Below are 72,089 nucleotides of genomic sequence, written 5' to 3'. Positions count from 1 at the left end.
TTATTAATTATCTTATAATGCTACATTGAGGTTGGATTCTGCTGTTTTGTACCATGGGGTAATATTCCAATGCGTTAGACTTGTTTGTTTTTACTATCCAATTATTTCTTCATTGTGATTGTTTTGTGAATCTGCTGTATTTTGCGTTACCTTTGTATGTTTGCGAATCATTGAGGGTTGTCAAGCATTAGAATGCGTAAATATAGCTAACTTTGGTTGTCTGAGTGATTCATAATTAAGGTGAAATTTGAGATCTTGGTAACTATTTCGTCCAAAACATAGGTTGGACATTTTGGATATGAAATGATAAAATTTCCATTGAGTTAGTAAATTCATCACTTTAAGCAACTCAAAAACTTTAGGTAGAGCTTTTCTTGATATCATGGTCTGAATAACTTTATAACATAGTAGTTAATTGCGCGCCGCATGGGCATTGCGGTGCTTCACCGCAAGAGACCGCTCCTCGCAAATCACGGTCATGTTGATGTCATAAGGCAAAATGTCAATTTTGTCCTAAATTTAAATGTGTAACAGGAATTCTAAGGGTTTTTAGTCTATCTGTGTCTCTCTCTATCACTTCTGCTATCTCAGCCTTTAAAAATGTTTATTTTTGTCATTATTTCTGTCATATATCTGTTCTACTATTTTCGCAACCGCAATCGGCCGCGAAATGCCGTAATCCGCATTTGATAACTTTGCTTTATAATCTACAAACATTGGATTAAGATAAATCTAAGTCTTATAACAAAATATCGTAACTTATTTTAAAAATTAGAAATGAAATTGGTTTTGACTTAGACTTTTAGTGCTTTGGCAAATTTAGGCTTGGAATCAGTCCAAAGTCCAAACAGGTAAAGGAAATTTGGTCTGATAATTTGTCTTTATAAAAACGCGTGTTCAAGTTGTCGGATTTCACGGTTAGATGGATCAGCATCAGCAGATCGTTTCTGATGTTTTTTGCATTGCACTATTAGTTGTGAATGAATGTAGTTCTTCTTCTTGACTAATATTTGGTGTTAGTGTAGCACCATGTGGAGCGAGTATGTCTGTGTTCGGAAAACCAGACTGAACTAGAAATGAGGCTGACATTATTAAGTATCTCGAACACGCCTTGAATTGTATCCATGATAAAATAACCAAACTAAACTAAACTGAATGGGTTTTTGTGGTTCAGTTATCTGGTTTAAACCGGTTCTTTGTTTACATAGGAACAGTTTCCCCCTACCATGTTCAACTCCTATAGCGAAACATTAAGCCTAGCAACGAATGTGTGTACCATAGATTTGCCACCGCTATATTCAGTTTATTTTGGTTCAATTAAGTCCACTTTTGTTTTTAATTTTCGCCCCCACCCCCCCTAAAACCCTAAAAAAAAAAAACCGTTTTACATGTGGCCTTTACTTTATGACTGTTTGCAAGTGTTTGTCTCACTAATCTGTGCCGCAATCTAATTGGATTTGGGGCCTGTTTGGTGTGATGTATAAGGCCTGATAGTATAAGCTTATATTGTACGTTATGACATTTTCAGTTGTTTGGTGTGACCATCGTATAGTATAAGCTTATACAGCAGAACCCCTTAATACATCAAAATGATATATAACTTAATCCGGTCTAAGGAGGGAAAATATTTTTGATGGTCCAGGACCATCGAATGATCTGGTGCTCCCTCTCACATCATCAATTTTTTCTTTCCCTTTTTACCTTTGTGATTTTTTTTCTTTTCCAATTTTATCCCTCCATTTACACTAAGGGATCACCAGAAAATTGGTGGTCCCGGTCCACTATAAATAATCTCCTAAGGAGGGTGGATTAGGCCTGATAAGGGGTTGATGTATTAATATTGCTTACAAGTGCAATTTCCAAGAACTAATATATCATTTCAATATTAATATATTAAAATAATTAACTTCCAAGAACTAATATATCATTTCAATATTAATATATTAAAATAATTTTTTTAATATATTAATTTTTAAAATATTGGAAGTTATTATCTTATACAATACCATACCAAACGCTGGATTGTATTAAAATTTAATCAAATCTTATACTATCAGGCCTTATACTATCAGGCCTTATGATATACTATGCACCAAACATACCCTTGAGTAGAGCATTATGATTCGTAATTCTTATGTAGTATATTGGGATGTAAAATCGGTCATGTTTTATACATGTATTATTGTCACGAAATCCGTATTTTATACCTCATTTCTTTAGGGGGGCGTTTGGTCGGAGGTATCTTATCAGATAGATAGGATTCTGATAAGTGGGAAAGATGAATCACCATGTTTGGTTGAAGATTTTCAAAAATTTCTCCAGCGAAATCAGTTCCCCATCCATCAAGTTTGCATGTCAATTTGGCTTAAATGCAAGGCAACCGATTCCCATATGAGATGTGGTATTTGAGGATATCTACCTAAATGAAGAAATGAATGATTAACCACATGACCACCATACCCTCAACTTGGAGCCCAAATCACATATGAAGGAAGGTGACAGCTGTACATACACGACCACTCTCCGCACCGGCACCGGATACCAGCAACTGAACGACGTTGTCACACCACCACCAGCAACCAAAACAGAACCAAACACTGAAACAGAGCACAATAGGCAAAGACAAACCAATAACCACCCACCCAGATCAAAACAGTAACAGATTGAAGGAGAAAGAGTTCAGCCACAACCCAGATTAGCCACAGTCAAACCAACCCAAGCAGGACCCAGTCAAACCACCCACAAATTGGAGTTGCCCCAAGCACGGACCATTGCATTAGGGTTCAGATGAGAGAATGAGGTACAATGGGATGTTCCAGATGAGGTTGAATAAGAGAAAGAGATCAAATGGGGTGTTTAGGATTTTGGTAGGCTTGATTTTTTTTTTCCCCTGAGAAATTGATTGCTCTGCCACTTGGATGGTGGCTGTGCAAAATTAGCTGATCCCTATAATCCTACCCCAATCACATCTTGAAGCGGCGTGGAAGGTGAAGGAAGGGTAAAGGGTAGGTGATTTAAAAAAATGTAAAAAGAGGGATATTTTTGTAATTGTAACACATTTTCTCATCTATATTTTATCTCACACCAAACATAGACTTTTATAATCTTATCTAATTTGTCCAGTAAATTTTTTTTCAACCAAACAACTTTTTTTACATTTTCCTACCAAACTCAATTTCCAACCATTTTCCTATCAATTACATTTTTTCAGTATTCAAAAAATTTATCCTCAACCAAACACTCCCTATAACTGTTTGCAAGATAGCAACAATTTGATTGGTTTCCTCCAAACAGCCTCGATTGAGGTAGCTATTTTATTTATTTTATGCATCCGAAGTTCTTAATTTGGAAAAAAGTAAAAAAAAAATTAAATAATGATTACTTCTCTATATTTAAAATATTTAATGCCAGATAAATATATCTATTATAATCTAATTATCAAATCATCTCTTTCAATGGCCAAATTTATTGCATAAAATATATATTTAACTGGTAACTGGAACTCGATAGGGATTTTCTTAAAATTGATCTAATTTATTATAAATAAGAAAATCTGAATTGATAAAAAAAAAATTAAATGGATTGGATCTTTGATTTTAAAATGATTCAATCAAAATGAACTGAGACTCGTACATATGCACTTACGAATTTACATATAACCTCTACTTTTATATTTATGATTTTAAAAATCATGTCATGATTCATATTTATTTATGAAAAGTGAGCTTGAGTGAAGATTAGCTTTTTTTAGTGAACGTGCGAGTGAAAAGTACATTTGAATAAACATAAATATAGATAATTAGAACTTATGAGACCATATTTTTTTTTTTAATTTGAATCGAAGTTCAGTAGATTTTTATTAGAATCAGATATGTTATGAATGCTTATTATATTTATTTTAAATATTAAAAATAATTTGTTCAATAAGACATATTATTCATTGATCACTTGTTTAATATGATATAAAAAAATAAATAATTACCCTCCCCTTAATATTGCTTAGTTACTTTTAAAATCTCACTCTACCATATTATTTTAGGGAGTATGATATTATACCTACCTTTTTATGCATATTTTATATACTTCTCTTTAGTATTATTATATCATACTCTCAACTAACGATGAGAGGAGATAAAAAAAATGTGAAATTTGATTGAGATATAAAGTAGGCATGAAAAAAAGGTAAGCATAATATCTTATTCCTTATTTTAGTTATAAACTTCAATTTTTAAGAATTTGAAATGAATTTATCTTCGTGTTTATAAGAAAATGATAGTGTTTTTATTTATTTTTTGTGATAAAATGTTACAGTGTTTTATCACTTAGACATTTTGCTTTTATTTTACAATAAATGCATGTATAAGTTATTAATATACGCAATATACTTTTTTTTTTTAACAATATACGCAATATACTTAATTTATTAATTTATGCGTAGTTTTTATTATATTTATTATATATTTTTAGGGTTCATTTAAAAGTCTTTTCAAAAAAGAGAGAGCAAAGAACCAATCAATTCAACCCGCTTTAGATTGGATTAAATTTGAATTTAAAATTAAATTCATTGGATACTTTAGGTTGGATTAGATTGAATTAATTTTATTTTATTTTGGTAATCAATTAAATTTTGATTTACAAGCCAATCGATTAGACGATAAATAAGATGATTTTGTTTCTTAAACCAGATCTAATTCAATCCATCAACGGTTCTAGACTCATGGCAACTATCTCAATATCATTATAATTTGGATTCCATTAAATAAATAACAGAGAAGAAAAAAGTGATGATGAAATATTATTATGATTACAACTCTTAATTGTTGATACTATGTTGAATTATTTTGTTAGCGCTAATTTAATATGTATTTCTACATGGCAATTAAAAAAATCCATGATGAATAAAACAATATTGAACTATTCTGGACGTACATTTCCAACTACCACAGTGTATTTTAGTCCTTCCTAATTCAAGGAGGAACAACAAATCATAGGAACAAATTGGTCTGTAATGAGAAACTTTAAAGAAAAAAGCAGAAATTAAATTGAGCAAGTTCAAGAAACAACACAGATGATAAGAAATATGGAATGTTAGTTAAAAGAAAAGGAATTGATGCAATGATCCATTATAAACCAGCTATAATCTAGGCTTAGGACCTCGTCTAATGGACTTGTTCAGGTCACTTTCATTGCCCATGCTGATTTCTCAAGCTTTTAGGCAAAAATTGTGTATGAAACCTCATATTTTTATGGCAACTTCGTTTCTAACAATTACTCAGATCAAAACCTTTGATGAACGAGACACCCCCTTATTCCTAAGGCAACCGGTGAAAGTGTTTTCAGACTCTTCACTTTCCTCCTACTGTTCTATAATCTAAAATAAGTTTTTTTCTCATCTTTTGTTCAATTTCCATTAGATTCAGTAAATTGAGATTAAATTATAGAGGTTTAACAGCTTTACAGGTTATCCATTCAAGTTGGGAAATTAGCTTATGCTCACAGGCATGGCTAAAGATACAAAAAAAAACCTTCCCAACCTGAAATCCCATTGACCCGAGATACAGATTGAAGAAGATGAAGAAGAACAAAAAAAATTACAGACTCAAATAACAATGAAAACAAAAAATTGAGAACAAAAACAACAAAAGGGAAAAGCAATAAATGGAGACGGTGCTTGGTTGCTCGTGTGGAGACTTGGTGAAGAAGATAGGGGACACAAGTGTTATTCCAGAAAAAGATCATTTTGTCTTCGCTTCATCCTCTATTTATATGAAGGGAAAGTCAGTGGTAGTCTTTTGTACTCCTAGTTATCCCCTACTTCGTTGGATTAGAGGACGTCCCCTCTTTCACTGATTGGATGAATGAGAGTGATTTGAGTCATGGAGATGGTTGAGCTGTCTTTCTTGCTTGTCTCTCTCCTTTAACTAACCCTGATTCTCTGACATGTTCATAAATATTCCATCACTCTTTTGTGCCTCGATGTCATGATTGCTCTTTTAGTGGGTGCCTTTTTGTGGTACCTTGCAAAAGTAAAAGTAAAAAGATAGTTCTCATTCTCACTTTTTCACCCTTAAGGTTATTTATCTACAAAAGTCAACAATTATTGCATTTAGACTAAAATTTATACTATTAAAGAAGGAGTGGGGACACAAAGCATGTCATTTTGCAGCAGGAAAGCCCCTGATGGGACAAGAACGCCGTCCCATCACTCAGGTTTAATGGAAAATGTTCACTAAATCCACAACCAGGAGTTTGTCTCTAAGCAATTTAAATCAAGGAGCTCCAATAGGCTTGGTTAAAGTATCAGCCACTTGATCAATGGCAGGAAAATGGCATACATGTAGTCAAGGTTGTTAAGATCGAGATTTTACCTAAGATCGGGAGGGGATAAAAAAATCGTAAATCGTAAGATCGACACGAATCGTAAAATCGTAACTAAAGATATAAAATAATATTAAAAAATCACATAATTAACTTCCAAAATAAATTAGATAATGGAATTCAAAGCATAAAAGCAAATTGACATTTATAAGTTAAATAAAAGTTAATTAATTTATTTTCTACTATCAGGTGCAGATAAGCATATCACCCAAGAGTTAAAGACCAAGTGTTACTACCTAACACCTTTTTCTTGTGCTTTCAAATTGTTCCAAGTGTCACTTTCCAGTTCTTTCGTTTTCTACATATCCATCTACCAAAATAAAGCTACCACCTTTAGCATTTTCTCCACCGAAAGTCACCGTTTTTTTTTCTCTGTGGTTGGGGAAAAATAGAAAAGAAACAAAAATGGCAAATAGGGAACCAGTGTTAATCGACGTGGTGTTATTCATGCTGCTCCAACCACGGTTGTCGTTTTCCTTTTTGGGAAACTGTAAGTAGTTAGAGTTTGGCGGCATGAAGAGAAGATCAACGGAAAAGCTATATTCATTCACACACTTATCTTGGCCATTCATGTTATCTACACCGGCTGAAATGGTTGCCCAGATCTGGCCTTTTGTCTTTTCCTTCGTCGTTCCAAGGTATTTTATTATGAGATAAAACCCACCATTGTTGCAACTTGTAACTGGATGTCCTTCTGTTCTTGTCGACATTTGGGGCTAATTGAGTTCAATATCAAAAATGGTGGGATCGTAAGATTTAACCGTTTCAACGCGCTTGCACGACGATCTTACTTGATTGAAGGAGAAAACGATACTACATGTGATTCAGATCGTAGCAATGACAAAAAACGTAGGATCAACCGATCCTACGATTGTATACGCGGTTTTAACAATCTTGCATGTAGTACTTAAGCTAAGATTTTCTCTCTGACTAAAAATATATCTAGCTCCATATGTTTTGTGCGAATATGAAGGACAGGGTTGTGAGATAATGCCACTGTACTCATATTATCATAATAAATTATAAGAGTGTTCATTTGAACTTGCAGCTCTTTAAGAAGTGATTCCAACCAAATAACTTCAGCTACAGCAAGTGCTAGGCTTTTGTATTCTTCCTCAGTACTTGAGCGGCAACAATAGTTTGCTTTTTAGACCACCATGATACAAGATTGGATCCAAAGAAGACACATGCACCTGAAGCGAACCTACGGTCATCTGGGTCATTGGCCTAGTCAGCATCAGAATGGTCTCATGTTCCTTATAATAACCCGAATAATTAAACTACACTAATTATAGATTATGAGTAATTAGAGGAATAATTAGATGAGTAGTCTTATGCTTAAGTTAAATCATTTTTGGGGCAAAAGTTCAAATAACAAAAGTGTTGGGAACAATTGTAAATTGCCTAAAGTGGGTGAAACCCCAAAATAATAGAGTGTGTGAAACACCTTTCATGATCTAACTAAGTTAAAGTTTTAATAAAAGGGTATATAATTGGATGGTAAAAAGATAGGAGCTAAGGACAAAATGGTATTTTCACCCTACGATATTTTTTAAAACACTGAATACACTCTCTCTCCTTTCATTTCTTTTTCCTATCCATCGACAACCTCCTATCTTCTTTATCTAATTTTTTGTTGCCCTTCATTGCCAAGTGAGAAAACTTTGGCTTCACCCGTGCAAATCACTAAGCTCTCCCCTTTGAGTGAAACCCATACATTGTTTTCCACCTAGGACCTCTATTGAGAGAAAATAAACCACCAAATCATACCCATTTTTGTGCATCACTTTTGGGTAGTCAAGGAATGAGGTTTTGGGTCTCTTAGAAGCTTTATAATATCTTCCTTCTCATTGATTGAGGCTTTGAGGTAAGGAATTTTAGTTTCTTTTAGGTTTTCTTGAAGATTCTAAACATATGGTTATGAAATTTGGGGATTTTTGGATTATGTTGTGGTATGTGAAAATTGATACTTGAACTTTTAATTATAATGTGTAGGAGTGTTGTTGATTGTGTTGAAAGTGGATTTAAATAACCATTGGACTAGGGTTGGGTGTGTTAGTATGTAGGTGTCCTAGAGGTAATCTGTTTTACCATATGAACACCTTGTACTATTTGGTATTTCATGATTTATACATCTGAGCATACTTTATCTTTATCATATTTATGTCTCGCCTATATTTTACGGTTAATATGCATTTAAAGATAGAGGCCCTAGGAATAGAATATATGTCTTACTCGGGGATCTATTATAGGAATCATGCTCATGAGGACTCGAGGACACTACATGTCTATTGCCTGAAACTTGTTCCTAGTCTTGAATCACCAAGGTAGAGCATTGGTAATATTAATAAGATTAGTACGACATCATCTACTTGTATGGAGATACAAGGTGAGGACCTTATGGAATGTAGGCATGATGATGCCTTAGCTGATGTTGTGGGTGGATCTGTTAGATAACAGATGGCACTGAACTGACCCGTCGAGAGACTCCACAAGGATTCATTGTAGAAAGTATCATTAGATTTGTAAAGTCGCTCATCGTTTGGTAGTGTGGATCGTTCTAGACTTAAGGATGTCATCAAACATTATGTCCTAGGGTTATACTTTGACTGTACAACTCTATCCCCCTGAAAAATGGGGAGAACAATGTACTCTTGAGTATAACTTGAATACGTATAAATGGACATGCCGAAAGGACTCACAATCCTTTACAAAGGATTAGTCATTCATAATAATCGGTAGGACTTGGACGACTTCTAGTTGACTCAAGAATCTATGCATAGTAAGAGATCATGATCCGTTTTAGAGTCAATAGAAGAAGATTTCTAGTTCTGTGAAAAGTTACATTTACTCAATCAAGAGAGATGATACTCTATCATTGCTCTCGACTAAATGTGAACGACGATGTGAGGGATGATGCCGACACAGTATCCAGATTAGAAAGGTAGATCACTTTATTAACTCAGTTAGTTTTGGGGCTGCAAAGCATTGCTTGTGTCTTATGTGGTCATTAGATAAATTAGGCACGCTAGAGAAGTTTAATGTGTCCAAATTTATTTATGTCAGTGACTAATTGGGCCTAATAGGTCATACACTAAGGTTGTTCTTGATTGCTTATATCTAGCAAGTTTGGGCTAATAATTATTGTTGGGCTTTTTCAAGACTATATGTGTAATTGGGTTGAAGTCAAACTCTAAGCCCAATTGTATCATGTGACCCATTTGGACTTTTAGTGAGAAATTAGTTTCTCTACTAATAGGCCCAAATGTGTTAGTTGGCCCAATAGGATCTTGGGCCATGACTCATATTAAGTCAAATATTTAACTAGACCAAAATAAGTTCTGACGCATTTCGAAATTTGAATTTAAAATTTTGAATTCAAATTCAAATTCAAATTACGAAATAGGATAAAATTGAAATTGAATTTTGAGTTTAAAATTAAATTTGAAATTCAAATTCAAATTTTGAATTCAATAGGTTTGGTTGTTATGGATAATGTTGAATTATCCAAAGCTATATCCAATAGAGATTGGATAAGGCTTCTTCCAAGAACTCTTTTATTTGAATTATGAATTTAAATAAAATTGTTAAAGCAACAACTAAGAGGATATGATGGGTTGGACGATCTACATGGATATGATCCATGAAGCTTGAATTTCGAATTCTAGCTCTTACTTGGAGGGCGAGTCATGAAGTGTCTTGCAATGACCATTTGAATTTTGAATTCAAATGATGAGAATCATTCTCTAACTTCATGATCAAGTAATATCCTAAGAAGATTAACCATATCTTCATGGATATGGGTTGAAGTAGCGTTGTTCAATTAGGATTACAAAATCCTAATTAAATAGCATGAAACTTGCGCCCACTCTTGACCAAGAAACCCTAGTCTTAGCCGCCCCTACCTCCATCATTTTTCCCTTTGTTGCTCTTTCACCTAACCTCAAGACACCATCTTTGTCTTGATAAATAAAACCAAACACTTGAAGCCTCCACCTTGCCATTGCCTAGGAAGCATCCAAGGAGAAAGAGAACTCAAGAAAAGGGAGTTCTTGCAAGCAATTAAGGGACAACCATGTGGTTACAATTTAGGTGTTGTTACAATTATGCAGTGGATAGAGATGGTAACCTACTTGGTATTCTTAGCATGTAATGGTGGATCCTATACCTAATGTTTTCAAGGTCATCATTCGACGCGTGATCAAGCGACATGCACTTCTTTTATACACTTTTTTCAAATTATATATATGGTTTTTATTTTTTTAATATGTAATGAGTTAGTTTAATTTACCATTATGTGGAAGTAATATCAATCTCACCTAACTCTAAATTGGTTAAAGCCCTTGAAACATAAGTGGAGGAACTTTTTGTTATTAGTGGGATGCTGCTGCTGACATAAAAAGAAAAAGTGTTAGACGACAAGTATTTTGTTTTAAACCAAGAGGGATAGAGAAACCTATTTTCATTGAACAAAAATCTTTGGAAATAAACAATCTGCCACCTGAGTTAAGGCCTTTGTATCCTTTGTGACTGAGGGAGTATCCAAAGAAAATGCATTCACTTGCCCTAAAGTAAAGCTTGTGTCTGTTATATGGTTGAAGAAAGGGGGGAAGCATGCACACCCAAATACCTTAAGGAACTTATAATCAAGAATAATTTTTTGCATTCTGGTATAAGGAATATCAAATTTCAAAGGTGTTGTAGGAAGGCAATTGATAAGATAAACAACTGACATAAAAGCATGATCCCAAAATTTTCGAGGCAAAGAAGCATGATACTGAATTGTAAGGCCAGATTCAACTACGTGCCTATGCTTTCATTCAACCACGTAATTTTGGTGATGGATGTGAGGACAAGCAAATCTTTAAGTGATTCCCAATTGTTTTAATAGTTGAGTGAAAGGATGAAATTCACCTCCCCAATCTTTTGGATGGCTTTAATTGAGGTGGTTTGTGACAAAGGCAAGAAATTGACGAAAAACTGAGAAGACTTCAAACTTTTTTTTTAAGAGATAGATCCAGGTAAATCTACTATGAGCATCAACAAATGAAATATAATATGAATAATCCATAGTTGATTTGATTGGGGCTGGCCCCCATAGGTCACTATATATGAGATCAAAGGGCTTATCATATTTAGTAGTAGATGGTAATGAAGGTAACCTATGAGTTTTACTAAGGCAAGCAGAATAGAAGAATCTATCACTTTTATTAGGAATTGGAATTTTATAAGAGTTGAGAATAGCCTTAAGGGCCTAATTTTGAGGGTGGCCTAATCGGTAGTGCCATAAAGTATACACAATTTGATTTTGCAATTTTACTACTTACATTTGTAGACCTGTCTACACAAAAGGAATCTACATCTATAGCAACAATATTAAAACAAGGGGACAACGATGTGTTACAGACAAAACTGCAAAGTGGTAAGCTGGGAAAGCTTCTCTGACTTAGTTTGTGAGAAAGTTGAATGCCACTAAACTTGTATAGATCATTAGTTCCCAAGACTAATTATAATAGCACCTTATGGGATTCCTGTGATTTAACACAATAAGAAAATAGGTGAAACTCGAAATAGATTTTATTATCTTTAGCAAACTGACTAAGACTAACCAATTTTTTTGTGATTGATGGAACGAGAAGTAGATTATGAAGATAAATATTGGTGTGTGGTTTGAAAGGTGTGGGAAAGTAAGAGGAACCAGTAGCTGTAATTTTCAGACCTTGACCATTGCCTATGAAGATTTGATCTGAACCTGAAAGTTTTGTCCTCTACCGCAGATTATTAGGTTCAACTGTGGCTTGGTGTAAGGAACCTGAACTCGGGTACCAATCAAGAGCTGGCACTAAGTATGAGTAAGCAGAAGTCCTTGTTAAGTTGTTACATTTGGTTTGCAAGGGTCACGCTAGTGGTGGAAGATCAGAGATGAAATGCTAACAACTTTGAACCTAATGGCCAAACTTATAGTATAGTTGGCTTTGAAGATTTTGCGACCTCCACGACCTTTACTGCTGTTATTCCTTCCAAATGATCTTCCTCTACCCCTGCTTGTAGTGTCTAGACCATTATTTCGTCCATAATTATTTTGATTCACGTTACCTTATTCTTGATTTCCTGAAACAGGAGCCAATGGTCTGGTGCTTCCTTGGTTTGTAGAGTTTATATCTTTCTAAGTTGTATTTACAGACATCGAATCTGACAACAAAGTTTCATTATGCTTTGCTAACATCATTTAATGTGCGATTAGCTTTATTCGCATATCATAAAGAGCATGCGAATTTTCCCTTGCACGAATTGATGTCACAAAGGCATTGAACTCAGTTAGAAGTCCATCAAGAATTAACTCAGTTTGCTCATCATCAGGAATAGGGTTCTTGATCGCTTTCAGCTCATCACACAATGACTTAACGCACCTGAGATACTATGCTACTTATCTTCTACCTTTCTTGAGCAAATCTGAGTTGACGGGCTTTTGATTTCATCAAGCCATGAAAAAACTCGTGTACTTGCTCCCATGCTTCGTATGCATGTTGAACGCCAAGTATTTCATTCACTACTTATTCGAAAATCGTTGAAAGCAGCCAACAAAGTAACATTTGATCTTAATGCAGCCATTGCGTGTATTCAGGATTGACAACTTCATTGACGCGATCTTGCTCAAAAGCAAATTGAAGAAGGATTTTAGGGTTAACAAGAAATTGATGAAGCTAGTCTAAGGTTATTACAGGTTTTACGATATGGTTCTAAAGCAGGCGATTGTTTTGGGTGAGCTTCACTGTGATTTGATGATTAGACAAAAATGGAGTTTTGTTTCCCGTTGCTGTATTTTGGTTTGTTTCAGATGTTGCAGAACACATAGTTGAGAAAATTTATATCAAGCCCTCAAAGAGAGGTCTGATACCATCAAGAAAATAGAAGAAAATAAGAGAAAATGATGAATAAAAGGAAGGATGAGAGAAAGAGATATAAAAGTTTTGAGCAAAAATCTGAATGTTATTAATGCTTCCAATACAAAAGTAAGACTCTCTATATATAATAAGGGGAAAGATATACTTACCACCAAAAAAGTTTACAATTTTACAACCAATCTAATCATCGTTGGTTTTCGTCAATCTAACGGTTATAATTTATTGAAAATTATTGGGTCGTATTTATTAATTAATTATTATTCCCAATAAATTATAATCGTTAGATTGACGGAAATCAACGGTAATTAGGTTGGTTGTAAAGGTTGTAAACTTTTTTGGTGGTAAGTATATCCTGCCATATATAATAAAAGTAAGAATCTATATAAGAGTGAGAGACTAGTGATTCAGCTAATAGTTAGTCCGTTATAACTACTCACAAAAGAGTACCCACTTAGTAACCATCTAACATAACGGGTAACTAATACACAATAGCAGTGACAACACAGTAACGCATTTATAGTAAAAGTAAAACTATTATATTTATATTAATTTTGAATGACATATAAAGAAGACAAATTCTTTAATAGATCTATAAACCATTACGCTCATTGGCACGCTTGTAACACCCTGTATATATCCGGTAGTGTTATCATTACATCGTATTAAGCTATGCTTAATTAAAAATGCGGAATATTATTTCTCTTTTCAATTATGACGTCATTATCAATTACCAACTTGATTACTTAATCAATTTCATAAAATATCACCTGAATGTAAATTGCAATAAGACATATACTGAAATACCTCAATATATAAGTAAAGTGAGTATCTAAATCACAGATCTACATCACGTAGTCCGGACAATATCCTGATACATTATTACAACTCCAAATCAAACTAAGACATAACTAGTCTATGTGTCATGGACAATCCTCATGCTCACCAAATCAACAGCGTCTCAACAAGATAATCATAAACATAAAATGAAGCTCAAAGCATAAAAGCAGCATGCATATCCAGCATCCAACAAGTCAGCATATAATATCATCAATATCTATCTCAGCTCCGGCCTCCTGCCGCCTGAGGTCTCAACATTACCCGAACCTGAAATAAGCATTCCCCAAACGTGGGGTGAGATCTCTAAACTAGAAATCTCAGTAAGGCAAGGGGTCCTCAAGGATCTTCCACCCCAAGCTCACTTACATGTGCAATATAAGTTCTAAAAGCATTTATATCAATATCAGTTCCAAAACTATGCAGTGCAACAGATATTCATGCCATGTGTGTTTAACACTATTCTACTGGCCAGAGAAATGCAGGAATACGTCTATACCTACATGTAGTACAAGGAACACCGCTTGCACCTCACCCACAGCCTCACCGTCTTGTATGTACCACATACTCAGGCTTACCGTATAGGTGGAACACCACATGCATATCATAAAGGCACTAGCATATAACAGCTCAATAGCATTTCCAAAACATCAAGAGCATGTAACATAGCATGCATATAACCATACCCCTATGTGACACGGTGGAACCACAACATGGCTAAACCGAGGACACGAAAGCTTACCTTGCAAACTCACTATCCAAAACCAAGAGTCCTCACAGCTCAAGTCCAACACACAGCAGATCACAATCTGATTTAAGACCAGCAAGTATATCAACATACAAAGCTCAAAAGCATTAGCATAAAGACTACGTTCTCCTTTTACGATTTACGTCTTAAGGTTTCCAACAAAGCCACAAGCCCTTAATCACATGATTCTGACTTAGTTCATTAATTACAGAAGTTCAACTTCATCAATCTAGGGTCCACAATCCCCCAATAGCCTACTGTACACACAACACAGCTACTGTTCTACGAAATCCCAGAATATCCGGATATCTTACTGTCAATATCCGGATATACAATAACCGAATATCCAGATCCCTATATCCGGATATCAATATCCGGATATTTTACGGGCAAATATCCGGATATTTCGCGACAGAATGCAGTTTCTGCATTTTCGCGAAGATATCCTTCTAAGGTTCCATTTGTAATCCAATGTAACGTCCAAGCATGCATCTTTAATCAATTTTAGGTTCAACTATCAGTTGGTTACATGTCTAACTTATTTTCATGCAAAGACACCTCTTTTAATCATCAAAACACAAGACCAAAGGTTAGGAAACTCACCCCAAGGCTTAAAACAGAGGATGAAGTGCTCTTGGAGCTCACCAATGGCTCCTCACAATTCTGACTAAAAAGGTGTACGAAAATTGCACAACAAGATGGTTCATTTCTTCACAATGGTGGCACTTTAAGCTCACAATGACAAGACCAAGGCTTCCACTACTCAACCTCCAAGCTCAGCCCTCAAGACTGACTCAAACAGTGGCTAAGACTCAGAAAATGCACCCTCCCACCCTCACAAGGATAACTATCAAGTGTATGCAAGCTCAAGGATGAAGAACCCAAGCAAAGATGACAACTTGAGCTCCAAAAATGGTGAAAAGAGGCAATGGAACAGTAGCCAACCCTCAACCACCAAGTGAGTCACGTAGAAAATCTGATTCTAGGGTTTTGTGCCCATAATAAGGGTATTTATAGTCACTTACTCAATAAACACACAGTATCAACTTTAATTGCTACGCTTAGCATTTTAATCCCAAACTTTGGATTCTTAACCTACTCAATTTTACAAGAATTATCATATTTTTATAATATTTTTCGGAGCACCTCTCCGGTATGCATTTTTCATAGCCAGTATCAGTTTCTGGCACCAGTTCTCATTATTTGGACTTGAAACTCGTTTTACAAGTCCTATATATTATTCTAGTAATTATCATGCACTTACATTAATTTTCCGGGATACTTTTTTTAGTACGCATTTATACCGACTAGCAGAACCGGTATCTGTATTTTTCTTCCGAAAAACGACTTTTAGCATTCTTAATCACTTATCGTAATTATTAAAGCCTCTTAATAATACTTAGGGTCAATTATGGAATCATTTCCTAATTAACATAATTAATTACTTAATTTCTTTAATTAACGGTGCGGGTTCTTATATCGCTCAACAAGTTTCAAAGTCAAGACATGGTCTTCATATATATCAGTACCCTCCTCAACCGCTTCAGCAGCTTCTTCTTTTTTTATAACAGTGGCATAGGCCATTATGGTACTTTACATGTGTAACTTTTGATTTTTTGGGCTTTAGGCCCCCTTTATGTACCAAAAAGAGAGAGTTTAAGACTTGTTTTGATAAAATAATGGATGAATACTAAATCTTCAAAATTGAATTGTTATATGGTAGAAAAGTTACGAGATCAAGTAAATATATGGTGTCAAAATTCCCTATCTTTAACGATAGCAATTATATTTACCACTTCTGTTGTATTACAATCTCTTATAAGTATTTTTATTATCGTTGGATTAAAATCAAATTAAATCACTTAATGCTATTTTATCCTCATTGATTTAATTTTGAGTTAAAGATAAACAAATGGAGATAAGAAGTTATAAATAAAAGAGATTATAAGTGTTAGGTCCTGGATAAACCGTATTGCTATACCAGATGGTATGCGCTCAGAGATACCGCAGAAGTAGGTATGTATCTGGCCTATGGCCAATATCCCAATCACTGCGCACAAGCAATAGGCTTATAGCCAAGACGTGGGTGTGTGCACAGTGTTGGCAGTTATAGTAAATAGATTAAAAAGTGTGTACCTGGGGTCTTTAGGCTCTTATTTATAAGGATTACCTTCCTAGGCTTGGGCCTTTTTAGATCTCCCATATTGCGTTAGGATTCAGCACCCTTTCTGTTGGGATGAGGTCCTTATCATGAGTGTTTGATTGCTCAATATGGTTGAGATAATTATGTATTTATCCTTTAGTGGATTCTTAGGTGAGTAGTTAGGATATGACGTATATATCCATAACAGTTGCCCCCCAGCCCGGTGTTACGAAGCTCGGAATGCCGGGGTGTTGAAATATCGTGTCGGCTTCGACATCGTTGAATTCACGTATTTGGTGTTTGAGGTCGACTGGGTCGGAGATTAGATCGTGCATTTGACATTTGATATGTCATCACAACGTGAACTTTCTTTTGGTCGTGCTGTTGATTTCGTCGTCCTTGGTCGTGATCTGCATTTCGGCTGCGACGTCACGGTTAAGCTCGGGTTTGAACTGCGACGTCTTGGTCGAGCTCGGGTTTGATCTTATCGTATTGATCTGATCTTTTGTTTGTTACCTGCAATGACGGTTACGAACTCCCACGTGTTGTTGCCTCATTGGTGGTTCGTGCATCGTGGAACGAGCGTCGTTCTATGCTTTTGCAGGTCATGAACGTGTTTATTAAATGCGTGCAGAAGTGATTTTACCATTTAGCCCTTGATTACTAAACCGTTTGCGGCCTCTTCATCTTCGCGCCTGGGGATTTTCTTCCTTTAAATACCAGTTTTCAAAACGTTATAGGATTTTCGTTCTTCTCTGGGTCTTCCTTCTGGCATTATATCCGCCAAGTGTTTTCTCTTGTCATTGCTGTTTGTGAAGGTTCTTGTTGAGTTCGCGTCTTCTCTAGTCATTTCACAGTTGCTCTGCTCATCCTTTACTCAGGTACTCCCTTCTTCCCTCTTTGTTTTTGCTCAAACTATGGTTCGGTCATCGCTCGCATTTCCTTTCAATTTGAGTTTGGAATTAATGTTTATTCCTAATTAAAGTGAGGGAAAGGCTTGTGTTTCCTTTGAGTCTTCATTCGAGAGTTTTGAGGGAGGTTCTCTGTCTGTTGTGATTTTGGGCCTGGACATGGATATTCCTGGTTCATCTTAGGGCTTGGCTGCTGGCCGAGGTGATGAGATGGATGAGGAAGTAGTAAAGCAGCTGCCTCAGGCCATCCAATATTGGTTTTATGGCAAGGAATACACTGAGGAGGAGAAGCTTCAACAGCTTCTCCACGGTCCTCGAGGAGGTCGCCGCAGTTCCCGAGGTGGACGTGGTTGGAGAAGGAGAGGTCGGAGATGAGAGGGTCGTCAAACTCAACTTAATTTTGGTAGGGGTGGTCCCCCTTTGGTCTCGAACCCTTCAACCCCTGGGTTGAACTCCTCTCCTGATCCGGTTCCTTTATCATATATTTTGTCGTCATCTCAGGTGGTCCCGGGTCCGAGGTCCGTTTTAGATCGGATCCCTCCCCTTGGGTTGAATGATAGTTCTTCCAGCCTTTCTTCATCCGAGCTGGGTTTTCCAGAGTCGAATACCCCTTATTCTTACTTCGATGATTCGGCTTCAAGTCAGATGTCGTTTGTTGATCTTGTCTGTAATTCTGACAGCTCCATCCCTTTTTCTTGGAGTCCATGCTCGTTGTCATCAGATCTCGAAAGTCCAAGGTTCGATTTGGCTGATTTTTGTACTGATCCTCATCCTTCGTGTTCCAGGGCCGTAACTATGGAAGAGTCTAACGTCCAAAATTGGGTTCTTCTCAAGATTCTCCACATGCGATCTACGATGTCTCTTGGCGATGTAGCCCAACTTCCAGTTGGAGACCCCAATGGGGTTGATATTCTTCCAGCAGGTGATCATCCAGTGTGCGTAGGTCCTAACTTGGATGAGCCGCATTTCTTTTATTTTTATCCTGATTACCAAGTTGGGGATTCGGTTCCCTCTTACCGAGTTTCAAATGACCGTGATCCGTCGACTTCATATTGCCCATTCACAACTTCATCCCAACCCATGGGCTTTCATCCGAGGTTTCGAGCAAGTGTGTGCATATCTTTGTCTTCCTTGTACAGTTTTACTATTTTTCTTTTTATTTGATGTATATACAGCCCAGACTGGAGCCGAGGCTAAGGAAAGGAAGGGTTGGGTTACCCTTCGAGGTGCTCCGAACTGAGGTATCTTTATCCTCTACTCCCAATCTTTCAAAGGCTTCAAGGACACCTATTTCAAAGTGGCAGCTCATTCTGATTCCTTCCCTTGGTTTGCCTCGTCTTGGATAGACGGAGGGGATTTGGCGTGTCGGTTCGAGCTTTATTGAACGCAGAATCATTATCAAAGGCGTCTTAGGGATTATGCTACCCCAAAAGTAGCTCTTTCTGATTCGGAAAGGTTGGCGGCGTCCGTTCTGATCATTTATGCCGATGAATATGGCATTATTGATTTAAGTCGGATTGTAGATAAATTTGGAGAAGATCTCCTTTGCGAGCTCGTCGGTATGTGATTTTTCTTCACGGTTTATTTTCGGCATATCTTATAACTTGAATTCTGATCTTTGACCTTCTTTTGCAGTTAGTATGACGAGCTCTGATTATAAGAAATTCTTGTCCAAGAAAACTTCGAAGGGAAAGGCCAAGGAAGTTTTCTCTTCCGAGGTCGAGGTCTCGAAAAAGCGGCGGCTTGATGCCATGTTTGGCAGCAGTTCAGTGGGTAGTGAGGTGATCTTAGCCGATATTCCTGCTCCTCCTTCATCATCTCCGCTTCCACCTCCTCTCAGTGTTCCTCAAGGGGACGTTTGTCCTGGAACCAGGGGAGTTGTGGAAGGTCAGGATTTCGGACCGACTTAGAGCTGTTTTGAAGCCTCCTCAGCAATTCATGGGCTCTTCGACCCTGACCTCCGAACTGAGGAGCATAGTAGCTCGGTTAGAGGAGGATTCTCTGAAAGCAGCTTCTTTGCTCCAATCCTTCCAAGATCTCCATCAGAGCCCGATCTATCCGCTGCTTCCAACTCGTCTCTTACTATTAAGGTGGAAGAGCTTTTGGGGAAGCACGACGAGCTCAACAAGGCTAAGTCCGAGCTTGAGGTGAAGGTTGAAGGACTATTTTTGGATATTTCCGAGGTGAAGAAGACTTTGGAATCGGCTAATGCCAGACCCGAATGTTTGAGGATAGAGAAGGAGGCCCTCTCTAAGTCTTTGACCGACAAGGATGCTCAGATCCAGAAGTTGCAGGCCGACTTTGAAGAGGCTAAAGCCATGATCGTGAAAGCTGCCACTGAAGCTTTTGCCAATTCTATTGCTCAAGCCCAGGTTCTGAACCCTGGCCTCATTACTGATGGGATGGACGTTTCGTATGACGTGAAGGATGGCGCTATTGTTCTGGAACTCCGGGCTCTGACTCTGCTGGTGAGGAGGAGACCGAAGTCGAGGTTCATGAGGTTGTTTATCCACGTGCTGAAGAATGAAGGGGTCGGAATGCCGACCTTTGTAATGTGTCATTTTATTATGGGGTTTTTGATCCCCTTTTTGATTTCGTATTAACATATTTGCCGCTTTAGGTCGATTTTAAAACTTGCAACTGGATTTGCCTTTTGATTTTCTGAGACCGTTGCTTTGATTTACTTCTCTTTTAATTTGCATATTTGAGGTTCAATTTCGATCTCGTTCTGTTATAGTCCGGCTCATGGTTTGCCGAGGTTGTTTTGATTGATCTTGGGCAAATTTTGTTCGTCAACAAAACTTTATTCCTTATTAGATCGTTAAGCTCGAGGGCTTTTATTGCTTGAATAGAAATCGATATGCACTAACAAGATTGAGGTCAATACTCATTTTATTTGCATTTCAAATGAAATCTATTTACAAGGCCGAGCTTAAAAGCTCGTTTTATTTTCTTCGAAATAAATCTACCTATTGACTGAGCTTAAGAGCTTGTCTTACTTGCGTAGAAATAAATCTATCTACTGATTGAGCTTAAGTGCTCGTCTTATTTGCAAGAATTTAAAATTTATTCACAAATTCTCGAAAGTCAGACTTTAGGTCTAGCTGTAGTAGGCCTTTAGCTTGTCCGTGTTCCAAGTTCTTTTCACCGGCTTCTTGGAGATGGTTTCCAAAGGGTAGGCTCTTCTTCCCAAGTTTTCCTTAACTCTGTAAGGGCTTTCCCAGTTTGCGGCGAGCTTCCCATCTCTGGCATTCTTGTTGCCAATGTCTGCTCTCCTTAGTATCAAGTCGTCGTTCTGGAATGACCGAGGTCTGACCTTCTTATTGAACCTTGCCGTCACCAGACGTTTTGCCAACATATTCTTATATCTGGCGTTCTCCCTGCTTTCGTCTAGTAGGTCGAGTTCTACAGCGAGTGCTTTGCTATTTTGTTCCTCAGTTCCCTATAGTCTTTGCACCCTCCTCCAGGACGGTTCTCCGATCTCTACTGGAATCATATCCTCACACCCATATGTCAGGTTGAAAGGAGTTTCCTCTGTGGCAGATTGGGCACTTGTTCTGTAGCCCCATAAGACGAGGTATAGTTGTTGTACCCAATTTCCCTTAGCATCGAACAACCTTTTCTTGAGGCCGTTGTTGATCACCTTGTTAGTTGACTCGGCTTGTCCATTTGTCTGAGGATGCTCTACTGATGTGAATCGGTGTGTGATCTTGAAGTCGGCCATTAACTCTTGGAACTTCTTATCAGCGAATTGTGTTCCATTGTCCGTTATAATCTCGACAGAAATTCCAAATCGGCTGATGAGGTTTCTTTCAAAGAATCTTTGAATCCTGGCCGAGGTTATGGTGGTGAGGGGTTCGACCTCAATCCATTTGGTGAAGTAGTCAACCGCTACTATCAACCATTTGAGCTGTCCTTCGGCCGCGGTGAAAGGTCCCAACAGGTGCATCCTCATTTGTAGAATGGCCAGGGTGCCGTGATGGTTTGCAGCTCTTGGGGAGGTGCACGAAGGATGAGTGTGTGCTTCTGACATTGTTCGCATCTTTTGACATGCTCTTTCGCATCCGCCTCCATAGTAGGCCAGTAATATCCTGCCCTAAGTGTCTTCCTGGCTAAAGCTTTTCCTCCCATGTGATTCCCATTTATGCCTTCATGGATCTCGGCCAGGGCATATTGACACGAACTGTCGAACTCGCGCAAATTAAAAATTAATTCTTTAGGGTTCAGAAAATTTGTAGTAGAGTGGAAACCCTAAGTCGTCTCTCTCAAGGAAATTGCTTGGGTAAAAATTGTTTATGATGACAGAAAATAAAAGGGGGGTTTGTTTTGATTTCGGTTGAATAATTTAAAAAGGCAGAAGATAAAATTGGATGTAAAATTCGTAATTAAAAACAATCAACCTAAGGTTTGGGTTCCATGGACGACTTTCCTCGGATAAGAAGATATCAGAATCGTGATTGATTTGTCAATCGAATCAGAATCCTTATTTCCAATTGACAACCCTCTCTAAGCGATCGCTTAGCATTTGATCAAAGACGATGCTTCTACTCATACAATCGCAGAGTATCAGCCCACTTGATTTAAGGTCATAGGGTCAATCAACCTAATCATCAAATCTGATGATTAATCTCTTTCCATAATCGCAATCGCGAACCTCAGATTAAATATCCACGATCGCACGATATCAATCTGAGTTTGGAAGGGAAACGAAACTGATTTGAAATAAGCACAGACCCTCGAGACTAATCCATGGAATCCATTACCCTTAGGTTGATTAAAAAGTTCTTAGCCTCGCATGGCTAAGGTAAACATGATTAAAATAAAAAGAAGAAGAAGAAAAAGATGAAGAACGCAATTGAATAAAAACTCAGAGAGAACTTTTCTGTTGTAAAAACTGACTGCTTAAGGGTTTCCTAGAGTCTCCCTTAAATAGCCGTCACGCAAGACGGCTAGGGTTTCACCGCTTCAGCCCAAACATAAAATAAAAGCTGAATAAAATAAAATAAAACAATAAAACATGGCCTTGGGCCTTAGACACATTGGGTCCTAATGTGAATTACAAGTTCAAACGTTAAAATAAAATTCCAGCAAAACACGTCATCTTGAGATCAAGTTTCGACCATCTTCCCGTCCGAACTGGGCTTCAGTAGCTGAAATAAAGATTGTAGCCCTATCTATTAGCTGAAAAAAGCAACAAGAATGGAGTCAATCGAACATCTGTAGAGTGAGATATGGTCAAAATACGGAAGTAGTGTAAATTTGGAAAATTATGACGAAAATCAATTAAACCCAATTAAAAACTAAAAATGTAAATTAACTCAAAACATCATTATTTTATTCAAATAAATCCTAAAAATACTAATCAAGAGTAAAAAATAAGTGTAATAAAATATGAGTTATCACATATTCAGCCTTATTTTTATTTAGGCATTTGAACATGGGAGTATAGAAACATTTCTTGTAAAGCTGTCCAGAATCGTAAAACAAGCCGAGTTCTTCACGAGTTTTCTGGCTTCTTAGGCCTCGTCGGGCAGACTTCCTTTTTCTAAGTACGAAACTATTGGCCTTCTACAGTCTTCATTCTCGGTTATAACCATGATGTAGGTCGGCTCCGGGATGCTCTGCTCTATGACCGTTCGATGATTTCCCGATCCTTTCGAGCTGGCGAACTTTGACAGGATATCCGCTCTGCTGTTCTCGTTTCGGGGTATGTACTGGACCTCCGCCTTATCAAACTCAGCCAATAGTTCTCTAACTTCTTGGAGGTATTTCATCATTAGTGGTCGCTTGATATTTTCCTTCGACCTACGAAGTTACAAGCTGTGAGTCACTGAGAATTTTTATCCTTCTTGCTCCTTTCTCTTTTGCCTGTACAATTCCTGCGATGAAAGCCTCATATTCAGCTTGGTTATTTGAGGTCGGGAATGCAAGGTGAAGTGAGTGTTCAATGGACACTCCCTCCGGGCTTTCAATTATCACCCTGGCTCCGCTCCCCTTAGAGTTTGAGGATCCGTCGACGTATATTGTCCAGAGGTCTTCGTTTTCTTTACCTTTTCCTTTGGACGGGGTTAACTCCAGGATGAAGTAGGCTAATGCCTGGGACTTGATTGCCTGCCGGGGTTCATACGATATGTCGAACTCCGAGAGCTCGACGGCCCAGTTGATCATCCTCCCAGTTAGATCCGGTTTATGTAACACTTGTCTAATGGGCTGGTTGGTTCTTACGACTACTCGATGCCCTTGAAAGTAAGGCCGGAGCCTTCTTGCCTTGGTGAGTAAGGCAAATACCACCTTTTCAAGCTTCTGATATCGGAGCTCAGGTCCTTGCAATGTTCGCCCTACAAAGTATATCGGTGCTTTCCCTTGTCGATTTCTCTTACCAAGGCTGCACTAATAGCCTCTTCCCCTACAGAAAGATATAGGATCAGCGTTTCGCCGGGCTCTGGCTTCGACAACACGGGTGGGTGGCTAAGCAGCTCTTTATTTCTTCGAATGCCCTTTTGTAGTCTTCTCCCCATCCGAATTCTGCCTCCTTTTTTAAAAGCTTGAAAAAAGGCAAGGCTTTTTCAACCGACTTAGGCAAGAACCTGGTTAAGGCTGCGAGGCGACCTGTAAGCTGTTGGATTTCCTTTTTGTTTTCTGGTTGCTTCATTTCGAGGACAACCTTGCATTTGTCAGGGTTAACCTCGATTCCCTGTTGGTGAGCATGAAGCCCAAATTTTTTCTATCTGGTACCCCGAAAGCGCATTTGGCCAGGTTCAATATGATTTTTCGAGCTCTCAATTGCTCAAAAGTTTCTCTAAGGTCGGCTATATATGTAGTTATATGTACCGATTTGACGATCATGTCGTCAATGTACACCTCCAGGTTCCTTCCAATTTGGTTTTGGAAGACACGGTTCATCATCCTTTGATAGGTCGCTCCGGCATTCTTGAGGCCGAAAGGCAGGACGTTGTAGCAAAAATTTCCCTTCTCCGAGATGAATGCGGTCTTCTCGTGGTCATCTGGGTGTAACGGGATCTGATTATAGCTAGAGTATGCGTCCATGAATGATAGTAGCTGAAATCCTGATGAATTATCAACTAGCTGGTCAATGATTGGAATCGGGTACGAGTCTTTTGGGCAGACTTTATTGAGGTTGGTGTAGTCCGCGCAAATTCTCCACCTCCCACTCGGTTTCTTCACCATTACCACGTTGGACAGCCAAGTGGTGTATTGTATTTCTCTAATGAAGTCGGCTTCTAGCAGCTCGTCCACGTGCTCGTTCAAGGCCTGACGTCGGTACGTCGGTCAGGACCTAATTTCCTCTTCTTTTAGGACACCAGTTTTGACCCCGGGTACATAGAAAGCTTGTGACAACAAAAAGTTGGGTCTATTCCCGGGATCTCCGATGCCCTCCATGCAAACACGTCGGAGTTCTCATTGAGGAATGAGATTAATTCCTTTTTAACCTCGGCTTCTAGGCCCTTTCTCACCTTGGTGCATCCTTTGTCGTTCTCCCCAACACTGACGTCTTCCAGCTCTCCTTAGGGTTCTGGACGAGGTGCTTGAAGCTCCTCCCTCATGTCCAATTCGACCAAGTTTACTTCATTTCCGCATGGGTATACCGATTGGTCTTTGGCGGAGGCTTTGCCTCCACTCGCCTTGATTCTGGGGGGAGATGACGACCCTCAGTGATTGATCCTCAAAGTCTCATAAAATCACTCCCTGGATTTTTTTGATCTCCTCTTACAGTGATGACCTTGTTCCTTGATCCCACTATCTTCAGTGCTTTATGCTTGGTGGAGACTAACATGTCCCACTCATGGATTGTAGGTCGGCCAATGATCACATTGTAGGAGGAAGGTGCATCTACTACCACGAACCAAACCCTTCCAGCTCGGAACGATTTTTTCGTCCCCAAGGTCAGCTTCAAGTCTATATAGCCCTTTGGAGGGGATGGCTCTCCGTTGAAGCCAATCAGCTCGGTGGCGCATGGTTTCAGATCTTTTTCATCCAAGTTCATCCTTTGGAAAATGTTCCAAAAGAGTATGTCTGCCGAGCTTCCATGGTCAACGAAGATTCTCTTGACCCGACAGTTAACTAGCACCCCAGTAACCACCAAATCATCAGTGTGTCCGGGTACGATCATTTCTAGGTCTTCTTGTGTCAAGAACAATCTTGGGGGAACAGGGTTGCTGGCTCTTCCTTTGAAGGTTGGTCTGTCTCTAATGGACATGACCTCATTTAGGTATTTTCTTCTTGCGTTTGCAGTATCACCTCCTCCGTCCAAAGCTCCACTTACCACATTGCACTCAAATTCAGCTTCTTGAAATTCATCATCTTTATCTTCAACCTTTTTGCCCTTTGGAGGGCGTCTTGTTCCCGATCTTTCCTCTCCTCCCTCTTAGGGCTGTGACTTCTGCTCCAGCTTCTTTGCCTTCGCTTGCTATTCTTCTTTCCCTGAGTTCGGATAATGTATTGCTTCAGTTTCACCTCTATGATGTGTTTCTCAATAGCATCTCAGAGATCCCAGCAGTCATTCGTGATATGACTGTTCTGGTCATGGAAAGCACAATATTTGTTTCTGTCCAACCCGCTCTTATTCTTCAGGGGTCGAGGTCTCTCAACATTACGCATCTCGGTCTGAGCCACTTCTTTCCAGATACGAGATCTGGACATGTTTAGTGGTGTGTAAGTGTCATACTTGGTCCTTGGAGATCGGTCATATGATCTCTTGTCATGAGAGTCGTTTCCTTTCTTCGATCCCCGTTGATCTCGGTCTTTGTTCTTCTTGCTTGGGCTCCTGTGATTCAGGCTCCGTCCTCTGGACTTTCCTTAAGCCTTCTGCATGTCTTCAACATCTATATATTTGTCCTACCTTCGTCGGAAATCCTCGATATCGTTGACCGGGTTCTTATAGATATACTTTGCGAGTGGAGAATCGCCATCTAATCCTGAGATGATCAGATGCAGGTGTATTGGTTCAGTTAGATTCCGGACCTTGAGGGCGACATCTTTAAATCGATCAAGGTATTTCCTCAATGATTCATTCTCCTTTTGTCGGATTCTCCCTAAGGCATAGGCCGGCATCAGATGTGCCTTACTCGTTGCAAAATTCATACGGAAAGTTCGAGCCAAGTCCTCGAACGAATCGATCAAGTTCCTGGGGAGCCTTGTTATCCATGCCATTGCCTGACCTATCAATGTCGTCATGAATATTCTGGCCTTAATAGGTCCAGTTATCCCGTTGAACATCATCTCAGTCTTAAAAGCCTCTAAGTGAGCATCTGGGTCCTGACTTCCGTCATATGGAGGTATCCTGGCACTTTTGAACCTCGGCGGAATTGCTAAGTTCATGAGCCTTTCAGTGAATGGAATATCATTAGCCTCCTCATCATGGAGATAATTATCTCCTTGGTTATTGACTGGTGATATGCATTCAGCATATAGGGAAATCTAAGTCAAAAAGAGAAAGAATGTTGATTAATCTTAAGCTAAAAGGCCAAATATTACTCATAATCTGTTAAAATCTCAATCAGAGATTGCATATTGATTTTGTGTTGATTTCGTAGGAAAAACAGACAAACTGAAGCTAAAAAGGAAATTGCTAAACTGAAGGCCCACGCTGAGAGCGTGGGTATGACACTGTAAGCGTGAAAAGACAATTTCAGACAGAGGCATCCACGCTACTAGCGTGGGACTCACGCTTAGGGGTGGTAAACGAGCCAGGAGCCTTTCAGGGGCCTTTGGCTTGGCTCGTAAAGGCTTGAGCTCGTTTAATAAAAGCTCGTGTTGGAACCAGGCTTGGACTTGTATAAAAGCTCGTTTAATAAAAAGGCCTCAGGCTCTAATTCAGAAGCTCGGCATTAGAGCCTCCCAGGCTAGCCTAGTATATAAATATTTATTTATACTTTTTATACTACTTGCAATAACTTTCTCTCATCAATTTATTTCACCCCATTTTATTGGTTTAACAAACTTTTTGAATGATTTTGTTCTATATTATGCTATTTGGATATATATTGAATTTATGTATATTTATGGAATTACTAGTGTTGTTCTATATTATCCTTCATCCTCCTTCACACAAACAAACCCACAAAAACTCATTCGTTCCACTGTGCACTACTCGTTTGTGTCAATTTATTTTTTATTTTATTTATTTTATTTTTATTTTTGTTGGCACTTTTTTTATAATGGGCTAAGATAATATAACTTGTTATCTACCTTCTCTCACTTTAATTTTTTTTATTTATTGTAGACTTTGTAAATTATTGCTGCAAATTGGAAGCTAAGGTTTCTATCTGGAAATTGATTTTTTGTGGAATTCTGTTCTCTTATTTTTATTCTTTAAGATGCCAACAGGCTAAGACAGGCTTCACACAGGCTTTTATTTTTTGTAAATAAATCAGGCCACAGGCCAATATTATATTCGTAACAGGTAACAGGCTAAGGCCAGTCGGACACGTTTAAATACAGACTTGGCCCGTTAAGATCAAAGCTCGGCTCGGCTCAGCCCGTTAACACCCCTACTCACGCTAGTAGCGCCAGAGATCAAAAACAGGCAGAAGATACCACACTACTAGCGTGGAATTGACGCTAGTAGCGCCAGACTCTCAAGCAGTCCACGCTTGAAGCGTGGTAACCACGCTAGTTGCGTGGAGCTCCAAGATTCTTAACAAAAATCCCATGCTCACAGCGTGGGAACCACGCTAGTGGCGTGGTGCGTCAATCAACATTAAATCTCTTTTAAATCAGACAAAAGATTGCACTGAGATTGCGACAAGGATTCGATCAAGATTCTACACAAGGTCAAAGACTCTATAAATAGAGACTCAGACCTCAAGAGAAAATAACTTTTTGCACGAGAGAAATTGCAAGCAACAGGAATCGGAGCAAGCTTTCGGTGACTGAAGATCAAGATTTCTTCTTCTCAATTCTTCCGGTTATTCTTTTGTTTTATGAATTCTTTTGAATATTTTAAATTGTCAGACATGAATATGTCTGGCTAGTTTTTTTTATTGTGGTAAGGGTCACAACCCTTGATGTGAACCCCTTATAGTTTGGTTAAATTTATATTTAATTATTTCAATTGATTTATTTTATCATGTTCTTCATCTATAATTCTTTTAGAATTGATCACTCTATTAGGATTGCGAGGGTTAGGGTTTTCAATAGGAATATTGGGATTCTAGTTCCTGACAAAGGGTAAAATAACAGTTCATGTATGCACTAGGGATAAGCTACATGAACTGCAAACGTGGAAAATTCACTGGGTTAAAGGATTAACTTGAAAAAGGATTTCTAAGGGATTAGGATTCTAATAGGGTTAATAAAGTTAAAATCACTAAGGGATTAGGGCTTAACTAATTAATTAATAGATGGTGAATTGTTTGATCAATTGGGTAATTAAATGTAAACATTAATTAATATTACAAGGTGGGGATCAGAAACGTATTGGCGTCCTTTACTGCAATAGCTTTTTAAAATATTTTCTCAAAAACCTTTTATTTTAAGTTTTCAATTTTCTCTTTGAATTGTTCACAAGATATTAAATAGTTCACAATTGGTACAACACAATTATTCTCAAAAACCAACTTTTATTCATCCAATAAGAAAGGAATAGTTAAAATAAATTCGGTGCCTCAATCCTCGTGGAGACGATCTCTACTCACTATTTTATTACTTGGTACGATCGGTGCACTTGCCGATTTTTCGCAACAAGTTTTTGGTGCCGTTGCCGGGGATTGACTACGCCTAATTTATTTTTAACTTTTGAATTTTTTTATTGGATTTTGTTTATTACTAACCTTTTTGCTGTAGTTTATGCGAGGTAAAGTAGATCGAGATTCTTTACAGTTTGATCCAGAAATCGAGAAAACTGCAAAGGAAAATCGAAAACAAGCCAAGCAGAGAAAGCAAGAAGAATCTTCAGGTTCAAAGCCTCACAAAGAACCAGTGATGGCAGCTAATAATAAACCTCTACCTCTTCCACCACCTGCAGCGGAGTTGATGGAGTCAATTCTGGCTCCAATGTTCACAAGGCCGAACTCTAGTGTCGTCCGACCATAGATAGAGGCCAATAATTTCGAACATTATCCGAACATGGGACGATCTAGCAGCTAAATTCTTTGCTGAGCATTTTTCGCGGGAAAAGTACAACAAGTTGGTGAACGAGATCACCAACGTCATTCAGCAGCCGAGAGAGACTCTTTGTGCAGCCTAGACCCGATTCCAGGAGTTGATCAGGAAATGCCCTCAGTATGACTTTCCAGACGAGAAGAAGGTCAGAGTCTTCTATAATGGGATGACACCAGATACCAGTATGATTGTCAATGGTGCAGCCGGTGGAACCATAGGAAGGAAGACATCAGCTGAAACCTTGGAGTTGATTGATTATTTGGCACAGAACGATAATGCTTCGACGGCAGTCCATCCAGTTCAGCCAGCTCAAACTAAGAAGGGAATTTTACAACTGGGGAACAATGATGCGTCATTAGCTGAGCAAAAGATGATATCACAATAGCTAGCCAGTCTGAACAGCAAGCTAGATAGAATGCAAATCTCATCTAAAGTTAATGTATTCAACTGTGAGTATTGCAAAGAGCCACATGAGACTAATGAGTGCCCTACATTCAATGGAGCTGAACCATTCCAAGTCAATGGAGTGTGGTACGATCCAAGGCCACCACAGGATACCCAGAGTTACCAGAGAAATCAAAATGGAGGCCAAGGGAACAACTTTCAAAGGAGGAATCAAGGGAGCGGCTTGGATTATAAATCCAACAACTATCTGCAACCTCCTCCTCTTCCACAAAAAGAGCCATTCGAATTGGAGAAAGCGATGATACAACTAACCAAAACTACTAATGATCACATAAATGAGACCAGAGCCTACCACAAGAACCAGGATCCTTCCATCCGAAACTTGGAGAGTCAAATAGGCCAGTTGGCTAGGCAGTTGGCTGAAAGAGCTCAAGGACAGTTCCCAAGTGATACAATTGTGAATCCAAAGGCAGACTGCAAGTCCATTGTAACCAGGAGTGGGATTGTGAACACTCCTCAAGACAAGCCAAAATTGGTTCAGCAAAAGAAAGTTGATGAGCCGATAATTGAGCCAGAGCGTGAGAAAGAAGAACCTGCAAGGCAAGACAAAGAAGAAACAAAGGAGAAAGTTGTTGAAGCTCCAAAGAAACTGATGGATTATTCTCGTTTTGAGAAACCTCCTTATCCTATGAAGCTCAAGCAACAGGCACAGAAGCAACAATATGCCAGGTTTTTAGATATGTTTAAAAAGTTGCATATTAATATTCCATTTGCTGAAGCTTTAGCTAATATGCTCATCTCTGCTAAATTCATGAAAGATTTATTGTCTAGAAAGCATAAGTTGCAGGATTGTGAAACTGTAGCACTTACTGAAGAGTGCAACGCTATTATACAGAAAAAGTTCCCTCCAAAGCTTCGAGATCCTGGGAGTTTCAACATCCCAATTGCGGTAGGCAACACTAATGTTGGCCGGGCACCATGTGATCTCAGAGCAAGCATCAACTTGATTCCATTATCAATATGCAAGTCATTGAGAATTACTGAGTTGAAGCCAACCATGGTCTCTCTACAGCTCGCTGACCGTTCTTTGAGGAGACCTAATGGAATCATAGAAGATGTTCTTGTTAAAGTTGACAAGTTCATCTTCCCTGCTGATTTCATCGTGCTAGACATGGAAGAAGAGAGTGAAATGCCCCTTCTGTTGGGTAGACCGTTCTTGGCTACAGCTCGAGCTATGATTGATGTAGAACAAGGAAAGCTCGAGTAGAGGATGAATGATGAGAAAATCACTATCAATGTTTTCGATGCTATGAAGAATCCCTCTGATCATAGTGATTGTTTCAAACTTGAAGTGTTTGAAGAGGTGGTTATGGAAGAGAAAAGTGATTATCAAGAGCTTGAAGAAGAGTTGAAGGTTCTAGATGAAGCTGCTCCAGAAGAAGAGCGAACATCTGTCTTTGAGGTGCTAGAAAAGAAAGAAGATGACTCAGCTACATTGGTACCAAAGGTGGAATTAAAAGAGTTGCTTGAAACTCTTAAGTATGCTTTCTTGGGAGACGAAGAACAATATCTTGTTATCATCAATAAGGAAGTCCATCAGCAGCATGAAGAGAGCAAGCCAAAGGTTAAGATGGAAAAGCCCAAGAGTAAGGAAAAGCATGTAAAGACTAAGTTCAAAGTTCCTGAGAACCCTCATCCTCATCCACATGCATATGATCATGGAAGGACACAATACTGGATCAAGAAGATTGGGTCATCAATGGTAGCATGCTTCCAACCACCATAAATCACAAGGGGTACGTCAGGCTCGTGACGTTAAACAAGCGCTAATTGGGAGGCAACCCAATAGTTGTTTTTTTGTTTTTATTTTATTTTCTTAGGATAGTTTAATTTTTAATAAGTCAAGTAAGTGGTGAATTAGTGACCATATGGAAAAATTTTAAATCTGGGAATTGGCGCTGTCAGCGTCAACTTGGCGCTAGTGGCGCCACAAGATTGAAAAGAGACAGTGAGTGTCGCGCTCACAACGGGAAATCCACGCTCTCAGCGCCACTGATCAAAAAGTTCCAGTGAGCTCCGTGCTCACATCATGAACTCCACGTTGTCAGCGCCAGTGTCCTCACTATTTATCTTGACTTTAGTATTTTCGTTTTGCTGTTTTGAGATTATGGTTTGATTATTTCCTCCTTTTACATACTGAGTTTATTCTGTTTTGACTGTTTAACAAAAGTGTGTGTGTTCCACCTACGCAGAATTAGCCCTTCGACTAGTATAGTTTGTTGCTGAGGACAACAACGTTCTAAATCGAGGAATTGGTCGCATGCTATATGCGAGCCTTGCTAAATACTGCGGAACTACATAACAGAAAGACGGAACTACACAACAGAAATGACGTCTAAACAAAAAAAAAATTCTGAAAAGGGGAGATATTTTAACCTTCAATTTTTTATTTTTTTATTTATTTATTTTCTGTTTTCAGTTAGATTCAATTTTTAAAGAAAAAGAGAAATTTTTTAGAGTATTCCTAAACAAGCAGTCCCAGAGTGTTTTAAGCTTACTCAATAAGTAATTAGATTGAGTTAGAGGAAGCATGATATCTGTGAGCAATTAATTGTTTTTATCTGAGAATGATGACTGCTCGTTTTTATAACTGTTTTGGTGAAATTTTTTGGATAATGCTTGATGTGAACTTTGAATTGAGATTCTAGTTTGAATTATAACTGTCAGGATTCGAGCCTAAACATAATTTTTTTTTAAGAGAGGCCTCACTGTAGTAGTTTCTAGAACTTGAACTGTTTCTCTGGCTTGCATGCATTACTGAAATGATAAAGGCATTTTTATTCTTGTTAACTTAGAGCAAAACAACCTACCTATAAGAATTCCTATTGTTAAGCCCTTTTGAGCCTTAAACATGTTCATTCAAACCTGATGAAAATTACTTAATCATGTTCCTCTTGACACACCTTGAGAGATTGAATGCTGATCAAAGAAGAAAGTCAAGGTACTTCTCAAAGGAAAGATAAGTAGTTGAAAAAGGAAACAAAAGACTAGTTTGCAAAATATGACAAAAATTCAGAAAAAGGAAAAGAAGAAAATTTGCAGCTCAAAAGAGCAAAGAAAGAAAACATCTGCAAACAAAAAAAGAAAAAGGCAGTGAAGAAAGGAAAAGAATCTCAATTTTATGAAATGAGGCAAGATGAAGAGAAAAAAAGAGAAGTATTGTTAAAATCAGTGTTTCAATCTCTCCAATCAGCTTCTGACCAAAAGATTCTCACCCCTAAACCAGGCCAAGTTACAACCTATTAAAGACCTTTTGATTAGTCTGTGCATGTCAAATGGATTCCTTAATCTTAGGAATTGAGAATAAGTTCAAGCCTATGAAATTACTACTACACTGATGGATAAGTGTGAAACCCTCAAACACTGAGCGTGATGAGAGTACATTTAAACTGTGAGGAATGTTCAAGTTAAGATTTCAATTCTTGATATAACTGAAAATCATTGTTGGAGGTTTTAAACAGAAAGTTATACATGCATAGCAGTCTGAAATCTTAAGATGTTGTGTTCCATGTTTTCACAGAATTATTCTTTGCTGATGACTTTAATCTATTACATTGCTGAGGACAGCAAAGTTCAAATATGGGAATTGTTTGATATGCATTCAGCATATACGGAAATCTAAGCAAAAAAGAGAAAGAATATTGATTAATCTTAAGCTAAAAGGGCAAATATTACTGATAATCTGTTAAAATCACAATCAGAGATTGCATATTGATTTTGTGTTGATTTCCTAGGAAAAACAGACAAACTGGAGCTAAAAAGGAAATTTCTAAACTGAAGGCCCACGCTGAGAGCGTGGGTATGACGTTGTAAGCGTGAGAAGACAATTTCAGATAGAGGCATCCACACTACTAGCGTGGGACTCACGCTAGTAGCGCCAGAGATCAAAAACAGGTAGAAGATACCATGCTACTAGCGTGGAATTGACGCTAGTAGCGCCAGACTCTCAAGCAGTCCACACTTGAAGCGTGGTAACCACGCTAGTTGCGTGGAACTCCATGATTCTTAACAAAAATCCCACGCTCACAGCGTGGGAACCACGCTAGTGGCGTGGGAGGTGCGTCAATCAACATTAAATCCCTTTTAAATCAGAGACAAGATTGCACTGAGATTGCGACAAGGATTCGATCAAGATTCTACACAAGGTCAAAGACTCTATAAATAGAGACTCAAACCTCAAGAGAAAATAACTTTTTGCATGGGAGAAATTGCGAGCAACAAGAATCGAAGCAAGCTTTCGGTGACTGAAGATCAAGATTTCTTTTCTCAATTCTTTCGGATATTCTTTTGTTTTATGAATTCTTTTGAATATTTTAAATTGTCAGACATGAATATGTCTGGCTAGTTTTTTTTATTGTGGTAAGGGTCACAACCCTTGATGTGAACCCCTTGTAGTTTGGTTAAATTAATATTTAATTATTTCAATTGATTTATTTTATCCTGTTCTTCATCTATAATTCTTTTAGAATTGATAACTCTATTAGGATTGCGAGGGTTAGGGTTTTCAATTGGAATATTGGGATTCTAGTTCCTGACAAAGGGTAAAATATCAGTTCATGTATGCACTATGGATAGGCTACATGAACTGCAAACGTGGAAAATTAACTGGGTTAAAGGATTAACTTGAAAAAGGATTTCTAAGGGATTAGGATTCTAATGGGGTTAATAAAGTTAAGATCACTAAGGGATTAGGGCTTAACTAATTAATTAATAGATGGGGAATTGTTTGATCAATTGGGTAATTAAATGTAAACATTAATTAATATTACAAGGTGGGGATCGGAAATGTGTTGGCGTCCTTTACTGCAATAGTTTTTTAAAATATTTTCTCAAAAACTTTTTATTTTAAGTTTTCAATTTTCTCTTTGAATTGTTCACAAGATATTAAATAGTTCACAATTGTTACAACACAATTATTCTCAAAAACCAACTTTTATTCATCCAATAAGAAAGGAATAGTTAAAATAAATTTGGTGCCACAATCCTCGTGGAGACGATCTCTACTCACTATTTTATTACTTGGTACGATCGGTGCACTTGCCGATTTTACGCAACAAGTTTTTGTGACAGGCGGGAATAATCACCACTATATTACAACGACCAATTCCCCAGCAACAACGCCAAAAACTTGTTGCGTAAAATCGGCAAGTGCACCGATCGTACCAAATAATAAAAGGGTAAGTAGAGTATCGTCTCCACGAGGATTGAGGCACCAAAATTATTTTAACTATTCCTTTCTTGTTGGATTAATAAAATTGGTTTTGAGAATATTTGTGATTGTAAAAATTGAGAATTATTCAAGACTTGTGAACAATTCAAAGATGATTTTGAGAACTTGAGAATAAAAGATTAAAGTTGAGAAAAATATTTAAAAAGCTATTGCAGTAAAGGACGTCAACACCTTTCCGATCCCCACCTTGTATTATTAATTAATATTTACATTTAATTATTCATTGATCAAACAATTCACCATCTATTAATTGGTTAGTTAAGCCCTAATCCCTTAGTGATCTTAACTTTATTAACCCTATTAGAATCCTAATCCCTTGGAAATCCTTTTTCAAGTTAATCCTTTAACCCAGTGAATTTTCCACGTTTGCAGTTCAACTGGTCCTCCGCCTTCTTGGTGGTTGCCATGATGAAGGTTCAGCACAGTCTCGGTTGCCATGGCCATGTTCTGTTGCTGCGGTCCGCCAGTTTCGACTAGACCTGCTCGTCCAGCTCGGCCTTCAGTGTTTTGGTTTCGTATCTCAGCCTCCAACGCCTCCATCCTCTGGGCATCTAATCTTTGTTGAGCCAGGAATATGTTCTCTATCTCTTGCATCCTTTGAAGTATTGCATTCATGGCCCTAGTGGTCACATTTCTTGGCTGATCATTATGTGGAAGTGGGCGCGCTGTCTCCACCGTCGCGTTGGTCTGGGTTCTGAAGGGCGGCACCTGCGTGCCGACCTCTCCGACCTGGACATCCACCAACACAGGGACGCTGTTGATTGGAGATGTTCCAGCGCAGACAGGTGTGGCGGCGGTTGGGCAGTGTTGGACGTCGAACGGGTGTTCGTCATCGTGGAATGGGAATCGAAATTTATCGTTTCCCACATACGGCGCCAATGTTAGGTCCTGGATAGACCGTATTGCTATACCAGATGGTATGCGCTCAGAGATATTGTAGAAGTAGGTATGTATCTGGCATATGGCCAATATCCCAATCACTGCGCACAAGCAATAGGCTTATAGCCAAGACGTGGGTGTGTGCACAGTGTTGGCAGTTATAGTAAATAGGTTAAAAAGTGTGTACCTAGGGTCTTTAGGCTCTTATTTATAAGGATTACCTTCCTAGGCTTGAGACTTTTTATATCTCCCAGATTGCGTTAGGATTCAGCTCTCTTTCTGTTGGGATGAGGTCCTTATCTTGAGTGCTTAATTGCTCAATATTGTTGAGATAATTATGTATTTATCCCTTAGTGGATTCTTAGGTGAGTAGTTAGGATATGACGTATATATCCATAACAATAAGTATAACTTTTCTCTTCTTTATTGCGATCACTTTTAAAACAAATTCAACTTTAATTATTATTATTATATTTCTTATTCTTTTTATTTATGCTTTTTTATTTAATTTTAGTGTTCATTTATTGAGTTAATAATTTCTTTTATAATAATAATAATAATATGATTATAATGTAATATAATTAGAGGTGGCAAAACGGGTCGGCCATCTCGGCACGCCGCCAACCCACCAAAAACGGGTTGTCGCGCCTCGACCCGCCTCTTGAATATGGGTTAAAAAGCCCAACCCACCCTATTTTATGGTGGGTTGGCGGGTCAACCCGTATAAAAAATAAAAAATAATTAAAATTTAAAAATAAATTATATTTTATTAATTTTATGATATTATTTATTTTCATTTCACCCCCTCAATTTTTTTTAATCTCAAGCCCAAATATATGCTAATATTTAGTTAGATGTTTTTAGGAACTTATTTTTGTCTCTATATATAGATAACCTTTATCATAAATAAAGTTTTTTTTTTTTTTACTTTATTTTTCTAGGGAAGTACTAAGATAAAGAAAATTGAATATCACAAAAGTTTAATGGCAAATAAAATATTATCTAATAGTAAAAAAAAAACCAACGAGCCAACCCGCTGGGGGACCTGCCACAAACCCATTTTAACCCGCAACCCGATATGGTGGGTTAAGACGGATTGATAAGTTGAGATGTGTAACCCACTCTGCCCCATTTTGACTAATTAACCCGTCACGAACATATTACCGTCTCTAATAAATACTACGTATCGTATATTTAAGACTTGGTCAAAATAAAAAAGAAAGAATAAAGTTACTTTTGTATCCCTAATAAAAAATAAGGTTTCGTACCTTAAAAAAAAAAAGTCTACTTTTGTCCCTATACAATTCAGGTTCTTTGGAAATATTGTTTCTCATTCAATAAAGATCCAATTTAATCACTAAAAATGAATTAATATAAATATTTTTTTTTTTTCTAAAAGACAAAAGTGACGACCGTCTTTTTTTACCTGGGCCAAAAGGGCTTTACTTAAAGAGAAAAGAAATCTACCAAAAAAGAAAAAAAAAAGAAAAAGAAATAAAAGGCAGTGTGATGAGGGCAAACTATGTTACTGGCGGAGGAAGCAAAATCTTGAGACCTAATCTGGTTTTGCTTTCGTCTCTCCCAATACATACGAAATTCCCTCTTTTGCGTGCGAACGAAGCAGATTAACCCTACAATCATCAGATCAAACCACAACATAACCCACGAGATTGCGCGATCAAGAGGTTTCACTCTCGATTCTTGTGAAACCCGCTTTTTGCTCTCTATTTTCATTTATTTAATTAATTTCACTCACTTGCGTGTTTTTGTTTCTGTAACAAAGAAAGGTTTAGGCAGATGACAATGGCTTCATCGAACCAAATCATGCGGTAAAGATGAGAGATATGGTTAAGGGGTTTTATAGTGTTGATGATGGGATTCCCAAGATGAAGAGTCATTAGATTAGGGTTTCTCGGTGAAAGTTGTGGAAAGTAGAACAAGAAAAATTAAAAAGAATGGATTTAAAGTCCACCAGGATAACATTATTTTTTATTTTTATTTTTTATAGAACAATGCAGATTCTGCTAATGAGATTCCGAGCGGTAGATTATAAGTATATAGTATACAGAAGATTGGAGATTTTGGAATTGTTGTAAGTAAAAAAAAAATGGTGGTGTCCATAAGTTTTAGGTGAATAGGTAGATTATAATCTCATTCATTTTCCACGAGGATTTTGCGTGTTTGTTTCTGTGTTTCGGTAGTAGCTATTAATATTTTAAGTGTCAGTTATGCATTATGAATACATTCCAAAAGAGGCACAAAAAAGAAAGAAAAAAAGTTAATAATATTGCTACCGATGCATTAATATCATTTATTAACCATACACTGTAAGGCTCTATGCTCTTTCTTTCGTCAAATTTAGGCCAATTGTTATTTGCCTACCCCACATGTGCAGCAACCTAACTGTGTTATCCCAATTTCATGTATCCCTTTTATTTGACTTGAATCCCTGACTCTATTTTTCTTAATGAATAGATATCATGTTTGTTATGGATATACCTTAGAGCAAAGTTGTCTTTGTTCCGTTAAATGAGGCCAATTGTAATTCAACCTCCCGAAGCTTGACTATTTATCCATTCTCCTTGGATCTATCATTTTGCTCCAAGCTCATTGTCTGTTACAGCTATTTATCTCTCATTCTATTTTAGTTAATTTGATATAATTGTGTCCATGTATCTGTTTTGGTTGGCACAAGGACTTATGCATGCATCATGCACTTACTTGGCCATAGTTTATTTGTTTCTCTGATATGTGGTGATATTTGTCAGATCTCTTTTCTTATTATTGTCTACAATGTCAATTGTTATGAAATTAAAGTTATACAGCATATAATTACTGTTAGTAGGTTTTGTGTTCATATTCCAAGGGTATATTTGTGTATTTGATTGCTGCTCTCAATTCCATTATAACATCAAGCAGGCCAATTGCAAACTTATATTTCATTGATAGAGTTACCGATGAGCTAGGAAATTTAATGAATACATGTGTTGCTAATGAAGTGCATCCATTCTGCAACATTTCAACCAGAGCAACCTTGAAGAATAAAAGGAGTATCTTAGATCCATTGCCTCAACTGTGCCATCAAGGCAATCTGAAAGCTTGTGATAACCTGCTCATTTTTTAGTCAGACTCGCAAAAGGATATTAGAATTTTCTAGACTTATTAAGTAATGGAAGTATAAGGTAGAATATTATGTTATATCGTTTCTAAAGCATGTTTCTAATAAAGTTTGAAATAATTCATTTGATATTTTCTCTTTATGTTCTGGTTGGATGGTTCTTTACAACTACTTCCCGCTTTTAATCTTGAGTTACATAGTGAACTCTTATCCTGAATGTAAGCTATAACATATTGGAAACCAAACTGAGGAAATTTTGCTAAATTGCAACTTTATAGTTCTGTTGCATCTTAAGTTGATAACGGTATCATATGGTTTGTATCCAGTTTTTATTAATTTAGTTCTTTTAATATGTGCCAGTTTTGAATTTCCACATTACTTTGTGTATTTTTAATTTGGTTGCTTCTTTTTTTCTTGTCCCAGTTGTTGGAGTTTCTTTTCTGTTGGGAAAGGTTCATGGTCTTCTCAACTGCCTTTCTCTATGAAGATGGCCCCTTGTTTTCTAGAAAAAAGTTGAGAGTGTCAGATCTTGGACATCAAGATATTGATTTACATGCAGATGCAGGAATTTGCGGTGATATTTCCTTGTTCACGCAGCAAAATGTAGAAAGGTCTTATTTTTTGGGCATTCATGAGATGCTGACTTGGTCTTTCTGTCTGGTTGACAACTTTATCTGGTGGAACATATTAATAAAATCTGTTATCATTGATAACTTGTTAAATTTTATCATTATCATGTTTACATCAAGATTCAATTGGTCTGTATCTTTTATTCTGTTTATTCCAATTAGTCCTCTGATTTTGACGTCAATTTCTAACATAGGATTCTTCTGTTTCCTTTGTGATTTGTTAGTTTTGACAACATGTTTCAGAATCACACACATATTCCATGTTAGCAAAAATAATTAATGATTATGATTGCTACTGCTGTAACTCACTCAAGCCCCATCAATTTATTTCTCATGGAATTGTTATTCTAGGCCTGTGCTTCCTTCATCTGAATGTGATAATGGATCTTGGGGTAGAATTTTGGGAAATTATCAGATAGGGAGAGAATTCCCTTTTCAGATGCCTTAGCCTTTGTTGTCTTTCTTGTTTTCGATCCCCATGGAAAGTTTTTATTGCTTATTGGTTTTCACTTTTCAACACTTCACCTAACTCCTATTTTTCTAGAATCTTTATGGTGGATAACCTTAATTGGACTTTTTAATGTGGTGGTTTCTTTGTTGATTCTAGTGTATTTCCTTTAATTTTCGAGCAACTTCTTTTGATTAGTTAGAGGGGTTTAGACAATGTGTGAATTTTTAAGGAGAAAGTCCTAGATCATTATGGAATTGAATCGTGCTTATGGCCTCTCTTGGGTTCTTTGTGCATGACTTCTTTAAGTCTACTTGGAAAATATGTGGAGAGATCGGAAAGCTCTTTGGTATTTTGGAGATACTTTTTCTTCTTTTTGTATCCTTTGCTTAAGTAGGATATTTTATACTCCTCATTGCTTGTATACCTTCTCTTATAATAAAATTTCTTGAACTACTCCCCATTAAACCCCGACTAGTGAAGGTGGGGGTGAGTGCAATCCTTCTAATAAAATTTCTTTTAGTATAAAAAATGATAGACAGAGTGATGCTGACAGTTGGATGGAATTAAATCAAATGTGAATGATATTAACATACACATATGATAACAAAACTGCAACTGAATTAAAGCCAGTTTTAAACTTGGGATATTAACCTGTGAATAAACATTACCCCCCCCCCCCTCTCTTTCTTTCCTTTTCATATTAATATCTCTTACATCCTTGAATGCTTCCCCTTGTATAGGAGTACTGGTGATATTCCCTCTTGCTGCAATATTGATGATAAAGTTGATCCAGATTCTGGAATGGAGATGAGCTGCCCATCAAATGTTAATAGTGGTGAGGTTCCTGTGTGTTCTACCTCGGGGAATATTTCACACCTGGACCAGAGTTTCTGTGGCTATGTGCAACCATCCACTTTTGTGAGTGGATGGATGTATGTGAATGAACATGGGCAAATGTGTGGTCCCTATATTAAGGAGCAGTTATATGAGGGTCTTACTTCTGGTTTCTTGCCATTTGAGCTTCCTGTGTATCCTATCGTTAATGGCACAATAATGAACCCTGTGCCATTGAATTATTTCAAGCAGTTTCCTGACCATGTATCCACTGGGTTTGCATATCTGAGTATGGGTATTGCAGACACAAGGATGCCTATAAGTTGCTCCTCCTCTTCTTCTTGTAAGGACATGGCAGTTTATGGGCAAGATCGATCTTTTGAGCATGCTGCTTCTTTAGCTGTTAACCCTGATTCACAGTCTGTTTCACAGTCACTTGTCAATTACTGCATTAACGACTCCAATCACTTAAATTCAAACTCAGCAGCATTCAACAGCATAATATCTTGTCCGATGGTAGTGCAATATATGCTCTATGCTATGTTATATATAAGTCAGTTTGACATTCCAGTTTGTCTTTTTGACGGTTGTGTCTTATTTCTTATTTCAGTTAGTCGAAGAATGCTGTTGGCTTTATGAGGATAATAAGGGTATGAAACATGGGCCCCATTCTATTTCAGAATTGATTTCCTGGCACCGTCATGGATATCTTGAAGATTCAACAGTGGTAAGATGCCAATATTGATCCAGTGAAATATTATGCAAGCTGCAGATTTGGTGCAGGAAATGATGAGTTGATGAATTTTCGTAATGGGGTTTATGATTATCCCATTGTTGCATCAGAATTTGTTTTATTTTTGTTCTTATTATTACTTGTTAGTTTTCAAGAAGCTGGCAAAGAGATTGGTATTAACTTTTGATCTATTCTTTTACAGCTAAATTACAATTTTGATACCTGGAATTTGGCCCACTTATCAATTGGGTATTTGAAAATTATCTAGTAGGTTCAATTGCAGATATAAGCTATCACAGATCTAATGGAAATTGCCAACTCATGTAGAAATATACTGATGTGGCAATTGGCAAATTGTTGACATAATCAACAATCATTCCATTTCCACATAAGCATGTTTGTTCCAAAGTCAGCACTCTCCATTAAATTTAGTTGACTATTCCTAAATCTGGATTTAATTGAAAATTTAAAATTTTTAAGGACTCAAGTGAAACCTGCATATTTTTTAAGTATCCAGTTGTGTGTCCCAGTTTGTGATCAGATTGCCGACACCTTTACTAAGCCTCTTTCAGCAGCCCGTTTCTGTGAGCTTAGAGATAATCTTTAAATTGCACTATGTTGTGTATTTTGTATTTCTGTATCAAGATTGTATAAGTATCCTGCAACTATATTTCTTTTTGAATCTTTACATTGTTCTAGGATTCTTTGAATTTTTGTTTTATGCTAATAATATATTGATCAAAAGCAGGAGGGTAAAAAGAAAAGAAGAAACCGGTTGGTAGTAATGGCCAGGGTAGTGGTGGAGATTTATGGTGCTCATGAAAGTGTGTCTAGTTGCAGCAAATAATAGTTGTAGTGATGATAAAGCCACTTTGCATTTAGGGCCAGTTTGGTGTGACGTGTAAGGCATGATAGTATAAGCTTATACTATACGTTATGACATTTTTAGTTGTTTGGTGTGACCACAGTATAGTATAAGCTTATACAGCATAATCCCTTAATACATCAAAACGATGTATAACTTAATCCGGCCTAAGGGTGAAGGATAAGACCTGATAAGAGATTGATGTATTAACATCGTTGACCAATGTAATTCTCAAAAATTAATATATTATTTTAATATTAATCTATTAAAATAAAAATTTAATTTTCAATATATTAATTTTTAAAATATTGAATATTTTTATTTTTATAAAAATTAATTTATATTTTGGACACACTGATCAATAAATTTTTATAAAAATTAATATCATATGACATTTATTGAAGAATTATATAAATTCTTTATTAAAAGATATTTTTATTAAAAATATTTATTTTTATCATATATAGTATTATACAGTGCATTACCAAATACTAGATGATATTATCTTATACAATATATTATTTTATACAATACCGTGCCAAACGCTTGATAGTATTAAAATTCAATCAGGCCTTATACTATCAGGTCTTATACTATCAGGCCTTATCCTATACTATGCACCAAACATGCCCTTAGGTGCTTTGGCTTTGCATTGCTGGGTTGATTAAGTGTCTTATGGGAGTGGATGGTATTTATTGTCATCAAAGATGATGCGGGCAATGGTCTTGTGAGCCAAGCTCATCTGGTTTGGACATTTGCTTGCAAATTCTCATTTGGGTCTCCATTGACAATCTAAATTCCCAAGCCACTGATTCTTGAATCTTGAAACTTCAGAGAACTGCTAACCTGATTTTTATCTGTTAATTTTTTTTTTTTGTTAATTTCCAACCATTTGTATTGTTATACTTCCTTCATTCCCCCCCCCTATTTATGATTTTATCGTCGGTTGCCTTTTCCTAAAATACATCTCGCACCTCGATTTTTTTCCCAAGTTTATTTATGGAGCTTTAATGCAAAATTCTAGTCCTTGTAATTTCTGCTTTTAACTGTACTAGCATTAAATTTTCTTTTAATGCAAGGTTTTTGGAGGTGTCTAAATGTGTTGATTAGTTTTCATGGATGCTTGAATATAATCACCTGGTTATCCTTTCTTCTTACAGTGGTTCTGTTTCTCGCTTTGTTCTATGGACATTAGTTCTGTCATCTTGTTTGTCTGTGGAAAAATTAAAATAAAAACAAAATTGTTGGAACATTACTTTAATGCCTGGTTTTTCCCCTGCTTTGTCTAGATAAAGTAATGTTACTCTGACATCACTCTATTGACTGATTTATGTTAATTTACAGATCTCTCATTCTGACAAGAAGCATGGCACCTTTGTGCTACTGTCTGCTGTAAATGCATTGAAAGGAGATATATCAAGAACCGTCTATGGATCAGGTTCCAAAAGCAATGAGGTTGGTTGTATGGTTGACTTAATTTGTGAAATATCTGAAAACATTTCTTCCCAACTGCACTTGGGTGTCATGAAAGCTGCCCGCAGAGTTGTGCTGGATGGGATTATTGGTGATATCATTGCGGAATTTGTTACTGAAAAGAAACATAAGAGGCATAAGCTTGAATCAGCTGATCAGGTGTCTGAGACTTGCATATTGGACAGCAAAATGGTAATGTTCAATTGCTTTGCTATTAGTATTGTTGAAATTGTATACAGCTTAATAAGTTATTGAATATTTGCTTTAACAGTCTAAGTTTGCTGTGGAGATAAGTAAAGGTACTGCCATTCCAAGTAAGCCTGCATCTTCCCATATTTTGGATGATCAGGCATGTCTTGAGATTTCCAGATCGTCTTCAACAAGCAATAAATCTGTTGGAAGTGTTGAAAATTTTTGGTGGTCATACGCTGTTGTTCGGAAAGTACTTTTTGATTATTGCATGCAAGTCATGTGGAATTCTGTGTTTTTTGACACACTAGCAGAATACTTAATTTCCTGGAGAAAGAGCAAACTTTGGTCTTGCCCTAAACATGAACCATCTGCTAATGGATGTGGAGATTATTATGTTGAAAAGATTGAATCTGAAGCTGTGAGTACTGAGTAGCTTGCTTAGTTGATGTTTTTCCTTTATTTTACCTGTAATAATCATACAATTGTTGTACAGTTGGTTCTCAGGCCAGGTTCCTCTGAATGCAATGCTGATGGCAATAATCGGTTCAGAGCGCTTTCAATGGAAAGAGATTATCATCCTCTATTGTCCTCATCTCCTAGTAGCCTCAAAGGTGGAAACGTACTTGAAGGTCAAAGAGTTTCATGCACTTATTATAACTCTAAAGATTTGACATGCATTCTTGAAAATGTGGAGAATGAGCTTCATTCCTCTTCAAAGTTGTCTTTAGCTGAATACGTTCGAAGCTTTGTTGAAGAGGAAGTGAACAAATTAATTCATTTGCCAGGAAAATGCGAATTGCGTGAGGTAACTTGATTAGAAGTGTTCATTTTCTTTTATCTGTCTATATACTATTGGGTTGAAGAATCCTTTAATTCTTGCAGGTTGCTGTAAGTGACTGCGGTTTTTCAGAGATAATTACTGGTAAAACATCTGTGAAGGAAATTCTGAATGACAATTCTGTGGATCCTGTAAAAGCTGGGGATTCATTTTTTGAGTCTTCATCTGGAAACCAAATGTTTAATGTATTCTCAAAAGCATTTAAGGAGTTGTATGGATACATAGGTAATGTGGTTAATGAAGAGGAGATTTGTGATCTACCACCTGGATTTGAAGAGAAATCTCGAACAATCTCCCTCCACCACAATTCTAAATTTCGACCTTCAAGGTTAGTTGAATGTAATCCTAAGATTCCAGAATATGTTGCAACTGCACTGTGCCGGCAGAAGCTGCATGATGAAGTTCTAGAAGAGTGGAAGTCGTTGTTTCTTGATTCTGCACTCAATCAAAGCGGTATATCATCATGTACCATAAAGAAACATTTTCAGTCTGATGGTCACGAGGTAAGAATTTTTTTTTTTTTAAATTTTTATGAGAACCCAAATACTGCATTTCACCTTGTTTTCTGAGTGTCTGTCTTTGTTATTTTGTTTTATTTTATCTTATTGTTGTGTCTCTGTTAATTTATTTATATTTATTTTTGTAATCCTTCAGAAAGGGAAAGTATTCAGTGTAAGCAAGGAACATTTGAATGATGCTACTTCTGGACTGGGAAGAGTGAAGGAAGGAGCAAAAAGTTCTTCTGGTGTTCCTCTGGTGGTTGGAAAGTATACATATTACCGCAAGAAGCTATCACGGAAGGAGTTGTGTTCATCACAATCTGTAGCAGATGATTCTGGGCCAGGGAAGCAGCCTGTGGCTAAGTTAAGGAAACTTGTTTCTGGAGATGTGGGTGAGACTGCAGAAATTAAAAAAGCTGCTGTTAATCGTGGAAAGACTAGGGTGATTAAAGGGAAGGATACATCTTCTAAGGGCAGGTCGTCTCCTGTCAATGTCAACAGTAGGTTGCATAGTGATCAATTATCCTTGAAGAATAAAACTAATCGGAAAGTTTTGAAGTTCTCACATAAAGTTCAAAGTATATAATTTTCCTTGTTAATTTGTTGACACTGGTTTTATAATTATAAATTTGTGGAAGAATAACTGCTGTCCATTTTTCGTTATTCAGATGATGTTATGGATGTTGTAAAATCTAAGGGTGTTGGCATGAAGAAGGTGGTTAGAAGTGGCTGTGATGGCTCCATTCAAGGGAAGACCACTGGTCATTGCTCCAGAGAGATACTAAATGGTAGGTTTATGGCATATTCTTACTGGATTCTTTTATGTTTCTCAGCTTCTCATTTCGTGTTGAAACTTGTCTGATTGTTGAAAATGTCTTTATAATATAGTTTTCAGACTGGATTTATATTTTTTTCATCCTGTTCCTGTTTGCAGCAACAAATAAAGTGTCAAAATCAAAAAGGAAGCATCTAATGGATGGTATGGCATCATCCCGTCCTGGGAAGGTTTTGAAAATTTCAAATGATGGTGCGAAGCTGGGAGCTAGCAAACACGTTTCTAAGGCAAGGAGGAATTCTGCTAAGTCCAAGCCATTGAATTTATGTCCTAGATCTGACGGATGTGCTAGGACTTCTATTGATGGGTGGGAATGGCATAAATGGTCTCGAAGTGCCAGTCCTGCATACAGAGCACGTGTCAGGGGTCTTCCATGTCTACCAAACAAGTGTATAGATTCTGAAAATAATTTATCTCAGTTGTCAAATGGAAAGGGTCTTTCTGCCAGAACAAATAGGGTGAAATGGCGTAATCTTCTTGCTGCTACTGAGTGTGCGGATCTTCTGAAAGGGCCTCAATTAAAGGTGATTGAAGAATGGATGTGTTTTTGGTGATTCTTATCTAGAGCATCTGGATACATCAGATTTGAACTTTTTGTTTTGCATTTTTCAGGCTAGGAAAAAGCGTTTACGTTTTCAAAGGAGCAAGATACATGACTGGGGTCTTGTTGCCTTGGAGCCAATAGAGGCAGATGACGTTGTGATTGAATATATCGGAGAATTAATCCGTCCTCGGGTATAAAAAATAACTATTGTTGCTAAGATGCATATTTCAAGGCTATATCATATATATGTCTGTTTTTACAAGTGAATTTGAATTATATATTATGTATGCAAGTCGATCAGATTAGGTAGGTTTGTCTTATCATTTCCAAAATTTTCATAAATAATTTAATGTTGATGAAGATGTATTACTTTTTTTATATCTCATTGCAAATGAGCACTTATATTCTGGGTGCAAGATATTTTACAAGCTTTCTGTTTAGTGGTTGCTTTACTGAAGAATGAATACTTTAGGAAGCTATTGATGGCTGTAAAATCTGATAGGATTCTGTTCTCCTATCTTACTGGAAAGAGGTATTTTATTAATGTAAAAGGAAAATATACAATGCAAAGAAAGATAATGAGCAAGAATTGCCCCCAACTTGAAGACCCTTCTCCAAGTTCTCTGCATAAGCAAGCCAGAAAATTACATAAAACCAACCTATCTTCCTAACTTACAGCCTAGCCCTATAAAAACAATCCTACACTACTATATCTTTCAATAACTGCCCACTACTACAGTTAAAAAAAAAAAAAAACTACCCCTCACTAACATTTCCCACAACCTCTGTTAACTGCCCCTGTTTCTTCTGACTTGATTCCCATCAATACTCTCCTGAAAATTTGCCTTGTTCTCAAGGCAGAACCTGGGCATCTCATCCTCTTCCTTTGCCAACAGTGAATCAGCCTTGCCTACTGAATCGTCATCTTCCCATATCAGTAACCGTAATTGTCTATCTGGGCATTGAGGAGTTGGGGAGAATTTCTGGCCGCATTTGAAAAACAACCCTTTTGCTCTTCTCTCCATTAATTCTTGATAAGTCAGATTACGCACTCCTTTATTGGAGCTCCCTACTGATTGGCTCTCGGTCTTAGGGAAACTACTAGAGGCCTGTTGCGATGCTGCTGGCTTAAAATTGTAATTTTGACTCACTCCTTCTATGATTTTGGATCCCCCTTGGTTTGAAACAGCCATGGGGTATATCTTTCAAAATGTTGAGTGCTCCGTAGTTCCAATTGATGATTTAGATGTACCCATCAAGCCAAATTTCCTTTCTGCAACTCTAGCTAAAGCAATCATCTTGTATCTATTTGGGGGATTAAGCATCATTACTTCCAATTGAATCTCTTCCTTCAATCCTCCAAGGAATATGCCCATGTATTGTTGGTCAGGCATTGGGGAAATTTGAGCGGCTAACATCTCAAATTCTTCGACGTAGTCGTCCACCGTTCCTGTTTGGGTCAGCACCTTGAGTTGTGAAAATGGGTTTCCAAAATGTGTCTCTCCATACCTATCGAATAAGGCATGCTTAAATTTCTCCCAGTCTAAGAGGGTCAGACTCTTTTATCACCTTAAACCAGTGCCATGGTGTTCCTTCCATGCTAATTTGAGCGAATTGCAGCCGCATCTCAGGGGGAATTCCCTTCACAGAAAAATAAGCCTCTGCTCTAGCCACCCATCCCACTGGATCAGCACCTATTAAGGTTGGAAACTCCACCTTCTTTGCTGTTATGCGATAGTCTTCAAAAGGAGGAGTGCATTCCCTCTCAGCTTCTTTTTCATGCCCTGTTTTGTGACGGTTACTGGACCCAACATCTGTTCTTGACCCAGAATGTGCAGGACCTGATGTCCCTTGGTGGTGCTTGAATCCCTCGCAGACCTCCATGTGAAGGGACGCCACTGATTTGGTGAGTTCCCCTAAGCTAGAAATGATGGAAGCCAACTTACCCGAATGTTCTTCGAGTTGCAGGCCGTGGTTTTTCATGGCAGCGTCATGATTCTTCAATACCATCTCCTGCGACTTGAGAGACACCTCCACTGTCGCCATTTTTGACTCCCAACACATCAATCCGCTGATTAGCCATTCTCGTTACCATAAATTAAAGGCTCTCTTCTACAATCAACTTTCAACGAAAGCACCAATTGATAGGATTCTCTTCTCCTATCTTACTGGAAAGAGGTATTTTATTAATGTAAAAGGAAAATATACAATGCAAGGAAAGACAATGAGCAAGAATTGCCCCCAACTTAAAGATCCTTCTCCAAGTTCTCTGCATAAGCAGCCCAGAAAATTACATAAAACCAACCTATCTTCCTAACTTACAGCCTAGCCCTATAAAGACAATCCTACACTACCATATCTTTCCATAACTGCACACTACTGCAGTTAAAAATAAAATAAAAATACCCCCCACTAACATTTCCCACAACCTTTGTTAACTGCCCGTTTCTTTTGACTTGATTCCCATCAAAATCCATAAGCTGTACTCTCTGCTTGAAATGATCCTCCTTATGGCATATGTACGTTAAAAGTTTAAGCTTAATTAGTGAATATCATGGTAGTTAGAATCACATGAATAGTGATTCGGTGTGAGTTTTTGCCCAATTTATACAGTTAGGATGGAGTATCATTTTGTAACTAGAATAGGATGTTGAACTGTCAGAATCATGGCGGAATCACAAATCTTGGAGGTATAAAGAGCCTAACGGCCACTGTGTGGGTGATGAATCAAGGCTGTGTAGTCAGAATCTTGTCGGAGGAGAGAGATCTATGTAGAAATCGACTGGAAGCGGGCTGAGACACGCCAACCAGTGTCGTTAAAACGTAGTTTCTACCTAGAAACGGTAGGGGTGAGCAAAAACGTAAAATCGTGAAACGTAAACGAAACGTAAGAGTCTACTAAATATAAATATATATATATATATGTATTCAAAATATACTTACTAAGAGTTTACTAAGTATAAATATAAATATAAATATATATATATATATATTCAACATATATAAAATCAAAACACACCAATATATAACTCATTATCTACATATTCAGTAATCATATAATATTAAAATATATATTCAGTAATATTAAAATATATTAAAATAAAACATATATTCAGTAATCATAATAAATATTAAAATATAATAACATATATTATGCATATATTTATAATTTTCAATTATTTTTTGAATTATCTACATATTTATAGAAAACTTGAAAATGAGAAAAGAATATATATATACAAAATCATCGGTGAAATTGAAAATGGGATCGTTATCTTCTCTCTCTCCACACAAATTCCATAAAAAACCAGTTACAATGTCATCGTTGAATTTCGATGGCTGAAGAATCATCATCATCGCTATCGCCCCAAGCTCCTCCTCCTCCGCAGTACGTCGAGGTGAACTGCAAAAGCTCTGGCAAGACTCGGCTGTTCGCAATGGAAACCGATGCAGGGTTCATGATGGCACTCATAAAGCGGAAGCTGAAAGGAGCAGTTCTGGTTGCTTCACATATAGAAGCAGTGAGTGAAGGATGCTTTTGGACTCACCTTCTCAGATCTCGTTTCTTCAGGCAACACACATCATCGCTATAGCCATTGTTGTTGTTGTTAGCCACGGTGCCACTGTGGTTGTGGTTGATCTTACTGGAACCTTGGTCGTCCATGGCCGAGAAAGAAGAGAGAAGAGAGCGAGTTTGCCGGTATCCTCCATTTCTTTTTTTTCTTTTTTTAAACTGAGTCAACTCGGTAAACTCGCCGAGTCAACCGAGTTGACCCGCCGTTTCAACCGAGTTGACCCGCCGTTTCAACCGTTTCAACTCATTTTCCGTTTCAGCATCCGTTTCAACACGTTTTTTAGTCAAAAAACGTAGAATCGTACGTTTCATCCGGTTCGACACTACGTTTTAACAACATTGACGCCAACACTTGCAGCCCAGATGGAAAGATGCTGCAAACTATTGATTGGGGCACGAGGGCGCATTGCTATTCCAGCAAAGGCAGCCTCCGTGGTCATACGGTCTGGCACTGGTGATGAGAGTGGTGGTGGGGTTGGTGGGAGGTGAAAAGGGCCAAAGGTTTATGCATTTGAGATGGAAAGTGGCACATGAGAGATATAGAAGAGGGGTCCAAAATTAAAAAAAAAAGGGTTTTTCTTGCTAGATTTTTAAAATTGGAGAGAGAAGAGCATAATTAATGCACATAAAAATTAAGGAATTTAATGTGCATAGAAAATGAAATAAGGAAATTGTTTATTTCTGTACTTATTTTTGTAGTTTAATATGTGAAATTATATTTTGTATTATTTTTAATAATTGATCTTGAATCTTAAATCTTAATAGGTCTTCGTGATTTGATTCCTGATTTAACAACCCTGTTCAATATCATTTTTAATGCATTTGCTTTTTCATTGGATCAATTAACTGATATGAATTTGTTTGTCACAGATATCTGATATACGTGAGCGTCAATATGAGAAGATGGGAATTGGAAGCAGTTACCTTTTTAGACTTGATGATGGATATGTGGTTAGTACGCTGTGTGGTATTTTTTTACATTTTAGATTTTGGAAGTTTCATATATCTTGCTTCTCTAAGGTAATTATGGAGTCATTGTGTCAGATGACTCAGATATTTAATTTTCCCTATCTTGGTATTGAGTGATATTGTCACTTTCAGTTTTCTGCAATTGAAACATAATGAAGTTTAAGGACCAAAGTGTAGTCAGAGTTAACCTACTTTCTGGATTGTCTTGAGTTTTGAAATTTTGGGGTTTTAAAAGTTGATGAGGATTCATGCAGACCTGATCGCTTGTCTAGCATGGTTAGACATTAGAAGGTTGATGTGTGGGCTTGTAACTAAAATATTGGATGTTAGACTTAGAATGTGATTGACACTTTGTGCAACTAGGATTTGAATTCAATACTTTTTTATGAATGGGTCAGCGTGATAGTTAGCTAAACAGGTAGTTGTGTCTTTCTTAATCTGATGGTGGGGTGATTAATCAAAACATTATCACCAATTGATATTGAGAACTAAAGTTCCAAGTTATTGCTTGAATGGCTTATTTGGCTCATGTAAGCTCCTTTTAAAAGGTAATCCTAACACATGATAACTTGTCATATGATTGGTTATTATACTAGATAAGCTAAAATAAGACCTAATCTACAAAATCTTAACTAAATGTAGCATAAGTTATGTGTTGTTTTGCATGTGTGCTAATTAATATTCTCAATATAAGCAGATGTTGATAAATTCAAATTTAGTGATAAATATTGAAATGATAGGTTTGCTTTTCGTGTTTGAGTATGTGTAGGTTGATGCTACAAAGAGAGGTGGGATTGCAAGATTTATTAACCATTCTTGTGAGGTACTTGTCTAGTATTATTATATTTCTACATGCATGTGTTTTTTATATCCATGCATTTAAAGAAGTGTTTGGGGTGTATGCTTGTGTTACTTCTAATCTTGATTTCACGTTCTTCCAAATTTGAACTGAATTTTTGGCAGCCTAACTGCTATACAAAGGTTATATCCGTGGAGGGTCAAAAGAAGATTTTCATATATGCAAAACGGCATATAGCTGCTGGTGAGGAAATTACATACGATTATAAGTTCCCCTTGGAGGAGAAAAAGATTCCCTGCAACTGTGGTTCCAAAAAGTAAGATTATGACACCTCAATTTTTTACCATATCTTTAGGCCTATGGTTTTCTTGGCTTCATTGCTAGATATTTGAATTGCATTAATTTAATTATAAAGTACTATGTTTAGTTTCATGAACTAATTATCCCAAAAGATTAAGTTATTATGATGACACATGAATGGTTTTATGTTAACATCTTTAACACGCTCTTTTACACAAGAGTTCTTTGGCTTGAAGAATGGACTAAGCACATGCCCACCTATTGTTTTGAAATTTTACTTTTTATTAGAAGAATGGAGGTGGCAAGGATTGAATTTTAGAGGTCATAGAGGTTCTGATATCATGCCATGAAACAAACTATTCCAAAAGTTGGAAGTGTTAGATGAAGACACATTATGATTTTATATTAACATCAGTAACATATTCTATGATGCATGTGTATTGTGTACTACTAAATGGTTGCTGCACTGGTGCTTGAACTTGTTGGGTAAACATTTATACATACCTAAGGTTTCTTAGGAAGCTGTAAAAATAATTATTTTCCCCCAAACAAGCTAAGTATAGGTTTGTATCTATGTTTGACTCGAGTCCATACCTTTCAAAGTTTTACTTGTATTGGACATACTTTTTGGCACATCCAAGAGCTAGTACCTCAATGCACGTTTTTTGTTTTTTTTTTGGTTTTCCAAAGGTGTCTCCCACCCATTTGGATGAGAATAGTCCTCTCTGTGGCGTGGAGCATAAATAATTTTACCACTGGCGCCAAGGTGCTTCGTCTAGAAATTGAACCAGTGACCTTTCAGTTACAATAACCCTTCCTTGGGAACAATCCGTTTACCAACTGTGCCATTCCTTGGGGTTATTTGGGGTTATTTGTAAAGCTTTTTTTCTTATGATATAATTGTAGTTTATGAGTCAAGAGAAGTAAGCTGTAAAATTGAGTTGTGAGGAGAAACAAAGTTTTGTCTGCTACGTAGAAATATTAGTAGGATGAAGCATATGGAAAACAACTTATGCAGTTCAAGGCATGGGATTTGGAGTCTCACATTGGAAAGATAAGATTTTGGTGTAGGGTTTATATGGACTTTGGGCTCTCCTTCCTTACAAACTAGCTTTTGGGATGAGGTTCTCTCAAGGTTCGTATCCATTGGTGTCTGAGCCTTCTATTATGTTTCCTAGTTGCAATCGAGCGGCGCAGTTGGTGATACTGACATTGCAGTGTCCGCCCAGTGCTAGTAAAAGACTAGCGCAAAGCTAGACCGCATGGGTGCTAGGGATGCAGAGCGTGGTGGGATATTATCTAGTTGCAAGGCATGCGACTTGGAGTCCCACATCGGAAATATAAGGTTCTGGTGTGGGATTTATATGGACTTTGTGCTCTCTTACCTTATAGGCTAGCTTTTGGGGTGAGGCTCTTCTAAGGTTCGTATCACGAGGTAGCAATGTTTTCAAGGTGAGAATTGAGGACTGGGTCATACCACAAGTTGCATGGTTTTGGGTATCTTGGGTCTATCTTAGAGAGTAAATGAGGAGATTGAGAGGATGTAACACAAAGAATTCAAGCTGGGCTAGTGCAATGAAGAAATGTTTAGGTGTAATGTGTGATTACAAGTTATCTATTAGACAAAATAAAAATTGTAGTGAACAACTAGAAGGCAAGTAATTCGAGAAATAACTTTTTTGCAAATATGAAGGGAAATGATGTGTATAAGGATTGCCCTCATCTTACCCTTGCTAGTCCATGTTTAATGAGTGGTTTTAAATACAAGGCCGGCAATGTTTTGTTGTAGTAAATGTCCAGCAGTAAAGTGCCTACAAGAAAAAAGTGTAGCGGATGAGTGTTGTGGTGGTGAATGGATATATTAGAAATGATAAGGTCAGTAGCAAATGTATTTTGGTGGTGAAAGTTGAAGTAGCACCTATTGATGAGAAAATGACTAAAACTTGCTGAAGGTGATTTGGTCAAGTGAAGGAAAGACGAATAGAAACTCCAGCGAGAAAAAAATGGGTGCAATGAATGAAATGGATCTAATAGATCAAATGAAAGATAGTATGACCAAAAGTGGTGAAGGAAGATTGAAAACAACTTTAGGAGAAACCATTAATGAAGATCATGATTTGAATGGATTTTCTGAAAATTTTGTTTTTAATAAAACACAATTGCATTATTTAATCCATGTAGCCAAGCCTACGTAGTGGGACAAGACTTTTTTGTTTTTTATAACCCTAATCTATTAGTTTATTTGACTGACTTTTGAATTGGATGAGTATTCTTTCAGAACTTTCAGGACAAAAATGAGGGTGAAAAATCACCTTTTTGTTCTTCTTGCTAATGGTGGAGATATACATTACACACATAATAACTTTTGCGTACTTATTATGCAGGTGTCGTAGATCATTGAATTAGGCAATGATTGAGTCTCTAATCCTGGTATGCACTTACCGCCGAAGTTGAATTTTGTTATTTGCAACTTCACTCTAATTTGTTCAATGTTTTTGTAGGTTGTTCATTTCAAGGTTACTTGTTAACTTATTGGGTGGAAAATTATTTTGCCGTGGTATGCACTCTTGTCCAAAACATTAGTATTTAGTTATGGCATCCCAATTGTTCATTTCATTATGTGCTTCTGTTTAAACCTCATTGCATGTCATGCTTATCTTTCTTAGGTGCAAATGTTGATCCTCTTCACTTTTTAGATAGTTAATCATTTCATTTATGAAGTCTTTCTCCTCTTGTCTCTTTACATGCCCTCGTTTTGTAACTTTTTTGTATAGGGTTTTTGTTCAATGATGTGCATTCAACTCTCTAAACTTCTGAATATGGCTTCAATTTATTAAACATGTTGGTAGTGTAAATAATGTCTAGATTTGTTAAGAACCAATTCAACCCAAAATCTTAAGGTGTTAAGTGAGGACCTTTTTAATGGTTTATATTATTCTCTAATACATCCCCTCACACAAGTGCCCTTTGAGCTTGAAATGTGGATATCGCACAGGCCCAATTTTTTTTGATTTACCTCGTGCTTATTTTAATTCCACTCGAAAGTGGGGGGCGGTGAGGATCGAACTCGTGACCTTATCACTGAAGCTCTAATACCATGTAAAGAACCACTTCAACCCAAGACCTTAAGGTGTTGGGTGAGGGCTTTTTTAATGGTTTATATTATTCTCTAATAAGATTAATTGATTTGAACCTGAGAAACTGTCTCATGACCACGCAAGGATTATGTTTATAATAATGAGATACATAGGACTGGGCTCTATTTACACTGTGGTACAAATAAACTAATAGCCTACAAATGTTATCGTATATCGTATATGCCAAGCTTGCTATAGATATAGTCAACCCAAAGATCTCTAAGAGTCTAGGTGAAAATATTTGCATGTTATCTTACGAGTTTACAAATGTTGTTTCCATCTCCCAATACTGCATGTTTTTGCGGACAAAGTGGCACTCAATTTCAGTATATTTTGTTCTTTCATGAAAGATTGGATTAGAAGATATGTGCACTTCATTGGCTGTTGCCAAGGTTGTCTAACTCGAGATCTTACCTAAGATTGGAAGGGGGTGAGAAAATTGTAAATCGTGAGATCGACATGGATCATCAGATCTTATATTTTTAATTTTAGTTATAAAAAATAATATTTGTGTATATGAAATACCATTTAAATTGCAACTTCAAACATAAAAAGATAGCAAATATAATAAACAACAAAAAGTTCAAATATGAAAGACAACTCCAAGTTATTATCAAATCAATTAACTTAAGATCTTAATAATAATTCATTTATCTAATAATTAAATCTTACTTACAATATAAAGTTATATTTAATATATATATATATACTTATATATATATAAAAAATAAAAAAATATTTAAATCACTATTAAATTTAGAAACATAAAAAATTTAATCTGTTAATTCAAATAAAAGAAAAAAAATGAAAAAAGAGAAGTCAATATAAATGTAAATAATATAAAATTAAAGTGCAAAGGAATGAAGGATAACATAATAAACTTTCTATCTCTCTCTTCAATGGCATAAGTTCGCTTGGAGTTCCTCTTCATTGATCTGGTCTCTGACAATATCCTCCGGCTCTGCCCTTTTCTCTTTCTTTCTCTCACACACCTTTCTCTGGGTATTTTCGCAAATGGTCCGAAATGGTGGGATCGAAGATCCCATCGATTTTACGCTTTTCATCATTGAACACACGCGAGTTGAACGGATTTCGATCCACTATGTGTTATGGATTGCTATCAGGCAAAAAAATGTAGGATCAGTCAATCCTACGATGTTCGGTGCTATTTTAACAACAATGGTTGTTGCTCACAGACTTGGTCCTTTGATCAGTTGCTCAAACCAGATAAGTTCATAGGTTGCAGTTCCCATTGCTTGATACTCAGTTTCTGTGCTTGATTTAGCTACCACCATTTGTTTCTTTCTTTTCCAAGGAATCAAATTTCCCCAAAGTGGACATGGTACCAAAGCTCTTGACCTTGGAGCCTCTTCTTTAGCAAAACCCTCATTATGTTGTGCCCATTGTGCAATGACCGTCTTCCCCATGCTACGCTTCATATCGGCAACCTACCTTCCCTGGCGCGGATCTTTTCGGCAGCCTTTCCTTGACTATGCATCCCTCTGCTCTATGGAAATTCTTGAGCAAACCTGTCTATTGAATGCCAAGTCAGTTGACACTTTTATGGATCCAAACACCTAACTCCTATCAAATCAGGGGGAGCTAATTTTATATCCCGGAAGATATATGTTAGTTTTGAAATTGTACTATCTCATAGTTACTTGTCCAGATATCTCTTGTATCTCAAAATGTGTCAAAGTTGCTTCATGAAAAGGCCTTGTCTATGAAGATAAAGGTCACTTTCAAAATGTTGGATACTTAGGTGCTGATTTGGTAGTCTACTCGACTAATAGATGATGCACTTGGGATATTGTATATTCCTTAGGGATCATTTAATTTCTTGGAAAGAGAAGCAAAATGTGATCGCAAGATCAAGTGCCAAACCAGTGTGTCATTCCATGGTCTCTGGCACTTGTGAACTCATTTGGCTTAAGCAGTTTCCTCAAAGAGCTCCAGTTTGGAGAGGTAATATATACGAGACTTGTTTGTGAGAATCAGACTGCGTTGCACACTTCCTCCAATCCAATGGTTTACAAGAGGATAAATCATATTGAGATCGATTGTCACTTCAGTTGTGAGAAAATATTATCTAGAGACATCAACTCCTGTTTTGTCCACTCAAATGATCAATGGACAAATATCTTCACTTAGGCTTTAAGAAGCCCTTAGTTAAGTTATATATGTAAGAAGCTTGGTACATATAACTTATATGCTCCAGCTTGAGGGGGAGTGTTGGTATTGTAAGTAAATAGCATCTAGATTCATTGTATTAGTAATGTCTAGATTGATTGTATAGGCTAACCATATCATGTATTTACAGTAATTAGGGTTTCTAGTATCTTTGTGATTATTGTTTTTCACCTATACAATTCAGTCTCCGTTGTGTAGACTAACTTGTGGATTTTCACTAACATAAGGAAATGAATGTTTTGGAAATGAGCATACCTTTTTTTTTTGGGTACAATAAAGGGGCAAGGCCCCATAAATGAGCGTACCTTAATTGTTAATGTTTGGTAGTTGTAATTGGTCAGAAAGAATTATTCTGCTTTGTTTGGAACATATTTAGTATGCTTTGTAATCTTATTGCAGCTGTCTTCGTTGCAGGATTATGCTCCCTAAATAGTTGGATGTTGCACTTTGAAGATTTGAAGACTCTGTTTTATATTTCACCTGACTTCAAATTGGATGAGTTGCAAGAGTACTTGCTTATGATCATACCTTGTACGTTTCAACTTTCTTCATGTAATCTGGTATTAATTGGGTTATTATTATTACTTTGTTTTTTTTTTTTTTTTAATTATGATCGTGTTATATTATTTTTATGTTACTTGATATGGACCAGATGTGTGTACCCTTAGATAACTAGAGGCGATTGCCAAAGAAAAATATGGGTGAATAGTTGTATTGTATAGATTCAGTTTCCTGTGTAAAGACTTGATGTGTTTACCTAATAATACATGTGTTGTCTTATTTTCATTTGGTGTCTGCTTGATATCTCCAGCATGCACCATAATATTTCCAACTTGCATTGTGTTTTAATTATGACTTATTGCATTCCCTGGATTTGCCCAACTACATGGAGATCTCTTCTTCTTGTTATCTTTTTTGAAAAATGTCTGTGTACAATACTTTTTTGTGCTTTAAATCTAATAATGTTAAATGCTTGTGTGAACTAATCTAGTTCCAACCACCAATGAATACAAGTTTCCTTGGCATAATTCAGAAAGTCTATCTTAGCATGCGTTGTATTTTTTCTGGTGGTAGTGGGGCTAGCATGTCACATGGCCACAACTGCTGTTGCACCATTATAAGGGTATGCAGCTACCATTTTTTATGGATGATTGATGTGTATGATTTAGCTCTGGCTCCAGTCATCATGTATACTTATGTGTTGGCTGTTTTTGTGACTTTAACTTTTCTATGTAGACTATATGCATATGATCAAATGATCAATTGAGCCTATCATATTTTTTGTCTCGAAGTTTAGATGTATGATTTACTTTATTGTTGGTTTGCTTTTAACTAAACCAGTTTGTTACACTGAATATTGTCTGTGAGAAACAAAAATAAGAAATGCAGAGTTACATTTGTGATTAGAAATATCAGTTATATTTGTGATATAGCTCTCGAGCCTTTTTTGATAAGTACTTCTTGATGTGTTGATGATAATAGTAATGGAAATAAAACAAAGACATGCCATCTGTTACATGAGTTCTGGGTATTGATTTAAGTATTATGGTGTTTCAGGTTATGGATCAGCATCATTAATGATAGGCTGAACTGAATACTATTGATGATTGGGATACAATTTGGGTTGCCTACTTGTTCGGTGATGAAATAACTAACTCGACATTCTTGTAGACTTTTTGTGGCAGTTGAGTTTCTCCTCTTAGCAGCTGTAAATAATTGTTTCCATGTTCATATGATCTAGTGAAGGAATGATTTGGTACAAAAGATACCTAATTTTTTAATTAGTAAAAAGCTTTGGAAACATTAGTGCATGCTACTGAAAATCGCAATAGTGCAAACCTCAAATCCCCTCTTCCCCCTCCCTAATACTCCAATTTTTTTATTTTATTTTATTTTTGGTCACATCCTCCTTGTTTGTGTCACAAAGATTCGATGGAATTGTGTTAGTATCTGCGGCTGAATAACCGGCAACTATTTGATGTATAATAATGGTATTGAAATTCCTTCTGGCAAGTCGATTGTAAAATTGTTTCGATATAAACCCTTTCTAACAGTGAAATATTACATATTCATGTGTTGGTGTTTCTTGAGCTGCATGATAAAATTCAAGGCTTCTTTTACCTTTAGTGAAATTACTCTATGTTAAGCATATCTGGATTTGTTTTTTTGGGTCTGTAAAACTATGCTTTAAAGTTTGTTACTTATGCTTGGTGTCGCTTCTCACATTCATCAACAAGAAAACGGGGGAAGTTCAATTAAAATTTTAGTCATGGCCCAAAATTGGGAAATTGATATGATTTGAAGGGAAGGGTTTTGTAATTGCTTTTCAAAAATCTGCTATGGTACGAGTCATGCGGTGAAATATATACTAATATGGAAAGAAGAAAAATTAGATAAGTGTTTTATATTTATCACTCTATAATAAGTACTCTAAAAACAAGAAATTATGGTTAGTGACTGCTTGGAATTTAAAGATTCCTTTGTGCTCTAACATGGTGACAAGATGTGTATGTCATTAATCTGGTGTATTCCTAGTTCTCAATACGTGTATGTGCATTATTTATTCGTGAGAGAAGCCTCTTGTGGAAAATTTTTGTAGGGATGTATCTTTCAAGTGCGTAGAATTTGTGCTATGATTGGTTGCCTTACCCTTTTATTTATTTGGCTTCCCTCCTTTTAATTCATGTGGTTGCAGGAGTAGCTCAAGTAGGAAAACTGTAGTAGTTTGCTGAGTTGGATTGTGCCTACTGGTATGTTTCTCTTTCTGTCCCTTGTTATGAGTTTTTTTTTTTTTTTTTTTAATTTGTTCTATAATGATCCCCAATTATTTCAACCAGTGTTATTAAACTCGAATCAGTCATTAACTCATTCGAAATATTGAGTCAATGGATCATCGGTTCAACCAATGAATTATTGGTTCAACCGCATGAATTAAATATATATATATAATAAAATATAATAAATATAAAATTAGAAGCATTTTAGCCAATAAATAGAGTTGGATTAGTAGTAAGTGCTATAATTTATAATTTACATGGTTTAAATTCGAATCTCATTAGTGATATTTTTCATGCATTTTGTCAAAAATTCCACAAATCCAATTTTTAGAAAACTGGTGCCAGTTTAATACTGGTTGAATCCGGTTTAGGACCAATTCATCGGTTTCATACCAAGTCAAATATATAACCGGTCCAATAATTAAACCAGACTAGTTGGGGGTCTGGATTACGGGTCAACCAATCGAATTGATTGGGTCGGGTCAATTATTATAACACTGCCCTCGACCCCTCCGGATATAAAAAGTGAAAAAGTATTTTCAAATGTGAATATGTGAATAGCTGGCCAGATACCATTCCAATTTGGAATGCACGAAATGTTCGGAAGGGGAAAGGAGCAGTGACTTGCGCTTTATTTTGTTGGATTGGCTCCTTATGATGCTTTATTCTCCTCGGTAATTGATATGCTTGCAAACTTACTGCAACGGACTCATTATAAATTGAACAAAAAAAGAATGATAATTGAATGTGAAAAAAGAACAATAATTTAACATTACTCCATTTTCTTGTTTTCTTTAGCATTAAAAAAAAGATAATTTAACAAAAAATACTTCACAAACTTCTTAAAACCCTCATTATTTTAGCGAGGAAAACAAGTGTAGAAATGAATTCACGTATTAACAACTTCGTTCGCGTGGAGTTTTCTTAAAAAAGAGAAGTTCGTGAATGGGAGTGTGTGGTGTGATGCATGTATAGTTAGGAATACAGCAGACCACATTCTTTTGTACAATTAGATTTACATATGAATTTGTTTGTAAGATATACCAAAATCAGTTATTTTAAAAATTCAGATGTGATCCAACTATATTTTGTTTTATGTAAGATATACATATGCTTTTGTTTTATGCCTAGTGTATACGTCAACAACTACTTAGATAAGGGCTAACGCATGAGATTGGCTAACTTAGTAGACCTTTCCCCTCATGAGAGCTGCTGTAATTTCAATATAAATCTCATTGAGATTAGTGGTTTGTCATGAGCCTTGAAATGATAAGAGTGTCTCATCAACCTAAACTTTTTCAAGCTTAAGAAAAAAAGTAGAAGCATATGTGCACAATAGTTCGGTCTTGTATGAAAACTCGTCCTAGAGCATGGCTGTATATGTTGGTCTTGTGGGATGATGAAAACATCAGACTAACTCAAAAGTGAATAATGTAGTGGTGGTTTGTAACAGAAGTAAGAAGTAGAAGGATGAGTTGCTTCATTGATTTGCAATTACAATGCTCTAAAATGGGGGCATGCCCATTAACGTCAAGTGGTTGGTCCTTCAACTTCCCTCTTCCCAAAGACTGGCAATGCTTATGCGCATGAAGAAGCCCATGTGATTTTGGCAATTAACTCCGCCTGTGTCTAATGCCTATATATAAAATAACACAGCCGGTCCCCAGCCCGGACAAAGGAGGAGGGTTGCAATTTAAAGTTTCTTAAGTTTCATTTGGCTTAACCAATTATGTACCTTGGTATTGAAAATATGTTACACATTTGAAAGGGTTCTTATAAATAATTCACTAAATATAGTATCTATGGCTTAATTTTCTGAAGATTCAACTTACTATGAATGATAAAATAAAAATTGCATTGTTTTGTTATGTTAAATTTGAGGATTGCTAATTTGAAATACAATTCTGAGTCCACCAGAGAGAGCTCGTTGCATAACAAGTTCTTGTATTCTTTAAGGATTTCATTTTGATTTACTGTGGTAATAAGTTCACAACTAACTGGGAAGTCAAATTCTTTTATTTGTGTCATACAAACTCTTCATCAGTCATATCGAAAGTTTTTGTATTTATACAAAATCAGTCAGCTCAGAATAAACATGATATTCGATCCTTAAAGTATTGGATTTCGGCTTTATTTGTTTCAATGTAGTATTTCGTCTAGTTTTTATGTTTGACCTATTTAAATTAGTTTCCATACTATAAGAGAATGTAATCCATTCTCATGTTTCCATGTTAACATAGCCAACAAAATGTCTATAAACATTTTTTACTTAGTATTCCATACAACGTTATGAATAAGTTGCTGACTACTGTTAACTGGCCATCTAAAATGTCATATTGCCTTAATCCATTCTCTGTCTTTCCTTTTATTAACATTGGAGACTTATATTCTTTTCTTTGCCATTCCTTTTTATTATGAGTTTCTAAATCCCAATGTGTTAGGATTGGATCTTGATACAACTATGATGTACGTTTTAATTTAATATCTCTTCTTTTACGAGGTAATTATTTCTGAGCTTATTGCTTTCATGACTAGATCACCATGCATTCATTTTATGTTTATATATATGTAATGTGGAATCGGTATATGAACTGCATATGAATACAATTGTCATATTTTCTAATGATTAAGGGATGGACATTACGAAGTGCAATCTTTTGGAAATTAATAGATCTCAATGCTTAATCCAATTTTAGCAGTATTAAGGAATTAAGTCTCTTATTTTATGATAAAGGGTCAAGCATCAAAGAATTGAATGTTCACTAATCAAGATGAACTCAATTGTCTATAGTCACAACTCACAAAAGAAAGGAATAAGGATAACTCTCAAATCAAGTGAAAATTAAGAAAAATTGAAATAGTTATTAAGAACTCTTTATATTTTGTTCGTTGTTTTATTTGTTATTTTAGTGTTGTTATTACTTTTATTTGTTGTTCTTTTAATTATAATTCACTATCTACAATTTACCTCATTTTAATTGATTCCATACATATCAAGTCAAAATAATAAATTAGTGCTTAGAATTATCAATCCTTGTGGAAATGATATTTTACTCACTTTTTATTATGTGCATGACTAGTGCACTTGCCAAAGTCACAACAACTAGTACACTAAAGAAAAAATCAATAAAGAAAAACTAGATATCATTATATTGTAAATATTAGAATTATTTATTTGATTATTATCTATATTAGTTAGATTACTCTAAAAGTTTCTTTAGGCTTAGCCCATTAGGTTTTTTAGTCTCTTTAAATAGAGAATTTTTGTATAGTTATATACAATTCAATATTATATAAATCCTTCTTTCTAATTTAGTATTAGAGTTCTCGATTCAGAAGGCTCTGTTTCCGCAACTGCCGCCTTTAAAACGGAACCCCTATATTTTTTGCCTCTCGCCGCTATTGTAAAATTTTCTGGGGACTTTTTGGACCGAGAGAACCACTGTTTGACCCTTTGTTGTTCTGATCATCGTCATCGTTAAGCGTCATTATTGAACACCACCGTTGACCATTGTCTCCGATCTCTTTTCCGACGATCCACCCACAGTTGTGATTGCCATGATGAGGCGAACCTTTCTGTCCCGAACCCACCTCGAGACTCCTTCTTATGCTCTCTCATGCGCGTGAAATAGACGCGCTCTTCCAACCTTTGTAGCGGCGCATGGGCTACCATCTTCACACGCGACTTGGAGAGACAAGCTCGCCCTCTCCTTCCGCGTCTGGATCTGTGACTACCTTGTGGTTTTGACTCTATCGCGTCTTTCCCACAATGTTTTTTCTCCTTTCGTTACTGTTCCGGTGGTGGGTTTTTCATGGTTCTGATCGTCTTGTGTTTTAGCAAGCGTTATATTAGACGTTGAAGACACTCCAACCATTCAACCATCTGTTACATGCCCTATGGATTCTCTTTCTCCAAATGATCTTCCTGCTTTCCATCAGAATTACCGTCTTAATGGGGAAAAATATTTACAATGGTCCCAGCTTGTTCTTACGATCCTCAAAGGGCGTCGTAAGATTGCTCATCTTGAAGGACCTATTCCTGTCAAAATAGATCCAAAATTTGCTAATTGGGATGATGAAGACTCCCTTATTATGACGTGGCTATGGAACTCTATGACTCTTGAGGTTAGTCAACATTGCATGTTCTTACCTACTGCTCTTGAGATCTGGGATGTTCTTAGGCAGACTTATTCAATAAAGCAAGATGCCGCCACCTGCTGATCTGAGGAATAGGATTTTTTCTTCCAAGCAGGGCTCATTTTCTATAATAGAATATTATGGCATTATGAATGGATTGTGGATTGAGCTTGATCAGTACCAGATTTTGAAGATGGAGTGTAGCAAGGATGCAGCCACTCTGGCCACCTCTACTCTGGCATTATGAATGGATTGTTGAAAGGAATCAGATCTTTGATTTTCTTTGTGGCCTCATCTTAGAATATGACTTTATTCGGGTTCAAATTCTTGGTAAAGAAAAATTACCTTCTCTTTATGAAGTTTTTCACATTATCAGGGGTGAAGAAAGTTGTAGGGCTGTCATGATGGGTGCAAGTTGTCCGAATGATCTGTCATGCTCTCATCTAAAGCCACTACTCCAGCTCTTTCTGATTTTAAGCCCACTGACAGGTCTGCTATGATCTCGGCTAAACCACCTCAGGGGTCCTCTTCTTCTTGGCCAAGCAACGAGGGGCGTTGATGCAACTATTATAAAAGACCAAGTCACACAAAAGACGTTTGCTACCGTCTTCACGGAAAACAACAGGTTCTGGAGAAGCTTGGTAAGTCAACCTCACGTGGTCAATCATTTTTAGCCTCCTCAGACATCCTTGCCTGGTGAGTTTACTACTATTCGTCGTGAGGAATTGGAACAACTTAGGTTTGTGTTGGAATCTCTCAATAAGCCCTTTGGTACTGGTTCTTTGGCTATGACTGCTAAGAACTCATGTACTCATTCTCTTATTGCTTATTGCAATGATTTCAAAACTTCATGGATTGTGGATTCTGGAGCTACTGATCATATGACTTGCTGCACTGACCCCTTTCTCTCTTATAATCCTATTGTTAGTATCTGTACTATAGTCGTAGCTGATGGATCACACACATCAGTTGCAGGATCTGGTAACATTAAAATTTGTTAGAATATATTAAATATGATTAATATATTCTAACAATATTCAACCCTCCTTGTGTCTTAAGAATGCTCTTCATGTTTCCCAACTTTCTACCAACCTCCTTTCTACTCATAAGTTTACTACATATTTGAATTGTACTGTAACTTTTTTTCCTACTCATTGTATTTTTTAGGGTCTCACCACGGGGAAGACAATTGGAGTTGCTAAGGAGCAGGGTGAGTTGTATTATCCAGTTCCAGAATATGCTGCAAAAAGTACCAAGGATCAAATTCCAATGACTCGTCAGTCTACTTTAGATTCTCTTATTTGGATTCATCATAAGCGCTTGGGTCATCCTCCTTTTAGTTTACTTAAGTATATGTTTCCATTTTTGTTTGTGTTGCAGCCTGTTGAGTCTTTTCATTGTGATGTCTGTGAGTTTGTAAAACATCATCGTGTATCATTTTCTTCTAGTTAAATAAAAAGTGTTGAACCTTTTGATATTATTTATTTTGATGTTTGGGGTCCTTCCAAGGTCTCTAATATTTCTGATGCTAAGTGGTTTGTCTCTTTTATTGATAGCTATACTCGAATAACATGGATATTCTTTATGAAAGACAAGGAAGAAGTAACACAGTTGTTTATCCAATTTTATTATACGATTGAAATACAATTTGGTAAAAGTATCAAACGTTTGAGATCAGATAATGGTACAGAATATGTCAATCAGCGTCTTTCCCAGTTCAATAAAGACAAAGGTATGATTTATGAACTCACATGCGTGGATACCCCTCGACAGAATGGGGTTGTTGAAAGAAAAAATCGACATATGCTTGAAGTCACTAGAGCATTATTGTTTCAGACATTTGTACCCACTTTTTACTAGGGAGAAGCCATATTAATTGCAGCCTATTTGATCAACTGCTTACCTTACAGAGTCCTTGGCCATGTAAGTCCTGTTCATCTCATGACCTTTTTTTTTCTTGTTTCAATTATGCAGAGTCTCCAGTCTTGTGGCTTTTGATGTGTTGCCTTCGTCCATATCCATAAACAACATCGGAGTAAATTAGAGTCTAAGAGCCCTTAAGTGTGTCTTCCTTGGTTATGCTCCCAACAAGAAAGGATACTAATGTTATCACCCTCCAATTCGTAAATTCTTTGCCTCTATGGATGTTAGCTTCAATGAATACGAGTCCTACTTTCTACACCATCAGCTTTAGGGGGAGAACAATATATAAGCTTCATCCATTTTCTTCGAGTAAGAGTCTCCCTTTCCATTACCTACATCTCCTACCTCAGTAGTTACACTACATGACAATAAGAAGGAAGACTTAGTTGCTGAGGCTGAGAAATCATCTAATTCCTCATGTGACATTCCTCCTATCGATCGACAGAAAGTATGCAAAGCTAGGACACCCAAACTACTGTACCAAAGGAAGAAACAACTCACACTGCCCCACCAACATCTGTAATCGCCTGAACTGCTGGTAAGTACCGAATGCACTATTTCTTTTATTCCTGAGCCTGATATTAATTATTATGACTTACCCATTGCTATAAGGAAAAAGAAAATGTCTTATACTCAACACCCAATTTCTCATTTTGTCTCCTCTAAGAATCTCTCTATGTAGCATAGAAGTTTTGTAATAGCACTTGACTCCATTTCAATCTTGAAATCAATACATGAAGCATTAAAGGATGATAATTGGGTTCAAGCCATGCATGACGAGATGAATGCATTGGAGAAGAATAATACATGGGAAGTCGTTGACAGGCCAAACAAAAAAAAGGCAGTAGGATGCAGATGGGTGTATACTTTGAAGTATAATTCTGTTGAGACTTTTGAGAGGTATAAAGCTCGACTAGTAGCCAAGGGGAACACAAAGACCTATGACATTGATTACAAAGAAACATTTGCTCCAGTGGTCAAAATGAACACTGTAAGAGTTGTGTTGTCCTTCGCTGCTCACTTTATTTGGGATTTAAAATAATTTGATGTGAAAAATGTCTTCCACAATTGTGAATTAGAAGAGGAGGTTTACATGGAGATCTCACCAGGATTTAACTCTACAAATGGAGGTAATAAAGTTTGCAGATTAAAGAAGGCATTGTATGGTTTGAAGCAATCTCCATGTGCTTGGTTTGGAAGATTTACCAAGGTTATGATTTCATTGGGATAACAACAAAGTCAAGGGGATCATAAATTTTTCTTTGAACATTCTCAGGAAGGTAAGACCATTATCCTTCTAGTTTATGTTGATGACATTATTATAACAGGGGATGATACATGTGAGAAATATGCTATGCAAAAAAGACTGACTGCTAAATTTGAAGTTAAAGATCTTGGAAAAATGAGATATTTTCCTGGAATAGAAGTTGCTCATTCAGAGCAAGGGATATTTATTTGTCAACAAAAGCATGTTATTGATCTCCTTAAAGAAGCGGGAAAACTTGGGTGTAAACCTTCCAGTACTCCAATTGAGCATAATCACAAACTAAGAAGTGAAAATGAAAGCCCTCCTTGACAAAGGATAGTATCAACGAATGATGAAAAAATTGATATATCTAGCTCATACTAGACCTGATCTAGCTTATGCAGTTAGTATTGTTAGTCAATTCATGCATGATCCGAGGGAGAAACACTTGTGAGCTGTGGACAAGATTCTCCAATATCTGAAAGGCACACCAGACAAAGGACTATTATTCCAGAGAGTAGGAAACCTATCCTTCGAAGTTTATACAGACATCGATTATGTTGGATCCGTGACTGACCAACGGTTATCTGTATAGCCCACAATCTAGTCCAACATGATCGAACCAAACATATTAAGATTGACTGCCATTTCATTAAAGAGAACTAGACAATGGACTAATCACTACTCCATATATTCCTTTTAGGGGTGTTCGCGGTCTGGATTGGATCGATTTTGGAAGCAAAAATCATCCGATCCAATCCCTTCGATTTGATCATATAATCATCCATTCGGTTTGGATTTTTTTTCAAATCCGATCCGATCCAATCTAATTTTTTTCGGTTTGGATTGGACCGGTTTTCGGTTTTTTGAAAATCCTAAAATTTATTTCATGATTATTGTGCAAATAACATCTTTTGCATATATTGACTTTGTAATTTTTTTTTTGAAATACAAAAGCATTAGTAAACTATAATATAGTTTTTTTTCCTGGTAATAAGATATGAAGCTCTACAAAAATAAAATTTTGTTGATGAGATGTGACTAGATTTTTTCTTGTGTTTAGTTGATAGGTTAATGAGTCTTGGGTTTAGAAATTTTTAGGCTATGATTAGGGAAAGACCTAAGTAGGTAGAGGAAAATTAATATATTGGATCAATATTCATCAACCCATCCAAAAACCGATCCAATTCAATTAAAATTTGCGGTTTTTTTTCGGTTTTTGGTTTATTCGGTTATCGATTTTTCGATTCGGTCACCGCGGTTTGAATCGGTTGATGAACACCCCTAATTCCTTCTAGTCGTCAATTGGCTGATGTCTTGACTAAGGGTCTTCCTAATGATAGGTTTTAAGAACTTACTAACAAGCTGAGAATGATAAATATCCATTCTCCAGCTTGAGGAGGAATATTGTAAATATTAGAATTATTTATTTGATTATTATCTGTATTAGTTAGATTACTCTAGAAGCTTCTTTGAGCTTAGTCCATTAGGTTTTTTAATCTCTTTAAATAGGGAATTCTTATATAGTTATATACAATTCAAGCATATACAAATCCTTCTTTCCAATTCATTATCTGATTATAATATTCTGTACTTTTATGATTTTACTCATAATTTATTATTTTATTTTACTTTATTTTTTTAAAAAATTAATAATGTAATAATTAGATTCATTACTTGTGTAGGATGACAAAGTGAAGAGTTACTCGTGATGCTGTAAATAATGAGTTTAATCCTTCAAAAAATAATTAGGAAAGTTATCGCATTTATTATTCGTGTAAAATGCCTGATTAAATTTTTTTCCTAGCTTTTAATTTCTTCAAAAGAAAGGAATTAAAAAAAAAATGTGTGTTTCGAACAATTTTCAATGAATTTTTTACCCTGAAAGTTGAATTGATATATTGAATGTGATGAGTAATACGTTGTAGATTTTGAGCTTTTTGATTAATGGATTGAACATTTATGCCATTCTTTTTCTTGTGATTTTCCCTCATTGATTTTGTCACTTCAAAACTTGCTTTGAATCTTTTTGAACCTATATTTTTAGGTGCAGCATGAACATGGTTAAGGCATTTTCGTTTAACGTAACAGTTTTAGCCAAATAGCCAACTTTGCATTTTTTTTCTTGATTAATATCTTTGAGTTTAATTAATTATTTCTTGTTTTTATCCCATGACAAGCCTTAAGTGAAAATCAATATTTCTACTTAGCTTGAGAGCATTAGTAACATTATTAGGATGGGTCGTTAAACAAATGTGGGGATATGCTAAATGTTTGGTGAAAAAGAAAGAATGGCAAGAAAAAAGTATGTTTGTTATTAGGAATACTAAAACTAAAAAAAGGCATAATTGCATTTTAAAGTTGTGATTCCTATTTAGTTGGAATTTGTTTTTATTGCTCTTTTTTTTTTGGGTATAATTTTATTGCTCTTTTATTCTGAATTCTCTTTAACTTCTCATCTTGTCATATTTATACTATTTTCTCTTTATACTATTGCTCATTACAACCGTGACTAAAGTCTTGATTTACGTTAGGTTTTATTAATATCATGTTAAAGGAGATAAGTTATCTTATGTCATAGAGATAAACTTGTGGGCCCTACCACCTGAAAAAAAAAGAAAAAAGAAGAAAAAAAAAAGAAAAAAGTGACACAGTTATCGAAGAGTGTGTAGGAGAGAAATTTATCACATGTAGCATAAGAGTAGTTTTTCCCTTTACGTTATACATGTTTATTGAGTAATGAAGTAGTAGAAGGAAAGAACACTTCTGGTAATGTAATTTTCCTGTGTTGAACTTGAGTGAAACACTTATCCTCTAAACACTTGAATGATTGAGAACGCGTTTTGTGAGGTTTTACCATTCTTGGCCTATTCTTTTCAATTGAAGATTGCTTTACTTGTTAGTTTTGAGATATTTCATAAATATTATGATTACTCGAAGCTAATAGTGCTCCTTTTGTTCATGTTTGTGTATGTTTGAAGTTCATTTGAAAGTGAGTTTTTAGAGTTCTTAGCCTTTGAATCATGTGTTAGTTTGTTTTTGTCCTTTACTATTTAATTTCTTGTTTGCCTATCAAATGCTAAATGTGAGGAATTTGATAAACACGATTTCCATGCATATTAACCCTCATATTTAGTTTCTTAACCTTTTATGCACTTTATTAAATGATCTTGATCATATTTTGTGGTTTTTGGTTAAAGTAGGCTTAATAATATTTTTTCAGCATAATTGAGTGATTAGCACTTTGGAATTTCATACATAATTTAAGTTCCAGACATTTAATGAATATGAATTTTCTAGTGCTAGGAAGTTTAAAGGAGTTTTACTACTCTCATGAAGAGCCCCAAAGTTGAATTGTACGTCTAGTGGATCAAAATGAGATTGAACGTTGAAGTTGGGATGCTATTGC

The 72,089-nt window shown here is 36.6% G+C and overlaps 3 protein-coding genes across 6 annotated transcripts in view; 2 read left to right on the top strand and 1 right to left on the bottom strand.

The window, feature by feature from the left end:
• The window catches only part of LOC133311620 (large ribosomal subunit protein eL27-like), a 631-nt gene extending 535 nt beyond the window's left edge, over positions 1-96 (top strand). The window contains exon 1 of the mRNA XM_061512693.1: positions 1-96. This exon is cut by the window's left edge and continues 535 nt beyond it. The gene's annotated coding sequence lies outside the window, so the exon portion shown is untranslated.
• A 25,507-nt stretch (positions 97-25,603) lies between these two features.
• LOC133311612 (uncharacterized) lies at positions 25,604-26,137 on the bottom strand. The gene has a single exon (XM_061512680.1). It carries the CDS (start codon positions 26,135-26,137, stop codon positions 25,604-25,606), a length of 534 nt encoding a protein of 177 aa, XP_061368664.1.
• A 15,628-nt stretch (positions 26,138-41,765) lies between these two features.
• LOC133311621 (histone-lysine N-methyltransferase ATXR7) lies at positions 41,766-66,722 on the top strand. 4 transcript variants are annotated; one of them, XM_061512695.1, is made up of 19 exons: positions 41,766-42,164; positions 42,259-42,375; positions 44,591-44,911; positions 44,991-45,329; positions 45,405-45,716; positions 45,794-46,252; positions 46,404-46,827; positions 46,918-47,037; positions 47,184-47,608; positions 47,697-47,819; positions 52,073-52,153; positions 52,941-52,994; positions 53,135-53,286; positions 55,655-55,700; positions 55,772-55,827; positions 59,012-59,128; positions 60,155-60,281; positions 61,293-61,347; positions 66,679-66,722. In XM_061512695.1, exons 1-14 carry the CDS (start codon positions 41,769-41,771, stop codon positions 55,674-55,676), a joined length of 3,345 nt encoding a protein of 1,114 aa, XP_061368679.1. In that variant the 5' UTR covers positions 41,766-41,768; the 3' UTR covers positions 55,677-55,700; positions 55,772-55,827; positions 59,012-59,128; positions 60,155-60,281; positions 61,293-61,347; positions 66,679-66,722. The 4 variants fall into 4 exon arrangements, with proteins under 4 accessions (XP_061368679.1, XP_061368682.1, XP_061368680.1 ...); XM_061512698.1 differs by lacking the exon at positions 66,679-66,722 and having other exon boundaries at positions 46,404-46,749; positions 61,293-61,430; XM_061512696.1 differs by lacking the exon at positions 66,679-66,722 and having other exon boundaries at positions 58,997-59,128; positions 61,293-61,430.
• The last annotated feature ends 5,367 nt before the right edge of the window (positions 66,723-72,089 follow it).

This window comes from Gastrolobium bilobum, unplaced genomic scaffold, assembly GCF_033153095.1.
Source record: "Gastrolobium bilobum isolate Gb01-03AN ecotype WA unplaced genomic scaffold, APGP_CSIRO_Gbil_v1 utg1842, whole genome shotgun sequence".
Taxonomy (NCBI): domain Eukaryota; kingdom Viridiplantae; phylum Streptophyta; class Magnoliopsida; order Fabales; family Fabaceae; genus Gastrolobium; species Gastrolobium bilobum.
This window is presented reverse-complemented; position numbering and strand designations above follow the sequence as displayed.

Coding starts and splice junctions, on each gene's coding strand:
- LOC133311612 (XM_061512680.1), bottom strand. CDS start 26,137: ATGTCCATTAGAGACAGACCAACCTTCAAAGGAAGAGCCAGCAACCCT.
- LOC133311621 (XM_061512695.1), top strand. CDS start 41,769: ATGTGTGGTCCCTATATTAAGGAGCAGTTATATGAGGGTCTTACTTCT. Junction 42,376..44,590: donor ATCTTGAAGATTCAACAGTG/GTAAGATGCCAA, acceptor GTTAATTTACAG/ATCTCTCATTCTGACAAGAA. Junction 44,912..44,990: donor GCATATTGGACAGCAAAATG/GTAATGTTCAAT, acceptor TTGCTTTAACAG/TCTAAGTTTGCTGTGGAGAT.